Raw genomic sequence first — 71,103 nt, 5'->3', positions numbered from 1 at the left:
CTTAGATCTTGTTAGCCTAGTGTTTGTGTTCATTTTTGGTCCCATAAGCTTGGTGTTCATGAGTATGGATTACTCTAACTAGAAGAGTTGTCCTTTCAGATGTTTTTAGGTGTTAGGAACCATAAAAATTTGATCTTGGTCCTTCTATTCCTTCTATGCACGAGTTATGATGTCTTAATCGATTATTAAGTTAGGGTTTTAGCTTTTGGACATTTTCTAGACATGGAAAGTCATAAAGGTGGAAACTTTATGACTTAGAATGATGTTTTGGGTCTAGATCTGAAATAGGGTGAAAGGTCTTTAAGAAATAAGCACTTAATGATAAAGAGTTGGTCCAGATAGAGTACGTCGGGCATACCAAGTAGTTCATTATGCATACTGGGTTGAAGCCCCGATAAGTGCTTAGGTCGCTACTACGCCCAACGTAGTAGCTGAGTATGTGGGGCGTACTCAACCAGCTTGACTTTCCTTGAATTTTTGACTTTTTGACTTTGACCTTTGACATGGGGTTTGACAAAGTTTGACCTAGGGGCATTTAGGTATTTTGAGCTATTATTTAAGTTTAGGTCACTATTTTTCATATAAGTGACCTGTAGAGTTGGCATTTGAAGCAATGTTCTTTTCTGCTATCTTTTTAGACTGTGAGGTGAGTTTCTCCTCACTATACTCATGGATCGAAGGCACCAATGTCAGCCCACTAGGTTATGTATCCTGGTATATAGGATGATGTTATGTTGATTATATGTTAAATTGTTAGATCTGTATGATTGCATGTACCTGCTAGTTATATGTTGATATGTTACATATGTCGACATAGTTTGGTTTGGGTTGAGGTTGCCAGTACTAGAAAAAAGGCCTTTTACGACGCTCATTACGCGTCGTAAAACGCTCAGACGACGCGCAAATGCATGTCAAGGAAGGCCCTGTCATAAAGAGAGACGACGCGCATTTATGACGCGCATTTACGACGCGCGGTTATGACACACAATGCGTATCAAGGAAGGCCCTGTCATAAAGGAAGACGACATGCATTTGCGTGTCGTAACCTTACGACGCGCGTGTTTATGACACGCAATGCGTATCAAGGAAGCCCCTGTCAAGAAAGGCCTTGTCATAAATGAAGATGACACACATTTTTGCGTATCATAATTTTAAATGTTCTAAAAAAATATTTATATATTTATTAATTTTTAAATTAAATTTGCATTTAATGTCTCATAATAGAAATAAAATATCATATACAAAAAATACAATCCATTGCATAAAATTTAATGTCATACAATTCTATTTTTTACAATATCTAAATTTGCATCTAATCTACTCTCTACATCAAATTCCAACTAAGTAAAGTTGCATCTTGCTTTTCATAATTCTTTAAGACTAATGCTCCAAACAGATGTTATATGCATAAGAAGTTGTACATTGGCCCATCTACTCTGTGTTTCATACTAACAATTGAAATGAAGAATGCAACACTTGCATTTGCAGCATCTTATCTCTTTCGGCTTGAGCTTTCTTTTCCTCTCCTAACTCCAAAGGTATTCGCTTTCATCAACCCTATAAACACAACACAAAATCACTTGTCATTTTCATTCTACTTTTAAAATTAATTCTTATCAGGACATTCTGCTTTTAAACCTACCAATCTAGCAAATTTTTCAAAGAATATAATTTATAATTTTTATGGAAAGTACATTGCTATTTCTTGAATACAAGATGTTACAAATCAAGAAGCTTACATGGACTGCCGACCACCATGAACCTGCAAGACACGAGACATCAAATAAATCAAAATTAAATTTTGATTTTTTTTTGCTTTCAGTAACGATTAACATTTAACAAAAAAACAAAAGGTCAACCCACTCCCTTTGCCTTATTCCGGCTGACCCACTCCCTGGAAACAAGAAAAAAAAACTATCAACCAACATTTTACTTATATTTGAGAGGTTTTCATATTGATTTATTTATTTGTTAATAAAGAGTTTACATACTACACCTATGGTATGGATTAAGTATTCAGGGGAGGATTTACTATCAAGGAAAATGTTGAGGGTAAATTGTTCACATTGGTTTGAGTGATCTGCAATCTCTTTGAATTTGAAAGTATGACTTCGTCTTGAAGCTGCATAAAATAAATATCAATGAATACAAGCTCATAAGTCATAATCACATCTATTATTGTGTGCACATTAAACTAACACTGATTGCTAAAAGAATAAAGGTTTTGACATGTGTTTTGATTAAGAATGTAGTCATATCAAATACCTTCAAGTGCTCAGAAAGATCTTTGAAACCCTTGACAAGTTGGGGCCAAAGGCGTTCACGGTTGGAACTCTCCATATCTTCTAGCTTTCCCATTGCATCTACCCACATATAATACACCCATTTAGAACCGTATTATATGTATATATAATTAAACCAATGGAAGTACACATTGTTAACAGAGGCATCCATTTCATTGATGAGGCAGATGAAAAATATATTCAAAAGCAGGAATAAAATGAGTCAATTTGAAATGCTTTTTTCCTATTACAGTTTTCCTAACTCTGTCATATCCTCTACCACCATCAGTCTCCACAAATCTACATAAATAAATAAAATAAAATAAGACTTACTTATGTTGTTAAACAAAACAAGAAAAAAGTAGTCGATTACTGATTACTTGAAATATGATAGTTTGTACATAAGTGGGTTTAGCATGGTTGGAGTCGCATGTAAACCAATTTGGTATTGACCTGATAAGAAATAACAATGAAAAAGAAGTAATTTATTAGAATAGATAAAGAAAAATGAAATAGAAGAAATAACAATGAAATAGAAGTAATTTATTTTCCATTTTTTTAAAACTACAATGCCCTAATTAGAAACTATTTGAAAGTACAATGCTATAACTAATTAAAAAAATGAAAGTACATTACTTGAAGTACTTAAACATACAAGATAATCAGGCTCCTTCATATGTGGGAAGATGCCTCCTCCTATACACACCCATTCATAGGAACTTTTTTATATCATCACTAGAGTATCCCACGACACTTGACAATGATGAAAACTTCAAATAATTAATTTCTTATTTTCAATTCTTTATTATTATTTAAAAATAAAAAATAAAACTAGACATCCAAACAGTTGAAAAATTCTCAAGCAGCTTTTTTGGGTGATGACATGGCAGTACGAACAGTAGCAATGTGTGTTGTTCCATGTTGTATTATCAACTATAACTGTCCTGCTAGCCATTGTTTTTGTTTGGTAACATCAAGTGTGTGTGTGTGTGTGAATGAGTGCATTAAGTCCTAAGTCCTAAGCATGGATAAGACCTTATATAAATGCTGATTGAATACAGTGAGTTACTTACTTTATCATCTACTTCAGTGTTATGGCTTAACCATGCGTAAGCCTCTCTGAAATCATCAAAAACATGAAGACCTTCAGGTGGATGAGAAGTGAGCACAATTTAAAGAGCTGAATATGCTTCTGTTGCATCCTGCACACTATGAACCTAAACAAAGGGTAAAATCGTCATTTACTTTGTCATTCAGATGGTTCATTAGGTGCAAATAAGAAAAAGTCCTTGTACATACAACAGACACCATTCATCACTTAATGGAAAAGAAAGAAACAAACCCTAATCTGGTAAGCTATGCATGGGTGTTTCTTTTTTACTTGATTAAAAAAACCTACTTTAATGGAAGAAAGTATGGTTACCACATAGAAGGCACCCATCAACACAATTAAGAAAAGAGCAAAAATCAATGTGTCAACATGCAAGACTAAGGGCTACTTTTCAGTCTTCTTCTTGGAAGTCTCTTCCACAACCACCTCTTTTTTTGATTTTCTTGGAAGGTCTTTTCTTCAACAAATCTTCTTTTTTTGTCACTATTTTCCATGGAAACAGTACTAGCAGATACTCCATCCCAAACCTTAGTGGTCAAAGTCAACAAAAAAGTCAATAAAAAAATTTTGAGGACTAAAGAAGTGCGTGTGTGTGATTGCAAATACTTACTTCATTTTGGGTATTTTCAAATAAACTAAAAACATAGAATTTATTTGATCTTGCGAAAACATCAAAGGCTTCAGAAAGAGCAATTTCGGATAATATGCATGCAGTTGGAGCAAGCACAAGCATTAGTTGTACCTGTCATATCGTTAGACAAAAAAGTTTAAGTTGACAGGAAATTAAACATATGAAAAAAAGGTAAAAATGTAAAATGAGTAGAATCCTTACCATGGCACTACAAAAGTATCCAAACATTACTATATAAAGGATCAGAAAGGAACTTGCATCAAATAGAGGTGAAAAGAATGCCTGCAACATCATGAGTGTTCAGCACTCCCGTGTAACATTCCATCTCCCCAATGTTCCTTTACTTCAATCTGTTCCAAAATTAGGCAAAATCAATGTTATATAAATGAGCATTATGCTTATTAAGCAAGAAAACCAATATAAATTACTATATTACCTCTTTGAATCGGGTCAAATAGTATTCAATCATCTGTGTTGTGTATTTTCTTGGTACTTTGACACAACAGCACCAAGAGCACAAGCTCCAGCACTTCCGCGTAAAAAGGTTACATCCCTATCATTATCGATTTCAACAATATGTTAAATATGGATTTATATATCAAGATAATGAGATTGGAGTACTATAGAGGGTACCTAAAGCTTGCAGAAGCAGAGTGACAAGCTTCAATAATGCAAGCAGAGGTGTTCAGATCATTCTTGTTGCCATTCACTGGAAAAAATTTCAAGAGCAAGAAAGCGGTCCCCGGAGTACCATCACAAAGAGTAGAGTCGACGTGTATTCTTCTTTCAATGGTCTGCCATGTGTTCACCACAACCTGTTAAACATTTCCACAAACACGTTGTAGGCATGCACACAAATGCAGAAAACCAAGAAACACGCAGTTCCCCCAAAAGATTCAGTATCTATAACCATGTGTGTGTGTGTGAGAGAGAGAGAGAGATATGGTACCGTGTGCTTGAGATATGTGGCGGCTCTTCTGAATTTTCTACAGATCTGTAAGGAGGGTCAAGGGAAATCAAATTCAGGAATCAAGAACTTAGATTCCATAAATACGAAATCCTAATTGGAAATCAGGCATTCGTTTTTCAACGAGTATTAGACTTTCAGTCAATCCCACGTTTGAGTAATAGATTTTTAGCAAATCCCAGGCTTTTAGCGATTGAGCGAGTCTCAGTTTGGTTTCGGTGATAGGTTGTTGGCGACTGACATTTAGAAATCTCAATCTAAAATTAAAATCAGATGGAAGAAATCAGAAATCATAAAATCAGCTGGGAAGAAATCTGTGAAAAGAGTTGAAGTGGAAGGTGCGTTATGAGTGTCGATTCGCTTAGGTGGCGAAGCAGCAGCAATGGTGAAAGTTAAAACCCTAAGTCGTCAGTTAATAGAGAACAGCATTACATGCTTCCTTCTGCGGACATTTACCCCAATTTCCCCTTTCGTCTCTCACTCTAGATACCCTAATCCCTCTGCCGCAATGAACACCATTACAGTTTCCACGGCGCCTTGAAATCCCTAACCTGAATCTCTCGATCAGAAGCGTATCTAGAAGGAAGCAGGTCAAGGAATAGTGCAAGAAAACTATTGGCGAGTATTCTCAATAACAGCAAAGAGATGAAAAAGGTGAAATTACAGCAACGATGAAGTAGATGAATGGAAATCAGAAGCCCTTTTTCTTGATTAAGATGATGAAGTCGAGAGATGGAGATGAAATCGTAGCCTTCGATCTTTGATTGAGAAGTTGCACAACAGTGTGAGGAGAATGAAAGATGCGTGAAAATGCTTACGGCAGGGAGGGTAGCGGGCTTTTCTAATTTTTTGGCTTTTCTTTTCCCGCTTGTAACTAAGGAACGCGCGTTCATTAAAATTATAAAGCGACACATATAGAGGGCGCGCATTTAAGGTGCAGCGCCCTCCGTGTTTTTAATTTTTTTTTCTTTTGACACTAATTTAAAGGCACGCAATAATGTGTGACCTAAATCCTTAAATTTTCTGAAGAGATGACACTTTTTTAATGTCACTCTCCTTTGCGTAACATAAATTAATGAGTGTCGTAATGTGCGCGTCGTAAAAGGCTATTTTTCTAGTAGTGTGCACTGCTTTGTGTGTTGTTGGCCAAAAAACCCGGTGCCAATCCTATCGGGAGATTGTGGGCCACGGTGACAATCAAATCGGGAGATTGTAGGCCAGAGTGGCAATCCAACCGAGAGGTTGTGGGCCAAGGTAATTCAGTCGGGAGACTATAGACCCAACATGTATTTTGTATATTTTTTTGGTTGTCTGTGGTATTTAGGGGAAATCACTAAGCTTTGACTAATAGTTTAAGTTTTATGTTTCAGGTACTTCAGATGATCGGGGCAAGACGAAGGCTTGATTGTGCATATCCTTAAGTTTTTATGAGATTTGATTTTGGGATACTCTGATTTGTGATTTTCACTTTTGGAAACTAAGTTTGTAAACATTTATGGTTGTGGTTTGGTTTTCAAAAAATGAAAATTTCACCTGATTTTTGGGATGTTACAAGTTGGTATCAGACCCATGGTTTGAGAGAATTGTATGAGCGTTTCTGTGAATCCTGACTCAAAATTAGAATCTGTAAAGGTTTTCAATTAATTTTCAAAAAAATGTTTTCAAAATGATTTTCAAGGATAACCAATGAAGGATGATATGTGTACTATTAGCTGGAGCAAGAAAGTTTACCCCAAGATACACACATTGTTAGTTGCTTATAATGATTATGATAGAACTGCATCCTATTGTAGTTGTTTAGTGTGTGCATCATAGTTGTACATAACTAGGATTTCATATTCTAAGAATGTTTTATTTAGCCTTATTTCATGTTCCTCGTCTGGTTGTGGGCTTAGGGTAGAATCAAGTATTCGATTGTCTATGGAATCCAAGGTTATCTACGATTAGCATGCACGAACGGCTACAGAGTTAGTAGAAGTTCCATGAGTGAGTGCGGGGTTAGCAGGCTGTAACGCCCGCAAATCCGGGCTAGTAAATTTAGAGGCAATAGGGGTCGAAAACGACTTTTCGACAAAAAGATTATTTAGAATAAATAATCTTAACCAAGTTTTAGAATATTTCACAAGGTTTCCGTACATATAAAGAACGCCGAAATCCGAGTTATAACGAAGAAGTTATGACCCGTCGAAGTTTCGCGTCGGAACCGGCACGGCACCGGGAAGCGTAAATAGTAAATTTATGATAGAGCGAGATTTAGCCTTAGCGCTCTAAACGAAAGTCGTAGAATATGTTAAACTAAGAACATCGATAAAAAGAACGCCCAAATCTGACTTCGTATGAAGAAGTTATGATTTTTCGAAATTTCGGATTAGCGGTGTATAACCCGAAATTCGAATTTTAGATCGATTGATTTTTAGCCGACACAACCTAAACGAGAATCGAAGATCTCGTTATTAGTAGCATAACGATAAAAAGACAGACGAAAATGGACATCGGATAAAGAAGTTATGAGATTTTAACGGACCAATCCTGTCCCGGCCTGTTAAAAATATAACTTTAAAAATAAAGTCAAAATTAGCCGACGGAGTCTAAACGAAAGTTGTAGAGTACGTCTCCACCTACGCGTGGATATAAAGAACGTCAAAAACAGAGTTCGTATGAACGAGTTACAAATTATAATAGCATATTTACGTATTAAAATAAAGTATAAATCATGTATACGTACACATTTATATACATATGTATAGATTATTAGAAAGGTATCGACGATACGGTCATTATAAGACTAATGTTGAGTTCTTTCGACATTAGTTTAGTACAGATATCATTAAATCCATTTAAAATAGTATTATAGAGGGGTATTTAGTTGTTTATATAACTAAAAGGTCATTAAGTAATTATGGAGGGTAGTTTTTGAAAATTCAATTAGTATAAATAAGAGCCTTGGGCTCTCATATTTCTTGCACCATTCTCTTGATTCAAGAGTCTTTCTCTCCTTATCCCCCAAGCATTTCGGTCTCTCGTGATTCGACTTCTCTTTCTGTAGTTTAGTATAGTAAGGTCAGCGCTGAAGCGCTGCACGAATCTTTCTTAGAAAGATTCAGCGACGAAGTTCTGCCCCCGCAGAGCCCGACTCCTAGCTAAAACCCCCTTGTAAGTAAGTTATGCTTACCTTATTTTAATATAGCTTATATTTAAAATTAGTATTGTTATTATGAACTTATAATAAATATTTAAGCTATTATTATAACTTATATAAGTGTCGTTATAATATTTTTTTAACTACTCGCGGTACGGGGAATCTGGTTTAAAGGGCCGCATAGGGTTGTTGGATTTCAGAAGTGCTATATGCCAAAATGGTCCTGCCCTCCGGTGTTTTATGTCTAGCCCCTGTCTGTACACAGTGGTTGGAAAATATTGTTTAACGCTTATATAATAATAATAATAATAATAATAATACTAAGACTAATAGTTGGTCACGGTAAATATTAGACTAAAATTTAGCGATAATAATGCTAGGTTTCGTCGAAGGAAAATAGAATCGTTAGAAGCAAGCACTGCCCGATTTTGGAATCATCACTTTAACAAGTGAGTGCATAGTTACTTTCAGCTTACACATAGATATGAAGTATTTTATATAAATTACGTGCTATGTGTGCATATTATCTGAATACTTGCTATCTATGCTGGATGAACGTTTTATACATGTTTTCAATGATTTAAACTGTATATGTATTTTATATCTACAAAATGTGTTGGGTAAAACATGGGTAGATGTAATAGTTGTTGTGTGACAAGATAAAACGATGAGAGGCCTTGTTATAGATGTTATTGATGATCTAGTCATCTAGCGGAGTATAGATGACGACCACGGACTATTCTAGACAGTCCAGTGGAACACTAGCAGGCTCGCAACCTGTAGGTGTTTATTCGAACTGTGTGTTTATTTGAACTGTGTGCTCACCAGATGTACTCCATCCCCCACATGGTTGCCTTAAGGACATTTATTACTGAGGAATCCCCTTAGCAGTAGTGTCCGTCCCGATGATAATCCTTAGGATAGGTCCCTTATGATAGATGCTTAGGGACGTAATGTGAGGATAACGGGAACGGGTAATCGGGTTTGTTTAATTTAATGAAGTTAATAAACTTATTTATTATGGGTTGAAAACCCTATGTGCTCACCAGGCTCCCAAGCCTGACCCACTCAGTTTATTTGTATCACAGGTGTCGATATGAAGTCACATTACACTGAGAGATTTAAAAGAGATGTAGATCACTAGTGTAAATAAATGTAAGTTCTGTTTATGCTTATGTTTATGTATTGACGATAACATCCCAAATGTTTTTAAAAGTGAATAAAAATATATTTCTTTAGAAATGCTTTAATAACGCGATTATCATGTTTTTCTGGGAACAAATTCCGCAACATTTTTATTAAAAGAAGTACTCTGATTTTTATAAAGCATAAACAAAATCGGTATTTTCTGGCCGTGAAAATGGGGATGTCACACAAGCCAACTTGAAGGAACTGTTAGTTACTCTCGAGAGAGTGGATATAGGGCGTATGTGTATCCTGGATGCTTGGGCCTATTGGTTGGGAATTTGCGTTTGAGGATCTGTCTGGTTCTTTTGATGTCCTACTTTCAGTCAATTTCATGACTCGAATGATGCTTACTTTTTGCTTTCTATGACTTATATTGATGTGAGTTAACTACTAAATGAATATGTTAAGTTGCATGCTACAAAGGTTAAATAATTTTAGAATGATTGATTCAACCCTATTGTGCAGCTCTCGTTTGTGTCCAACCATTGTAGGGCTGATTCTTTTAGTTGAAGGATTATTTAAGCTTGGTTTCATGTAATTGTATTTATGGAGTAGTTAGTTGACATTGGTAGAGACTTTTCAGTAGCTGATGGAAGGGTGAGGTGGGGATCCTAGGAGAGCTTAGGAAGTGCTTTAGTTCGGACGGTATGCTATTTAGCGGGTTTTGGGAGTACCATTATAAGGAGGTGATTTAGAAGATTCAAGATCATTCTTGAGGAAAGTATGGATATGTGTGGAAGGTTGTATTGGGCCGTACTACTGGAAGCAGAAAATCCATACTCGAATCGAGGAAAGTCATGAGGATTCTAAAAAGCCAGTGGAGGATTTATGTGCAGATTTTTGTATTATGGGTAAAGTGTGACGGATTAATGATGGCATTTTGGTTATGAAATGACAGTTTGGTTTTGTTGAATAAGATGCCAGTGCCTGGGTGGGAAGCAAAGTCCTACAAGATTGATTAAGATGAAATAAGGTTACACGATAGGATTGCCATAAAGGTTTCACATATTTTACTGGAAGAATTGTCAGGTATTGTTGGTCGAATCATTTACAGGCTGATTGTCAAGTTCAAGGAGCGATTGGCAACCATTCGGACTATGGAAGAGACTGTTGAGGCGACTAGGGGAAAGATCTTGATGTGGGAGCACGTCCAGGGAAGAGGAAGCGGGCACATGATCCAAAAATTATAGTGATGGGCGAAGAGTTCGATATTGTTAACCTGAGTAGTGGAGGCTAGAGGGACCACTTCATGCACATTAAGTATGGAGGAACCCATAAGCCTGTACGCTGCAACTTCAAATGCGGCAAGTACGGATGGAAGTGCCATTTTCACTAAGATTACACCTTGGAGGTAGAATTATGGCATCATTGTCATCATTCTGGTCGCATTAGGGCAAATTGCCCACATTTGATGACCGGAGTAGCTCAGACTCCATCATTCGCGGTTTTCCAGAAAGCGGAGTCAGGACCTCAAGACCTCGCATGTATGTATCATATTCAGATCCTTCATGCTCGTATTGTACATGTTTATGATCATATAATTGTGTGTGTGAAACGTTATGATCGATTTACTTAAGTCTCCACCTAAGAATCATAGTTTCGTTAAAATTAATTGGTTATTATTGTTATTATTCAGAGGATTGTCATTTGAGATTCTCCATGCCAAGAGTTGTGTTTAGAGGGTATGGGATGGACCGGTTTTAGGTTTTGGTGTGGATGACATCATCCAGTGAGGAAGTAAGCCCTGAGTAGGGGAGGACTGAGTGTTCTCTTAATAAATCAGCATCCATATTGATTCGATGTATTGATTTTGATGGTCCCAGCTCAATGGGTTGGAAGAAGTTGTAATGTAAGTTCGTTGGATATTTTGGTGTTCGAAATTGCTGAAATTTTTCATGGTGGTGAGGATTTAGGGATTGATCAAGAGCGGATGCTGGGTGATCAGATGTCATATTCATGTTTTCAAGGTTGTGTGCATGGTATTCGCGTTGAAAGCTTCTAGATAAAGGATCTAATTGTAGCCGATTATCCCTTCTAGGACAACGAAATAGAGTTGAGAAAAGCGCACGTTTCTAAGGTCGTATATTAATTGAAGGGTTGGTTAGCTCGTAACCCAATCGTTATCATTAAGTATGGCTAGTGTTATTGTTGATTTCACAACATACTTCAAGGTATGATGGATGCACTTTCGCATGGGTTTTGTTCAATGGTTGAGATCTTTCAAGAATTGTCAAATTGTATCAATTGAGGGTGTTGTGGTGCATCAATATTTCTTCAAGTGTGGAACAATAGATATTTTGGACTCATGAATAGAGCGTCAGAGTTGCATTGACCATTTTTCTAGGAGGACTTCGGATCTCCGCGAAATCCCTTTTCGGCGGGTCACGCCGATGAGGTTGGAAAGAAATCAGTCTGATCTCGGTTCTTATAACATTCAAGAAGTTTGGTTAAATCAGTGAAGAACTTGTAGGATCGATTTGATTATTTAAATTGGAAGGATTTCCGCGAAAAGGTTTATGGTTGAGATGTTTATTGATATAGATGGTGATCGAAACAGAAAAACTTAGGGTATGGACACTATGGATTATGAATGTATATTAAAAGTATTCAAGTCGTTAGGTAGGGGTGATTCCAAGTGGGGGAGAACCTCTTGGAAATATCGGAAATAATTTCAAGTGCGAATTAACATGGAATTCGTATCTATGGGCAAGAGAATAGTTGGTTTTTGATCATAACAAGGGAATTAGAGACTAATGATTTGGGTTATCTAGGTCGGGGGTCCAGCTCATACTGATATTTAATTAGGTATTATATGGATGGTTGGCAAAACCATGTGTCGGGCCTATGGTAGTTAGGGAAGTGTTGTGAGACTGTGGGGTAACTGTAGCGTTTACTAGGTGGTAGACAGGCATGGAAGTGTGGTAAGTCTACGACTTGGCCCGAAGCATTCTATGGAATAAGTTAGGTCGTACTAGGAATGGTTGTGAGAATGTGGAAGGACTGTGTATTGTAGTATGGTATGGGTCATGTGGTTTTGGTAAGTGGTAAGCGAGATGTTGTTTGTATTCTTGTAGGTCGGTAGGATGATGGTCGTATGTATATAGGCCCACCGGATGCTAGTTTGGAATCCGTATGGTTGAGATCGAGATTTGGCAAGAACAATAAGGAACTGTGAGCTTCTCATCTTGATGATTGGATGGTTTTATGATGTATCGTGGACTAGTGGTGGAATGATTCACATGGGTGAAACCCAGTAGTTGATCGTTTGAGGCTCTTAAGTATTGGATCGTTAGTCTTTCTAGCATGTTCAGGTGATAGTGCATTGATTGGGAGTCGGGTGATTCAGTGACTAGCCAACTTGGACCAAGTGGACAGTAAGAGTTTGTTGGAGTGTTATTTCTGCTTTAGAAGTATTTTGCTAAATATTTGCTTTGTGAAACCTGTTTTCTTGCGAGCTGCCTATTTGAAGCTTGATTACCGTTGTCGAGTATTAGTTCTGAAACCTCGAGTCATGAAGTTCATCGTAAATGTCTCGAGTGTTTTGTCAGTTGGGGATACACCTGATCTGATGAAGGATTTGGATATAATATGAGATTCTTGGAATGACCATCTTTACACTCATGGGAGTATCAGGTCGGTGATAACTTGTCAAGGGTTAAGGGTATACACAAGGTTTTCGGGCATAATTTCCGGAATTTGGAATTTGGTGAAATTCACGATCAAGATGTTTTGAGATTCTTTCTGCTTGGTTGGGTGGTGTTTGTGACATCCCCATTTCCATGGCCAGAAAAGACCGATTTTGTTTATGCTTTATAAAAATCGAAGTACTTCTTTTAATAAAATGTGCGGAATTTGTTCCCAGTGAAACATGATAAATATGTTATCAGGAGATTTCCAAATAAATGTATTTTTATTCATTTTAAAACATTTGGGATGTCATCGTCAATACATAAACATAAGCATAAACAGAACTTACATTCATTTACACTAGTGATTTATATCTCCTTAATCTCTCAGTGTAATGTAACTTCGCCTCGTCACCTGTGATACAAGTAAACTGAGTGGGTCAGGTTGGGAAACCTAGTGAGTACATAGGGTTTTCAACCCACAATAATATAATTATTATGTTTAATCATCAAACAATTAACCCAATTACCCATCCCCATTATCTTCTTTATTCCTAAGTACCTTCCCTAAGGATTTATCCTAAGGATTGTCTCCTACATCATATTTACCTCTCATCTCCTTACATCGCATTTTCTTATATGTTTGTTCCTAAGGACTCTCCCTAAGGATCATTGCCTACATCGCATAGACAATATTGATTCAGGGATTACTCCATCAATATGTGCCCAACAAGGGTTAGGGCATCATCGCATGATTACGTAGTTACAACATCGCCTAAACTCGTAATTCATAGTAAGGGGTTAGAGTATCGTCGCATTAATACGTAGTTACAACAACGTCTGAACTCGTAATTCGTCACCTACAGGTTATGGGCCTGCTGGTGTTTCCATGGGGTTGTCTATAATAGTCCGTGGTCACCATCTATACTCTGGTAGATGACTACATCGCCACATTGCCGGTTAAGGTTATGGTATCTCCTTTCATCCTACATCACCTATTCATCATCATCATCTATTTACCTAATTATCATCACCTATCTCTCATCATTTTATTTCATCACACACCAACTATTTCATCTACCCATGTTTCATCCGCAACATATTTGTAGATATAAAATAAATATACCGTTTATATCTTTTAAAACATGTATAAAATCGCTCATCCAACATGGACAACAAGTATTCAAATAACATGCACACATAGCAAGTAATTTATATAAAATACTTCATATCTATGTGTAAGATGAAAGGGACCATGCACTCACTGGAAAAGGTGGTGAATCCGAACTCTGACAGCGCTTCGATTTTTAAAAATAATTTCTTTCGACGAAACCTAGTATTACTACCACTAGTGTTTAGTCTATTATTCGCCGAGACTAATTAATAGTGTAGCTACTATTACTATTATATAAGCGTTAAAAAATACTTATATAACCCATAATAATAGCTCAAGTACTAATTATAAGTTCCTAATAACGTTACTATAATTAAATAAACGATATATTAAAAATAGCGTAGGTGTAGCTCACTTACAGCGGGTTTTATAGAAAACCAGGCTTTGCTTGGAGCAGCGTTTCAGAGCCGAAAAGCTCTTCTTCTTGGAGCCTTCGAGCACTCCGGGGCTTCTGCCTCGTGCTAGGAAGGTTCTTAAGGCTTTTCGGGGGGTTTCGGGGCTAGAGAGAGGTTTTAGAGAGAGAGAGAGAGAGTAAAGAGAAGAAAGAATGAGAAAGGTGTGAAGAAAATGAGGATGGGAGAGGTTCTATTTATAGGGTGAAAATGGCTGAACCTGGTGCCACATGTCACCATTTAGTGGTAAGACTTGGGGAGAAAGCAATGGCCAAGATTGTGCCACATCACCCATTTTCGCACAGCACACTTCCGACTTCTAAAATCCGTAACTTTCACATACAAGCTCCGTTTTTGACGTTCTTTATATTCACGCGTATTTAAAAATAAGATCTACAACTTTCATTTTGATTCCTTCGGCTAATTCTCGACCGATCTTATATTTAACTGTACGAGGAGATTATACTGTTAAATGTCCGCGTAAAATTCATAACTTCTACATACAAAATTTGTTTTCTTCTGTCTTTTTACCGTTGAGTTCCTATTAATGAGATCTTCAATTCTCATTTAGGTCGCATAGACCAAAAACTGCTCGAACTAAAATTCGAGTTTCGAGTCGTGCACTGCTATGCCAAATCTTAAAAAATTCATAACTTCCTCATACGAAGTCAGATTTGGGCGTTCTTTTTTTGTATGTTCTCGGTTTAATGTATACTACAAATTTTATTTAGATCACTAAGGCTAAAAAGTCCTTTATCAAAAATTCACTATTTACGTCTCCCGGTGTCGTGTCGGTTTTGCAGTAAAACTTCGACGGGCCATAACTTTTTCGTTATAACTCGGATTTCGGCGTTCTTTATATGTACGGAACCCTTGAGACATATTCTATAACTTGGGTAAGATTATTTATTCTAAATAATCTTCTGTATTATCTCTAATTGACTAGTCCAGATCTACGGGCATTACAATTATCTCCCCCTTAGGATGATTATATCTCGGAATCATCAACGAAACATGACTAACATGATGAATCAATACGTTATCTCTTCATCCTAAGTAATAACTGTAACTTTGATGTTTCTTCGAATGAGTATCTAACTCTAAGACTTCCTGATTGCAGTTGGTGCTCGATCTTGCACTTGCTCCCTATCTCACGTTAGACTCCAAATTATGACCTTCAAGTCACAATCTCGATCCTTACTGGAGACTGCTTCTTCTTCTTAACAAACTTAAGATAAGTTATTTTATTACTACAATGGAACGATGTGTCATATTCTAATGACTTATCATCGTATGTTCCCACGGTTAGACTCAGGTCTCTTAGACTGGCGTACAGGCACGGTAAGTTTGTTTTTAATTTGTTGAAGTAAACGCCTTGTTTCTTCCATTTGTTGATCCAACATCACCCGCACCATTGCATGTATGCCTTGTTTCCCCTATTAACCTAGTGTTTGTGTCTATTCAGGTGTACTTCCTAAAATATATTAGACACGCTCCTCACGATCATCGCTTAACATTCTAAGTTTAAGTCTAGAAATAAATCCTTATTCCTAGTTCGCTTAAACTAATGCACTGATACCAACTGTGACATCCCCATTTTCACGGCCAGAAAAGACCGATTTTGTTTATGCTTTATAAAAATCAGAGTACTTCTTTTAATAAAATGTGGGGAATTTGTTCCCAGTGAAACATGATAAATACAGAAACATAAGCATAAACAGAACTTACATTCATTTACACTAGTGATCTATATCTCCTTAATCTCTCAGTGTAATGTAACTTCACCTCGTCACCTGTGATACAAGTAAACTGAGTGGGTCAGGTTGGGAAACCTAGTGAGTACATAGGGTTTTCAACCCACAATAATATAATTATTAAGTTTGATAAAGGACTTTTTAGCCTTATTGATTCAGGGATTACTCCCTCAATACATGCCCAACAAGGGTTAGGGCATCATAGCATGAATACATAGTTACAACATCGCCTGAACTCATAATTCATAGTAAGGGGTTAGAGTATCGTTGCATTAATACGTATTTACAACATCGCCTGAACTCGTAATTCATCACCTACAGGTTATGAGTCTGCTGGTGTTTCCACGGGGTTGTCTATAATTCATCACCTTTCTATCATCACCTATCTCTCATCATTTTATTTCATCACACACCAACTATTTCATCTACCCATGTTTCATCTGCAACATATTTGTAGATATAAAATAAATATACCGTTTAAATCTTTTAAAACATGTATAAAATCGTTCATCCAGCATAGACAGCAAGTATTCAAATAACATGAACACATAGCACGTAATTTATATAAAATACTTCATATCTATGTGTAAGATGAAAGGGACCATGCACTCACTGGAAAAGGTGGTGAATCTGAACTCAGACAGCGCTTCGATTCTTAAAAATAATTTCCTTCAACGAAACCTAGTATTATTACCACTAGAGTTTAGTCTATTATTCGTCGAGACTAATTAATAATCTAGCTATTATTACTATTATATAAGCGTTAAAAAATACTTATATAACTCATAATAATAGCTCAAGTACTTATTATAAGTTCCTAATAACGTTACTATAATTAAATAAACGATATATTAAAACTAGCGTATGTGTAGCTCACTTACAGCGGGTTTTATAGAAAACCAAGCGTTCCTGAGCCGAAAAGCTCTTCTTCTCAGAGCCGTCGAGCACTCCGGGGCTTCCGTCTCGTGCTAGGAAGGTTCCCTAGGTTTTTCGGGGGGTTTCGGGGCTAGAGAGAGGTTTTAGAGAGAAAGTAAAGAGAAGAAAGAATGGGAAAGGTGTGAAGAAAATGAGGATGAGAGAGGTTCTATTTATAGGGTGAAAATGGCTGAACCTGGTGCCACATGTCACCATCTAGTGGCAAGACTTGGGGAGAAAGCAATGGCCAAGATTGTGCCACATCACCCATTTTCGCACAACACACTTCCGACTTCTAAAATCCGTAACTTTCACATACGAGCTCCATTTTTGACGTTCTTTATATCAACGCATAGTTAAAAATAAGATCTACAACTTTCATTTTGACTCCATTGACTAATTCTCGATCGATCTTAAATTTAACAGTACAAGGAGATAATACTGTTAAATGTCCGCGTAAAATTCATAACTTCTACATACAGACTTTGTTTTCGTCTGTCTTTTTACCTTTGAGTTCATTTTAATGAGATCTTCAATTCTCATTTAGGTTGCATAGGCCAAAACCGCTCGAACTAAAATTCGAGTTTCAGGTCGTGCACTGCTATGCCAAATCTTAAAAAATGCATAACTTCCTCATACAAAGTCAGATTTGGGCGTTCTTTTTTTGTATGTTCTCGGTTTAATGTATACTACAACTTTTATTTAGATCACTAAGGCTAAAAAGTCCTTTATCAAAAATTCACTATTTACATCTCCCGGTGTCATGCCGGTTTTGCCGTAAAACTTCGACGGGCCATAACTTATTCGTTATAACTCGGATTTCGGCGTTCTTTATCTGTACGGAACCCTTGAGACATATTCTACAACTTGGTTAAGATTATTTATTCTAAATAATCTTTTGTATTATCTCTAAATTGACTAGCCCAGATCTACGGGCGTTACAGTGTTCCTAGTCAAGGGACTGGGGGTAGGTGCGATAGTTGGATGATCATCAACCTTAGGGTATGGTTTCTTAAGTTTAGACTAATTAGTACCCGGTTTCAGGGAATATTATCGGATTTGGTTTGTAGTTGTAGTTATGGGAGTTCCTGGTTTGAATGGTAGAAGAAGGGTCATGTAGTTAAGAGAAAAAGATAGTTGTTGCGATTGAGTATACTCAAGTTATTGGGTTGTTTGTTGGCAGCTGTGGGTTTCCGAGTTGGATTTCCAGGTCGGCAATATGGTTTTACTAAAGGTATCACCCTAGGAGGGTGTAATATGCTTCAGGAAGAGGGGCAAGTTGCGGCCCCGATATATTGGGTCGTTTCAAGTATTAGCCAGGGTATGCAGGGTAGCCTATCAGATGGATTTGATGAGGAGCTCAGTCAGACTCACAACACCTTCCATGTTTCTCAGCTTCAGAAGTGTGTGGCTGATGATTCAGCAGTTGTTCCTTTGGATGATATTCAGGTTGATGATCGCCTGAATTATGTTGAGAGACCAGTGACAGTTTTGATAGGAAGATGAAGGCTTTATGCAACAAGGTGGTTTCATTGGTCAAGGTTCAATGGAAGCATCGAAAGGGTTCCAGATGGATTCATGTTAATCAAAAAAGGATTTTCTATAATATTACTTGTAAATTTGTTAGTCTAAGTTAGAGACACGTCCTTGGTAACACTCACTACAAGAAACAGAGTGTAGGACTAGTACTCGTGACCAGAGTCTCTTGTAGGGAGAGCGTGACTGTTGTGTATAGATCTATACGGGACTGACAATCCCGCACTTGGCTGCTAGCTACAGTCGGACCAACAGGTCTACGAGTGAAAAAGTCATTAAGGATACCGGCCGTTGCGGGTCGTATCCAGTCAGGTATGGTCATGACACTCGCAACCTAGATAGCAGAGATTTACTTTTGTAATAATGAATCAAGTGAACTAACCTCAAAGTAATAACCGATTTGATTACTAGAGGGTATTAATAGTACCTTCAGGATTTAGTTCAGTACGTTTTCTTTTATTAGTTTTATTTATAAAATAGGGCTAATATACCTCACTGGGAGTAACCAAGGTTTTTAAAAGAAAACTACGTTTATCGAAATAAGTATGGTAGATACTTGTACACCTCAATTTAGAATGGATAACCAACCATCAACTTTTAGGGAAAATATAGGATTTTTCCGGGATAACTCGGCTTTTCATAAACAAATTGGTTATCATGCAACTAACGGATATTCATATTCATTCCATGACCCCCTTGGATTGTACATATCTTGTATGAATCTGGAAGTCATGGAAGAAATGGGTTTTCAAACACACTTTTCATAAGAAAATATAGGATTTTCTTGAGGAACACTTTACAAAAGGATCTAAGAATCATTTTCCACCAAAACTAAATGCTTATGAACTCACCAGCTTTATGTTGATATTCTTTCAAAATTGCTTGTATTCTCAGGGATTTAGTAGACAGGTACTTCCAGGACTTTTGGAGAAGTCGGCGTGCTAGAGTCATGTCTTTCTATTTTATTTTCGATAAGAACAAAACTTTGTATTAAGACAGTGTAAACATTTTTCATATATGTATTCAATGTTTGGTTGTGTTTACTATGCTTGCTATGATACAATTGTTGTGATACTACACATGACGTCAACCACCACCGAACGTTTCTGTTGTTCCGGTTTGGGGATGTGACAAAAGTCAAAAAATCAATGGATGGTTAAGTTGGTTGAGTATGCCCTATGTACTCAGCTACTATGTCGGGCGTAGTCAAATCTCATCCAAAACCACAAGACTCTAACCCAGTATGCACAACGTACTCCGTCTAAATCCAAAACTTCATATTAAAAACTTATTCCTTAAAGACCTCTCGTCCAAACTTAGATGTAGAACCATAACATCATTCTAAGTCATAAAGTTTCCACCTTTATGACTTTCCATGGCTAGACAGGCCCAAAAGCAAAAACCCTAACTTAATAATCCATTAAGACATCATGACTCTTGCCTGGAAGGATATAAGAACCAAGATCTCATTTTTATGGTTCTTAATAGCTCCATAATGGATAAAGTTTCCAACTTTATCCATTAGGATGGTCCAAACAACCAATATCTAGCCTTTAAGTCTCAAAGGGACCAAAAATGCATCTTTCTCAACTTAATCCATTAAGTCCAAGTCTCCGACCTTTAGATCTAAATCAATATGATATTTAGATGGATAAAGTTTCCAACCTTATCCATAACAAGGTCACAAAGTTTCCAGATCTAAAATTTATGCCCTAAAGTGACCAAAAAGTGTCAACTATGAAAATTAACAAGATCTATGGAAATAATGAGCAAGTTTGAAGCTTTTTACTCACAATGGTCCAGAAATGATGTAATCTTATTGGATCTATGCTTGAATCCTTCTTCCATACACTTTTGCCACTACCTTGTTCTTCAAGATTCCACATTCTAATGGAGAAAGAAGCTCATAAATGATGCCAAGACTCAAAATAAGTGAGAGGAGGATATGGATTTGAGTTAGAGGCTCAAGAGGGTGGAGGTTCATGATAGGAAGGACCCCAAAGGGGTTAGAGGCCTTAAATATGACTAAAAACCATGAAAATAGGGTTTTTACTCTACGACGGTACGCCCTGCGTACCTAAATTTATGCCCAACATAATGCCCTAAAAATGCATTCTTCAGCCTAGTACGCCCAACGTACTAACTAGTATACACCTAACGTACTGTCAGACTCCTTACTTCCAACTTAACTTCAAACAGCTATAACTTCTTCGTTTCAACTATGTTTTCGATGATCTTTATATGCACGGAAAGGTAATGAAGAACCTCGAAATCCTACCTAATTAATTTTAACTTAAAACATATCGAACTTAAATCCTTATTCCAAGAAAGAAGTCTGAAACATCACTTTTTCCGTTTTACCCTTTGACTCCAAAATACAAACCAATGGCTCAGATTGCATAACCAATATTATCAACATCCAAAGGGCCTAAACCCTATTCCCTTGAAGCCCGATGCCTTTACTTGATCCATTTATTGTCCAAAATCCTGAAATAAGAAACTTATCGAAACAGGGTTTTGCAACTCTCGAAACCTGTTGTAGGGTTGAGTCTTTTAGTCGAAAGATTATTTAAGTTTTGTTGCATGAAATTATATTCATGAAGTGGTTAAATGATATTAATAGGGAGTTTTCAGCAGCTGATGACAGGGTGAGGTAAGGATCCTAAGATAGCCTAGGATGTGCTTTAGTACCGTTTAGTGGTCATTAAAAAACACAAAACAAATTTAAACCCCTTTAAGCTCCTAAAAGGAGCCCTAGCTGCCACCACTCTCTCCCTTAATCTCTCATCATTGACTTTAAGGCAAGATTAAAAAAAAGACAATATAATGTTGGTCAATTTGAGATCTAGCATATTTTATTCTTGTTTTGTTTGGATCTACTATGAAGATTATCTAGATTTGACAATCACGTAATTATTGAGATAGTAATCTAAATAGTCTATGTGTTTATAATTGTTGATATAATTTTTTTATTTGGATCCATGAATTTGGGGATTACAAAAGTTAAAATATGGATTTTATTTTACATTGCTATTTTGATATGTAATCTATTTTTGTTTCAATTCCTAACAGTGAGAGCCACTTTTAGAACATTAGATTATATAATTAATTTTTTATTGCTCTTGAATATATTATTGGACGTTCTTTGAAATAGACAAACAAAACAATCTAATATTTTATCGTTTTGATAATTTAAATGATTTTATTTTTAGCAAATTATTAACATAATTAACTTTTACATACATAAGAATCAACGTTATCACCACATTTATTTTATGAATAGGATTGGTGTGTTTTCCTTGTTAGGATTAGTCAGGATATGCACTTGTTTCTTTTCAATCCACGACCCATTCTGGCCTCTTTCCTCTCATGTGGGGTGGAAAACAGTCAATGACTTTTTCATGAGCAATTTTTTCTTTTTGAGTCTTTTTTAATATATTTTAATAGTGTGAATAATTAAATTGATTTTTTGTGTGTAATTTATTTCTTGATGACTCAAGAAATAATTCTTCAGGATTGTGCTCGGGCAACACATTTTTTTCGTTGTTATTATAAATTGTGTGATGAATATGTTTGACATGATTTATTTTTTGTCCGAAACAAATTAAATTGCCAACTAAATTTTATTTAAAAGGAATAATTTTAAAACTTTAATCTAAAATTATTTCAGTGGCTTTAAAATTGTTTTCAAACATATTGTTTGCATGTAATCTGTTTTGTAACACCGTATTTTGTAATTTAACAAGTATATAAATTTTTCAACACGTTAATTTTGAATCTTGACATCCAACTTTCCAAGAGGTGTAGCAATTTGAAGGTATATTTTGGAAAAGATCAGGCCTAGTTAGACCCGAGAATAGGGTAAAGATGAGACTAAGATGTATAAATCATTAGTGGTTTTAATGAGTTTTGTCAAAATCCAATAGTTGTATAGTTGATATAATTAATAATCTTTTCCTGCTGATTGGACCTATCATTTTGTGTTTCATAAAAAAGGAGTAAATTATACGAATGGTTCTCATGGTTTGGGGTAATTTGCATCTTTGGTTTCTAATTTATTTTTTTAACTCGGAAGGTCCATTGAGACCTTGTACTACTTTGACGTCCATTGAGACCAGACAATGTTCCACCTTTAGCCTTCTTAAATTGAATCTAAAAACAAACGCAACAACGGATGATCAATTAATTAAGGATTTTTTATCTCAAAATTACTAAAATTCATAACATTCTAAATATTCTGTAGTGCAATTTATTAAGGATTTTTATAGGCATATTATTTTTACACTCCACTCTCTAAACACTCCAGTCTACTATTATATTCCAGAACTATTTCCAAGAAAATTACTCACTTTCCCATGCTTAATTTTTATTTTCCACGCCTTAAACCATGAATATTAAGAAACAAACTTTATCGGGTCATGAAATCCATTTATGAATTTTCTACTTTTTTTTATATAGTTTTTCTATTAAATGTTATTACGAAGGAATCTCCACTTTCCCATGCTTAATTTTTTATTTTCCAAAGTTAAAACACAAAAAACAGTAACTAATTAAATTTACAATGACTATAAGTTTGTTTACTTAATCAGTAAACTTAATAGAAGTTTAATACAGTAAACTTAATACAAAATCAATAAAGTTTATACAAGCTGCCGGAAAAGAAAACATGTTTGCCGGAAAATAGTCGACGGAGTCGTTGTTCGCCGGAAAACGGTAAGTTCTTTCTTTCCAACTTCGTATCTTCATTTATATGTTGTTCGTCGGGGTCGTTCGCCAGATGTTGCCATTCGAGTTGGTGGTGGCAGTTCTCCGACGGAAAAAAAAACGGAGGTAAGTTGGTGGTGGCAGTGCTCCATAGAGAGAGAGAGAGAGAGAGAGAGAGAGAGAGAGAGAGAGAGAGAGAGGGCCACATTTTGCGGCGGCGACATGGTGGCCAACAAGATCGAAAATCCGGCGAGACGGCGAGTTGGTTGCTGCAATGCTCCGTCAAGATAGTGACAGGAACGTGCCATATATTGTGGCGGCAACATGGTGGCCAATGAGGTCTACAATCCGGCGAGATAGATATGGAAGAGGGATACGAAATGTTAGATGGTGTGGAAACTGATTTAGATGGTGTGGAAACAGAACATTGGATGCTTATGCCTGAGACAGGCATCTTGATAGCCAACATGTTTGGTGTGATCGTTTATTTTTTGACCACTGAAGGCCCCGTAACTTTTTTCCCTCTTTGGAGAGGTCCTAGAGAGTTTCAAAATAATCGGGTCCTTACGTTTGCACTTGTGTACACCAATCATTATGGATGGTACAATTGGAAGGAGAGTACCCAATGCCTCCCATTGCGGCATTGTGGATCCGCAACAAAGCCCCGTCAGCAACCGAATGACAAACTATGTATAAGTCACGGCTAGAATTTTATAAGCATCTGAAACCTACTGAAAGATCTTTTATGACTATAAGTGATTAGTTGTTGCTTGTTTTTGTATCAAAATTTTGCTATGTAATATTTGAAATTTAAAAGAAAAAAAAGATTGGTGAGGATTTGTTTAGAGTATTTTTTTTTTGAAATTTATATCGTTATTATCTTATTTATCTTATAAACGTATGAATAAATGGTCCAATTTTTTTTTAAAAATAGTTGTATTAACATATGTAAATCACAATAATAAGTTAAAAACTAAAACATGTTACTGTAAAAAATACGACGTACATAGAAAAAGAAAAGTCATATTTGTTACTATTTATTTATAAACTATTATTTAAATAATAATAAGATTAATAGAAATTGTTAATTGTAAGAAATAATTAATAATTGAAAAATAAAGTTAATAAAATTAATTGGTCTGTGATTGGAACCAATCTCATTTACGTCAAAGTACGAAGACATATTGCTTCGATTCCAATTTCAAAATATATATATATATATATATATATATATATATATATATATATATATATATATATATATATATATATATATATATAATTCAATAACTTGATCAAGTTACCATGAATTTTAAAAGTTTGTGCCAAATAATTGAAAAATAAATAAAGTTAATAAAATGATTATATAATAATAAGATAATAAATAGTAAAAGTTAGTAAAATATTAGGTAACATAACAACCTATATAGATTAGAGTGTATTAGACTAGATTAGAGTGTCCATATCAACACCCATTTCTATATCAAAATTACCATTACATTCATTAACAATTCTCTCCTCGAGCCAAACAAACTTTTACACCCTATGATACGAAGGATCCGGGTCATATTATATGTTTCATGGACCACGTTTTTCATTAAACTCATCCTCGATACTTAAAATGATATTTTGATGCACATTGATTAGGGTGAAAAGCTTATCAACAAAACACTCCATTGATATGATACATAACAAGGTTACACTTTACAAGTTACACCCTATTTATTAATAAGTAATAAGTAATAACATTTAACATCCCCCAAAAAAAGTAAGAAAAATAAAGGGGGATCCATTATCCATCATCCATTATACAGTAACAATAACACCGATTTATAACAACATACAACAACATTTTTTTTTTTTTTTGAAAAAACAATAAAACTCACATTGCATAAACTATCTCCCCACTACTATCAATATCCAAATCCGGATCACTCTCCAAATCCTCGTCCATGTCATCATCAATATCCAAACTCCCAGTAAGATATTGATTCAAATTATTAGCTCCAATTGGAGGAATTGTAGCTTCTGCAATTATTTGCATTATTTCATCGACACTTTGACTCGGTTCATCGGGCCCACCAAATTGGTCCATTGCATTTTCTTTCGTCAATTCGGATGGTAAGTTCTTCAAAAACCATTCGTGGTTTCTTATTTCATCCATTGTTATCCGCTGTTTTATTAAAAAAAAATCCAATCATTTTTTTATAATAAATAAAAGGGCTTATATTTTATGTTTTTACCGGATTAAACCTTAGTTTTTTTTTTTTTTCTGAAAAAGACCTTGTATTTTTTTTTTTCGAAAAAAACCCTCAACCTTTCTGATTGTTTTTTAATAAACCATCAACTTTTTTAGTTTTTTATGAAAAAACGCTCACATCTTACAACTTTTTTTTGGAAAAAAACGATTAAAAGGGTTAGATTGAAAAAAAGGTTAATCTAAAAAAACTCCTTATATTTTGTGTTTTTTCGGATTAAACCTTAAATTTATTTTGTGCTTGAAAAAAACCTTGTATTTTTCCATTTTTTCCGATCGGGTCCTTTTAGTCATTTTTTGCCAGAACAATTTGTAAAATGTGAGGGTTTTTTCGAGAAAAACTACAAAAGTTGAGGGTTTATTTGGAAGCATTTAGAAGGTTGAAGGTTTTTTTTTTTCGGAAAAAAGAAAAACAAAGTTGAGCGTTTTTTCGGAAAAAATGAAAAAAAAAAATACAAGTATTTCAGGAAGAAAATAAATTTGAGGTTTAATCCGGAAAAATACAAATTATAAGGTCTTCTTTAGATTAACCCACGAGAAAAATAAAAAATATAAGGTCTTTTTCAGGGAAAAAATAAAGATAAGGTTTAATCCGGAAAAAACATAAAATATAAGGCCTTTTATGAGATTAACCCTATAAATAAAAACCAAGAAAATGGAATTATAATGTTGTATAATAATTAATAATATAGTACTTACTTTAGCAGGATCAGCAACAAAGATTCTTGAGATTAAATGGCGACACTCAGCAGATATATGAACGTAAGATGGAATCGAGTATTGGACATTGAGAATTCTCTGCATATGTGAGCAAGGGTAAAATGGTCATTTTACATAGGAGATTATATTACATATTTATGATTTATGATTAATTAATTAATTAAAATTAATTACCTGTATAGTTTTGCGGAAATTCTTGGGTTCATCAGGGTCTTCAAAAGGATAAGCTCCAACAAGCATAACATATAATGTTACACCACATGACCACACATCTGCGATCTGAATTAATCAAGAAAATGTTTAATTTTTCTTTTTCTTTGTTTTTTTTTTAAATATTTTTAATTATAATAATAATATAATTAAATTTGTGGTTTACATTTACCTTGCCATCATATTCTTTTTTAAGCAAGACTTCTGGAGCAATATATGCAGGTGTCCCAACGGTGGATTTTGGTTGTGAGTGTAACACAGATGACTGATGAAAAATAAAAAAATAAAAAAATATATAAAAAGACTGAATTTTTATAAAACCCAATAATCAAGAAAATCAAGAAACACAAAAAAAAAAATAAAAAGATCATACCTTGGAGTACCCAAAATCACAAATCTTTAAACGAGGAGCTGGGCTTCCATCTAGAAGTGTGTTCTCTAGTTTCAAATCGCGATGACATACTTGCTAGATTTTTATAAAATCATTAAATTATATAAGTAATTAATAAAAATACGTTTATATAATTATATATACACATATACGAAAGTTGTTAAATACCATATTATGACAGTAGCTGACTCCTGAAATCAGTTGCTGGAAGAAGAAACGTGCCTAACAAAGATATGATAAGTAAAAAAGTCAACACTAGAATTTGAAGTCAATGCAATAAGATTCAAGAACAACTGAAGTATTGAACAAACCTCATCTTCTGGGAACCTTCCAGCATTGCAGATACGTTCAAACAGTTCTCCTCCAGATGCATATTCCATAACAATCGCAAGATGTGTTGGTGTTAAAATCACCTGTAGATGAAGTGAAATTAACCTCATAATTAAGAAATTACTCGATTAGTAGTAGTTTAAGATGTTATTATAGTAATAGAAGATGACGAATTACAAACCTCTTTGAATCTAACGATATTGGGATGCCTTAGTGATCTGTGGTTAATGATTTCCCTCTGTACATTTTCGTCAATCTGTTGAACACAAGAGTTAGAACTTTCAATAAGTTCTGTTTATATCAATTACTACGTTTTACCCCTGTTTCAGCTTCAAATCACAAGCTTCGATTTCAAACTATTCGCTAAATCAAAAGAACAGAAGAACAGAAGTGCGAGAATCTATGGAGGATTGATACTTAATTTTTAACACTGACCTTCTCACCTCTCTCGATGTATTTGACAGCAACAAGCTCGTTAGTATGTTTATCCCTCATCAACCTCGCCACCCCAAAATTACCAGAACCAATGTCTCTCACTAACTCGTAGCGATCGCTATCGTGCATGATAGGCAAATCCATACCCGGACCCACTGTAAGCGCAGATCGATCCATTTGATTCTTCACTGATAATTATAACCCTAATAAAGCAAACCTGTTCGAGACTTCAAAACCTCTCAAATCACCAGCTCGCATTACAACCATCCACGTAAACAGGGGGGAAAAATCCAATCGATTTTCAATTCTTGGTCGAATTCATCAAAATCAAACGTGGCAAAACAGCGATCACAGGGATTGGGGAGAAAGCTGTTTGATTTTGGTTGGGGAATAGTGATAGTGAAAGAGATAGAGATAGGGATGGGGATAGGGATAGAATACCGAAAGTGAGCTCAAAACCCGTGAAGCTTTTACGTGCACAACCACAAACACCCAACAAAAATTAGGGTTTTAATAGAATAATAGGGATGGCTGAAATATAGGTGGTGATGACGATAATTCACGATAATAATAACAACAATAATAGCAGTGACATATGATACCTTAATAAATTAATGGCAATATATAGATACAGGTGGATAGATATAGAGAGAGAAGAAGAAAGGAGCTCGTGAAGATTGCTGCTTTTTTGCTTCACTTTCTCTCTCTAAAGCAGGCTACATAGTCGCTGTGTGTTTGTATGTGTGGATGAGGGAGACAGAATACACATATTTTAGTAGAGTTAAATGAGGGGTGGAAGCCCCGAGAAAATGGCACCGCCACCTTTCGGTTTTTAAGCAGGTTTACGAATCTAACTACTTGTTTTGTTTTTTTATTTAACTTTTTTTTTTTTTTTTTTTAATCATTTTTGTTTTAATTTATTTTTATGCAGACAATAGAATGTTGATTATAAGCCATTTTATGCAAAACCCACCTCAAAAAATACTAGAATGTGTGGATTTATATAAGCAATTTTTTTAAAGATATTACAATTGTATCTGAAAAGTTTGATATATGTCCATAATCATATCATTAATAATACTATCTAAAATATTTTTTCAATATATGTCACTAAAATATCCACTAAGTTGGGAAACAAAAACAATCAAATAAAACTATATGAATTTCACGATTGATTGAATCAAAGACAATCTATATTAAAACATACCACATGAAGTGATGAAACTTAACGCACAAAACCTATTGTTAAGAAGTCATAGATGTTCTTATCATTGGGGCCAAGATTAGAGATTACATATTAAGTTGATTATGTCTTGAACATTTGATTTCATTATATTTATTCGTAACTATGAAGAAGATTATAAAAAGTGTAAAACTATAGAAAGTCATCATTATCAATCACAAGTTCACAATTGAGAACCTTTACAGTTAAAACTCGATGTGAAGAAGAAAGCAATGTGGACTGTGGGCCAGGATTAATGTAAATGTGAGGTTGTCGACAGCCGGAGGGAGGCGAACATACGGCTTGATCGAGTGATCAATAAGAGTGGTCAATAGGAGTGACGTTGTCTTTGGCCGTTCCTTAGTATTTGTGTGATTGTGTCATGCGTATTTGCTAGAAACGAACGGACAATTCACATTCAGTTTGTATTTTTTTTTCTTATTTAGTTTTAAAAGGTATTGGGTTAATTTTTGGTGGACAATATTTGAAATAAACTAAATTAGACCATTTGAAATACAAAAGATGGGCTAAAGGTCATGAAAAATAAATTAAGGTGGGTCATTTACAAATTTCAAGATAGGTTCTATTTTTTTTATTAAGAGTAAATTACATGGATGGTCCCTATGATTTGTGGTAATCTGTGCATTTAATCCCTAAATATTTTTCTTAACTCGGACGACGGTCCTAAAATGTATTTTGGTTGCATTTTTGGTCCCCATATGACTTAAAAGGACTATCGTGCTCTTATTAATTTTTCCCTAATTAATTTTATGATTTATATATTTCTTTTATAATTAAGTTTTTGATTTATATATTAATAAATTAAAATAAATAAATAAATAAAACATTTTCCTAAAACCTAAGCAAGGTTACGATCTCCTTCAGCCCATTCTTCTTTTTCAAGACTTCAACTCTCCTCTTCGACTATCACCCACCACTTGAATCACCGACACTTGTTGATATAGAATTACCTGAGATCCACCGCCATTCTACCGGAGTCCATCACCACTGCCATTCTGCCGCCCATTACACACCCCACCTTATCAGATCTCTTTTTATTTTCCTGAAATCTTCATCGATGCCTCATCTTTTCTCGCTGAAAAGCTACAAGCATTTCATTCCTATTTTCTAAGATCAGCGATGAAGATGAAGAGGGCGGTGGTGGTTCGCCGGAGGTGAAGGACCAGAAGAAGAGGGTGTGTCGGAGGGTAAGCTAGACTTCAAGCTCTGCCCATTAGGTTTGATTTCATCTGATGATTCAATGGATTTGATTCTGCATCTCGATTGGAAAAGATTTTGATTTCATCTGAACTTTAGGTTAGGCCTAATTTTGATAGATTGGAAAGGGTGAAGCTGGAAAATGGATTTGATTCGATGGTTGGGCCTAATTTCGGTTAAGTGGTTGTCTCTTCCATCTTCGGCGTTCCCCCTCTCTGTCTTCGTCCTCTTCTCACCAGAAAAACTCGACCCATGAAGTCTCCAATGATTGGGTGGTCGGAGAAGAGGATCAGACCAGGTAGGCTCAAAAGGGGGCGTTCCCCCTCTCCCTCTTCGAGCTCTTCAGTTAGGGAAATGGTGGTTGCGTTTGTTAGAACTTTAGTTCAAATATTGGGTTTCAATAATTTTTCTAATGGATGATTCAAGAATTCCAAATTTCATTATTGGGTTTTGATTTGAATATTGAAACTTTAGTGAATTGGTAGAAATCAGGATTTTAATTTTACGGGTTTTTTCCTGTTGAAATGGAGGGTTGAAGTTAACATTTGGGTTTTTCCGGCAAGGTACATGGCGGCCTTGTTGGACGGAGAAGACGATGGTGATGGTTGAGGTAATGAATTGGGGTTGAGTGGGTGGGCCCATTGGCGTAGAGCTACCTACTTGGTCGCGACTGGCTCTGCTACGCTAGGTTCTCCCTATGGCGCTACGCATCGTTCCCTTCGGTCGAGCGAATCCCATTGTTCCGGTCCGAGAATCCCTATGTCTGAGGTCGAGCAGCTACGCTCTCGTTGGTCGAGGTTAGATCCTCGTATGTCGCCACTCTTGTCACTGGGGAACATTCTTTGCCTCATCTTTCATGCCTACCTACCATGCTAATCAAGATGGAAGATCTCATTTCGAATTTGAGTTTGGAAACTTCCCTAGTTGAAATGGGTAGTTGTAATATATATACATAAATTAATAAATCAAAAAAGAACTATAAATAATGATATACAAAAATAAATAATTAGAAAAGAAATAGGTAAGGGTAATACAGTCATTTCAAGTCTGGTAAGGGACTAAACGCGAAGCAAAATCAAACTATAGGGAAGGTCTGAGCTAAAAAAAATAAGTTAGGGACCAAGTACGTAAATTACCCAAACCATAGGGACCATTCATGTAATTTACCTTTTTATTAATTACTTGTAACACAATTTTTTTAGGTGGGTCAAGTGACCCACCTTCAATTGCAATAGCCTCACCATGATATATACTTGTGGGATACCCGTGCGATGCAGCGTTGCTAGTTAGTTCCTCTCGGAATATAGCTCCTTTCTGCCTTTTGAGAGACTGTTTTACATTATATAGTTCCCTATCACATATAGTTTATTGCTAGGTTCATAATCTCACAATACGATGAGCGGCAGTGACATGAGATGGTGATAAAGAGAGAACCACTTCGTATAATATATAGGGGTTAGGTTAAGATATCGACCAAATTTAAGTTTTAAAATTACACTAAACAAATAAATAATAAGTATAAAAAGAAGATGTAAAAGGGAAATAAAGACATTTTTGGTTCGGCATGACTAACCCAAAATAAAACCACACCATTGTGTTGTTCTTAGTTAAAAAAATATTGAGCAAGTATAAATAATATTGCAACCCATAGGGACCTTTCATGTAATTTACTTATTTAATTGACAAAAAATATGTATGTTTAGAAAATGTTGTATAGAGTCTTATTTGTTAATTAATCTTAGAAGGACAATAAAACATGTCGTTGTGAAAGGTATACATTAAACTGCCAATAACAAACATTGGATTTGAAGAGAAAAACAACGATGTTAGCCTGTTAGGTAAATCATTTACATAGATAAAGTCAAACCACGACATGTAAAGTTAGGAGAATGAAATGTAAACTTTCCAAAATTAATAAATCAAAAGAACTACAAACTCTCAAATAAACAATTATTGATTTTTTTTTAGTTTTTAAGTTTTAGACTAAAATACACTTCAATTTCGATGTTCCTGCTTCATTGCTTATATCAGATGTTCATGCTACTATGATGCTTTTCAAGTATTTTACTTTTGCTTCTCTTTGTTTTTTACCTTCGAGATTGTTCCCGATATAAACTGTGGTTGACTTGTTTTCCTATTTCTAATCGATGTGAAAAAGTTCAACCCTGACCAAGGTCTCAATTTGTGCTGTTTAACATCACTATTACACAATCAAACATTGATCTGATGTTTTTTTTTAAAAGTAAAAAGTTGTTCATGTGCTAATTCAAATTTGGTTCCTATAAATTTTTGGTGTGACATTTTCGAAGAAGCAAAGTATAGTTGGGTTGCTGTTTCACTCTGATGTCTTAGATTAATTCTTCTAGAATATACAAGTTGGATGCTATTTTAGGTGTTGTCTTTAAAGTTTGTTGCGATAATAGCTCTTTTGTACTACTTTTCCTTTCACTTTGGTGACATTCTTAATAATTGCTTCATATCTAATACTTTTAGGGTGTGTTTGATAGATGTCTGACTGGGTCGAGTCAGCGAGTTGGGCTGACTCGGTCAGACCCTAAGTGCTTGATTTGTGCTTTCTCGATAAGATTGTTGGCCCAAGTTTCTTTCTCCCTCAGTTGCTTACCCATCAATGATTGAAAATTAGACAATCCTACCCCTCCTTCTTTATTCTTTCTTCCATCGTTCGTTCCCTTCCCCAGTGACCTAAAAGCACAACCGCTATACCCAAACAGTGGTCGCCTCATTAACAACTCTACATCAAACGCCAAACAAAGGTCGTCGGGATCCTCCGCCATCTCGCTGGTCAGACCTCCGCCAAACAAAGTTCTCTTCCATCGGTCAACGTCATCTCTTCGAATAGAAATTTATCAAACAGGTAAGCTATTCTTCTACTTTTCTGTTAATAATTTTCAAAATCAGATACCATTTATCCTTTGGTGTTATGAAATTTGAAGTTCTTGGTGTATAAGATATGAAATCAAAATACTTTTTTGTTAGAATATTATGAATTCTGAAAATGTATGTGGATTGGAAGGTGTGTGTTTTTTTTTTAATTTTTTTTTATTTCTTTGTGTATAAGAACTGAAATTTGAAGTTCTTTGTTCTAATATTATGAATTCTGAAATTGTATGTGAATTGGAAGTTTTTTTTGTTCTTTTTTTTTGTTCTTTGTGTATAAGAACTGAAATTTGAAGTTCTTTGTTCTAATACTATGAATTTTTAAATTGAACGTGAATTGGAAGTTGTTTTTTTTTGCTTGTAGTTCTTTGTGTATAAGAACTGAATTTTGAAGTTCTTTGTGTACAAGATATGAAATTTGAAGTTCTTTTTTGTTTATAAGCTATAAAATCAGAAATTATGTTTGTTGTATAATGAAATCGAAATCAAAATCCAAATGTTATGAAATTGTTTAGGTATATGTTTAGGATCTTGGTTTATACCTTTGTCATTATTTGAATTACTTGAATATTGATGTTTTATGAAATCTGAAATTGTTTGTGTATATGTTATTAAATAATAATTTTTTTTGACTTTAATTGTGCTACTATTATTTAGGATGATGTTGACTTCATTGGTTGAAAATTGTTTTGTGTTTAAAGTTGTTCTTGATCTTGATAAAAGCTATGATAAATTACTTTAAATATTAATGTTTTAGGATGTTGGTTTGGATCGAGAGTGAGGACAAAACGTTCCTTGATGTATGTATCCATGAACTAACCACTAATGATCGCGAGGGTTCTGGGCTTAAGGCAAGTTCATGGAAGACAATACGCAAAAAATTGATAAACGAACACGGTAAAGAGGTTGATCAGAAGCAAATGAGAAACCACTTTGACTACTACAAATCAAAATATGTTGCTTGGGCGAAACTGAAAAACAAAACCGGCAATATATCTGATCCTACAAAAAAAATAAATTTAATCTGACCGATGAATGCTGGAAGGAAGAGGGAAAGGTAATACTTTTTATAACAAATACTAGTATGATTATTTTTATAACAAAATACTAATATTTATAAAAATTATAAATAGTTGAACAAGTTCGTATTGTCATTGAAAACTAAACCCCTGTTGTTCCCTGATCTTTGCACCCAACTATTTGAAGGCTCGACCTCAACCGACTTTCAAAGTTGGGAGCCATCTTCTACACTCCTTCGTCATGTAGAAGAGTTTGGTGCCCATGATTTAGATGATGGTGTTCCAATGAAAACCTCAACACAACATGTAGGTGCAAGTGAAGAATCTTCAAGGCGTTCAAAAAATAGGGAAGTTGGTGGAAACAAAAGAGTTGGTGGAAAAAAAGAGATGCAAGGGCATTAGAAGTTGAGGAGGAGATTGTCAAGCTTGTAAGGTCGTTAGTGGAAAAAATGAAAGAATTGAAAAAAGTGAAATGGATAAGGATGTTGATGCATGTATGGAGAAATTGAACAAAATAGAATGGGGATAAGAAGATGAAAGACACAAGACTGCTCTTTTGCTATTTGGTTAAAGTGTCGATGTTAGGAAAGTTTGGTTACGAATTTCGCATACTAGTTGTGAGTCGTGAGTGATGGCTAGTAGGACAATAAGCATTGAAGAGAAGATGACTATTTTGTTAAACGTTATAAGACATAATGAACGTTTTCTCGCGGTTAAGAGAAGATTTCATCACTCCACACAAACAATTCATCAATGTTTTCACGAGGTCCTAACTGCAATGATGTGCTTTGCAAAAGAAATTATAGCACCAACAACTCCTAATCCAACAAGACATAACCCGGGACGACATAAATGGTTAAAAGAGATTTTTTTCGGAGAAACAAACTCGTTATATTTTCTTTTGTACCCGTTAATCAACAAACTCATTATAGGGTAAGAGGAAAAGGAGAATGTTTTCAAAATGTAACAGGAATTTGTGATTTTAAAGTGATACTCACCTTTGTTTGGGCTGGATGGGAGGGTATAACACATGATTCAAGAGTTTTGAAAGAAGTTGCATTCAATTCGACTTCTGGATTTCCATTTCCCCCACCAGGTTTGTAATCTTTATATAACTTTTATTATCTATCTTCTTTATATAATATGTGTCAGACTCATTTGCATATAAATATTACCTTTGTGATGCCGCATATACAAACACTCGTGGGTTTATGGCTTCATACCGCAATACTAGGTATTGGTTAGTCGATTTTCGAAGAGGCAGACCTTTAACTAGAGAAGAAAGGTTCAATTATGCTCATGCACAACTTAAAAATGTTATTGAGCGTGCTTATGGTGTATTGAAGGCGAGATTCCTAATCTTAAAACAAATGATTCCTTATCCTTTTACAATTCAAAGAGACATAGTCATTGCTTCTGTCGCAGTCCATAATTTAATAAGGAAATACAATATAGAAGATGACTTGTTTACAAATTTTGAGGAGAACACTATGGTTACTCCTGACATCCAAGGTGGGGGAATTGATAGAGAAAACATACAAGGCATAAAATGGGGTTTAGAAGCCATTCAATATATGTGTGTTTTGTGTGATCAAATTGCAAATCAACTACTTTCACCTACTTTACATTAAATTATTATGTTATTTAAATTTCATTATGTTTTTATTTGGATATTAAATGATTTATGTTTAATTAACATTTTTTATGACAATTTTTATTTGGATTTTTAAATAACTTGTGTGTAATTTACATTTTATATGACAATATGTATGTTTTTATAATTATTCAACAACTTCATCCATCGTTATATACAGCAAGAGGGTAAAATGGTCATTTTTCATTAGTCAGATGTATAATCAAACAATATGATTTCTTACTCTGTCAGGATTTCTTACCCAAACAGACATTTCCCAGTCAGCACTTTCTCAATCAACATCTATCAAACGAGGCCTTAGTTATTATGTTTGTTATTCATTTTTGATTCATGTATTTTGTACAAATTGTTCCTGTCATAGCAGGATGCTCGCTTCTTTGTTTGTCTTTATAAAATTTTCCAGCCATTATAATATAAATTTACCTTTTAAATCATAAATTCAAACAATACTTCAGCCAAATCATACAAAAACCTAAAAGTACATTTATTGTTTAGGTCTAACATTACAAATTTCCATATATAAAGATCAATGATCTTCAGGACACAACTAAACAACACAACCCATTAATGAAATATTTTGAAGAACAAAAATATTCATTCTACTCATCAATAAATAATAGATCAAAAACCTATATATTTTAAATAACATATTTTACCCTCAATATCGCCATAGTTGATGTTAACGACCTACAATATCACTCGCAACTCTCTTGTAGCTGTTGCAATCTTACATTCTAGAGGAAATAAGGAAAATATTTTCTTCTTTGATAAATTTAATCTCATCTTGTAAGTTTTTTGTTGCTTCATCACACTTATTTTCTCTTTTTAAATGAACAAGACTGTTTCTTTCTTGATAACCAAAATCTGACTTTCAATGTGCATTTTTATTCAAATTTGACAATAAAGTTGAGTAAGTTCACTCCAAAAGATTATAGAAAACACTAACTTTCAATGTGAATTTTTATTCAATTTGACAATAAAGACTATGCAAAAAACATGGGATCAAACAATAAAAATGTTTATGCAAAAAAAATGTATGATCAAACAGTAATACTTCACATCAAAGTGTGATGAAACTACCATTCATTGTGTCTTCAATAATGTTTGCGTGAAATTCGTGCCATCAAAACCTCATATATTTCTATGAGTACAAACCCTTCACTAATAAGATTTGATATTTGTTTAACGAATTAGTGACTTAGTTGCAAAAACATGGAATAGAAACAGGCTCCAAAACAATTAAAACCTAGGTTTATTAGGCTTTTATAACTTGATGAAGTTCTATAGTTGAGAAGAAGCGTGTTTACCAAAGTGTCTGGGAATTCGTCAACCAATGTTTCATTTATAGCATCAAAGTGTTTACCAAAATCCCTATTAGTCAATTAACAAAAAAAAAATAGAGACAGAAAGAGACCATACCTAGTAAAAACAGAATAATTAGCATAAAAGCCATAACACCGTAAAATTAAAACAATTTTTCGCTTTTTAAAACCATACAAATGCATTCATAATCAATTTTAGGAAAACATTGTATCAACATTGTCTCATTACAAATCCCAAGATCAAATCATAATAAACTCCGCGAGTGTGTGCACAGATCTTGTCGACGCCTTCCCGCGATCATCGTTGGAACCTGAGACAGATAACACAAAACACTGTAAGCACGAAGCTTAGTGAGTTCCCCAAAATACCACTCTAACACATATTAGCCACTCAAGGCTATAACTCTGCTGACCCTCTGGTCAGTGTGTCTCAGTGGGACCTTCCAGTCCCACTCTCTGTGGGCCGTCTAGCCCTAACTCTATGGACCCACTGGTCCTATCTCTGGAAACTCTAAATCATGCATATCACATATCACAATAACACATAAATAGCATACATATACACTGGCACATAACTCAATAGTACACTAGCACATAACTTTGTTACCACTCTAGGTAAAGTATAGTGAGAAGACTCACCTCAGCTGTCTCGGTAAATCTCTGACTCGGTAGAAATATGATCTAGCCTCCGCCTAATCACATAAAGTAAATACTCTCATAAATATAACTCTCGAGACTAAACTCAATCCTCTCTTGGCACCCTTATAAGGGTAAAAGACCATCTTACCCCTCACTTGACACAAAGGCCCCATTGTTGACCAAACCCTCAACGTCAACAAAGTCAACGGTCAAACATTGACCCGACTCGCCGATTGAACTTGGGCGACTCGGCGAGTCTACGCGTGTCCAAAGACCCCCCAGACTCGCATGACACGTCGAGTCTTTCCCCTGCTCGACGGGTTACACCTGGCATGAATCGCAGGGCCACCCCGACTCAACTCGCCGAGTCGACTAGTGGACTCGGCGAGTTCCGCCTTGAACTCCAGTCCTCTAATCCCCTCTGACTCACTGAGTCATTCCCCCAACTCGGAAAGTACTCATTGAGTGAACTATGGGGAAACCCTAACCCTACTCGTCGAGTCTGCTCTTGGTACTTGACGAGTTCATGCCATGCTCAAACTCAAATGACCTCCTGAGGTCACATCCGTTCCTCTAACTCATAGATTTGGCCTCTTTAAGCAATATAAACACGTAAAGTTTGGATCTTGATGCCCATGCAAAGACCCAATGGCTCTATTTGAAGAAATGGCCTCAATATGACACCCTAAGCTCATATTACCCAATGTCACCCCATAAAGATCAAGGGGCTTAGGTCTCTGGACCTCTTTGGATCTAGATCCGAACCCTCAACACAAGAAGGGACCAATTGCACCATCATTCATTGTAACGACCCGTCGAGTAGAGACGGGATTTCGAGCACGTGTAAGTCGGCGACTCGGCGAGTCCATATTCGGGACTCGGCGAGTTTGCCTGCCAGGAAGAAACCCTAAATCCCCGGGTTGCTCACTATTTAAGCAATTTTATGTGCCCCAAACTCGCCTCCCCCACCCTCAGAGAGCCTGTGAGAAACCCTTAACCATCCCTTGATTGATTAAGTGTTTTTGTGTGATTTCTTGAAGGCTTGAAGAAGAAAAAGAAGAAAGGTCCAAAGAGAAGAGGTGTAGAGCAAAGATCCAAGGTCAAAATCAGAGTGCATTGAGGTATTCTCGGATTCCTTCTGTTTTATGCTTTAAACCTCCATTAGAACACTTCTAGGGCTAGTTTGATGTATTTTCCAAACCTTATAGTTTTAGGGATGCCTTAATAGGTCGAGATATCCCTAGATCTGTTCATTTAGGAGTTGTAGAGCCCGGATCTATTGCCTTTTTGAAGATGCTTTGCATGAGAACCCTAGATCTAGCCTTTATTATGCTTTTTGAGCCTTATTATCTTCATGGATGCTTATGGGCACGTAAAGATAGAATCTTTACGTGCTAATCGAGCTAAGGGAGCCCAGATCTATAGGTTTTATACGCTGGATTCAAGCAGAATCGAGTCTAGAGTGGCTGCATGCAAGCGACTCGGCGAGTCGAGTCGCGAGTCCCCAATTTTCCCCTTTTGAGTGATGCCGAGTGGGGACCAGTGAGTAGTAGAGTGGACTCAGTGAGTTGGAGGTCAGACTCAGTAATGGAGGAACTCGACGAGTTGTCCATACAACTCGGCGAGTCCAAGTCAATCTTCTTAGCTCGAAGAACAACTCGTCGAGTTGTTCATACGACTCTGCGAGTCGGATGAAGATTGCCTAAGTTTTTGAATCAAAAGGGAACTCGTCGAGTTGATGCCATACTCGACGAGTAGCCACGAGTAGGGTTGAGGAATGAGAATAGAGACTCGGCGAGTTGGCGGCGCAACTCGGCGAGTCAGGTCAACTGTAGGTTGACTTTGACCGGGAGAGTTGACTTTGACCAGGGGTAAAAGAGTCATTTTACCCCAATGCAGTGATTAGTATTTGATTGAGTGTGTTTATGGAATTGTAGCCGGGGAGATACCGGAGCAGCAACTGATAGCTTCTAGTATGCAGCCGATGAGGAGATGAAGAGATGAGGAGATGACCGCCAAGTTCAGGATTTTAGTCCGATGCAGTAGTTAGAGTGTTTGATGTCTTTGTGATTCAAGCATGTTTTGTGTTATGTGTTCCGGACTTCGGTTCGATGCAGTATATGTGTTATGTTAGCAAATACGTGTTTTATGATATGCTATGTTCAGTCAGACCCGGACTTCGGTCCGATGCAGTTAGTTCCGGACTCCGGTCCGATGCAGGGGACAAGGTCCCAGTTAGTTCCGGACTTCGGTCCGATGCAGTTAGTTCCGGACTTCGGTTCGATGCAGTCAGTTCCGGACTTCGGTCCGATGCAGTTAGTTCCGGACTCCGGTCCGATGCAGGGGACAAGGTCCCAGTCAGTTCCGGACTTCGGTCCGATGCAGCTAGTTCCAGACTTCGGTCTGATGCAGTGGGCAAGGCCCAGTATGTGCTTTATTTGTTATTGTATAGTATGTGGTAGTTTGGGGGAGCTCACTAAACTTCGTGCTTACGGTTTCAGTTTTTGGTTTCAGGTACTTCCGCAAGCAAAGGGAAGAGGTCGGGATGATGGCATCGCACACACCACAGCTTCAGTTTTTGTCCTGGGAGTTGATTTAATTTACTTAGTTATGTTTTGATAACAATTGTGACACAGCTTTCTCACAGTATTTTAGTATGGTTTGAGATACGCAGCGTATGGTTTTATTATGTGATACTCAGTTTTATGAATTTTGGTTATATTAAAAATGAAATTTTCGGGTCGTATTTTTGGGATGTTTCATTCATACTCTAAATGGGCTAGAAACCCTAACTCTCAAGGATTAACACCCAAAACTGATGAAGCCACGAATATATACCTCAGAATGAAGTCCTTAGGATCTGAAATCCACAAAATAGCACTCTCTTCAGTTCCCTCTTGCCTTGGTCACCTTCTTCTTGCAAAAACACCCACATAAGGATCAAAAATGGCCTCTTCTTCCTCACAAACACTCTAGATCGCTAGGGTTTCACTCAGTGGTCTAGTAGCCGCAAATGGTGGCTATAAGCCCCTTTAAATATGCCTCAAACCCTGGGGATTAGGGTTTCATTAAACAACGCGGACTCACCGAGTCCACTAGTCGACTCGCCGAGTCCGGTCATTAACCCGGATGGAATTCGCGACTCTACTCGTCGAGTCTAAGCATCAACTTGCTGAGTCTCTCCAAAATCTCCAAAATAAATGAATAAATAATGTACCTGGAAATCCGGATATTACAATTCTCCCCCACTAGAATCAGACTTCGCCCTCGAAGTCTCTTTCCACAAATAACTCTGGATACTACTCGCGCATCTCTAACTCCGGCTCCCAGGTCATCTCGGAACCCTTCCGATGTTGCCACTAGACCTGAACCAATGGCACCTCCTTGTTTCTCAAAGTCTTGATCCTTCTATCCCGAATCGCGACCGGCCTCTCAACATATTTCAGGCTCGCATCCACCTGAATGTGCTCTAATGGAACCACGACTCATCGGCGATACACTTCCTCAACTGAGACACGTGGAAGGTATCATGAATCTGACTCAACTCCGCAGGTAGCTCCAAACGGTACGCTACCCTGCCCACCCTGGCAGTCACCCTGAAAGGACCAATATACCGAGGCCCCAACTAGACTCTCTTCCTGAATCGGATCACTCCTTTCCAAGGAGATACCTTCAGGAGTACGAAGTCACCAACTTGGAACTCGAGCTCCGAGCGACGCCTGTCTGCGTAGTTTTTATGACGACTCTGAGCCATCAGTAACCTTTGCCCGACCTGCTGAATCTGATCAGTCGTTTGAAGTACTATCTCGGTACTACCCATCACATGTTGACCGACCTCACCCTAGCAAATGGGAGTCCGAGACCTCCTCCCATACAACAGCTCAAAGGGTGGCATACCGATGCTCAAATGATGGCTGTTGTTATAGGAAAACTCCTCCAAAGGCAAATATGTGTCCCAACTCCCTCCGAAGTCCAGTACACATGCCCGAAGCATGTCCTTGAGCGTGTGAATCGTCCGCTCCCTCTGCCCGTCGGTCTGTGGGTGGTATGCGGTGCTAAAATGACGCCTCGTACCGTACTCCTCATGAAATTTCTTCCAGAACCTAGAAGTGAAACACACATCTTGATCTGAGACGATCGAGATCGGCACTCCATGCCGTGATACCACCTCCTTCACATACAGCTCTGCCAACCTCTCAGCGGAAGAGCTCTCACTAATAGCAAGAAAGTGAGCACTCTTCGTCAACTGGTCCACAATCACCCAAATTGTATCGACGCCCCTAGCAGTCCTCGGCAATTTGGTGATAAAATCCATGGTAATCTATTCCCACTTGCACTCGGGAACCTCCAACGGCTGCAACTTACCATGTGGTGTCTAGTGCTCAGCCTTAACCCTGCGACTGGTCAAACATCTCTCAATGAACCATGCAACATCCTTCTTCATACAGGGCCACCAATACTCTCTCTTCAGGTCCAAATACATCTTAGTGGCCACGGGATGGATCGAAAACCTCGATCTATGCGCCTCCTCCAATAGGATGGTACGCGTTCCTCCCACAAACGGTACCCAAATCCGACCCTGAAAGGTCATAAGCCCTCGGCTATCGGTGACAAACTCCGATACCTGCCCGACAGCCTGCTCTCTCTTACAATTCTCTGGCCTCACGGCCTCAGCCTGGGCCCCTCGAATGGCGTCCAACATTGGGGTCATCACTATCAACCTCAAACAAACATCTCGCATCGGGGCGCCCTCCGCCCTACGACTCAGGGCATTGGCTAAAACGTTAGCCTTTCCCGGGTGGTACAGGATCTCACAATCGTAATCCTTTACCACATCCAACCATCTCCTCTGGCGCATGTTCAGGTTGGGCTGATCCATCAAATACTTCAGGCTCTTGTGGTCCGTGTATATGGTACACCGAACCCCATACAGATAGTGACGCCAGATCTTGAGGGAGAAACCACTTCCCCAACTCCAGATCGTGGGTGGGATATCTCATCTTATGAGGCTTCAGCTACCTCGATGCGTATGCTATCACATGCCCTCTCTGCATCAGCACCGCTCCTAGCCCCGATATCGACGCGTCACAATACACCACAAAGTCCTCCATCCCCTCCGGAAGGGCTAACACTGGGGCTTCGCACAGTCTCTGGAGAAGTGTCTCGAAGGAGGCCTGCTGCTCTGGGCCCCAAGAAAAAGCAACACCCTTCCAGGTCAACTTAGTGAGTGGCACGACGATCTTGGAGAAATCCCTGATGAATCTCCGATAATAACCTGCCAATCCTAAGAAACTCCTGATCTCGACACCTCCCAACTCATCACTGCCTCAATCTTGGCCGGATCGACCAATATCCCATTCTGGTTAACGAGGTGCCCAAGGAATTGGACCTCTCGTAACCAGAAATCACACTTGGAGAATTTGGCGTAAAGCCTCTCCGATCTCAAAACTCGAAGAATCTCCCTCAAATGCTCCTCATGCCGCTCTCTGGATTTCGAATACACCAATATATCATCGATGAATATGATCACCGAGCGGTCCAACATCGGCTTGCACACTGTGTTCATGAGATCCATGAACGCCGCCGGTGCATTGGTGAGCCCGAAAGGCATCACCACGAACTCGTAATGCCCGTAACGAGTCCTGAACGCTGTCTTCTGGATATCCACATCTCGCACCCTCATCTGATGATATCCAGACCTCAAGTCAATCTTGGAGAACCAAGATGCTCCCTGCAACTGATCGAACAAATCGTTGATCCTCGGCAACGGGTAACGGTTCTTGACCGTCAACTTGTTCAGCTCCCGTTAATCAATGCACATCTGGTGTGAACCATCCTTTTTCTTGACAAAGAGGATAGGCGCACCCCACGGCGAACTGCTCGGCCGAATAAATCCCTTCCCCAGCAGCTCCAGAAGCTGCAAGGATAACTCTTGCATCTCTGGAGGTGCAAGGCGATAGGGCGCCTTGGCGATAGGTGTTGCCCCCGGAACCAAATCGATACGAAACTCCACCTGCCTCTCATGAGGCACGCCCGAAAACTCCTTCGGGAAAACATCCGGGAACTCTCGGACTATCGGAACCTCATCAACTGACCTCGGTCTCCCTGAATCAACCCTCGTACCCATCACATCTGCCACAAACCCACTACAGCCCTGTTGTAGACTCTGTCTCACTCTAGCGGCCGAACAAAATGCTAACCCAGAACGTGTACCCTCTCCGTACACCGTAAGAACTCCCCCAGTAGGGTCTCGTATGGTCACCAATTGTCTCTCGCAGTCGATAACCACTCCAAATTTGCTCAACCAGTCCATGCCCACAATGACATAGACATCTCCCATCGCAATAGGAACTAAATCAATCGGAAACTCAACGCCGAAAATATCGAGTACACACCCTCGGATTACCTCGGTGGCATACATCGCCCTCTCGTCAGCTATGGAAACTCTCAGAGGTCGACTCAACGCCTCTCGACTAATACTGATGTGCTGACTGAAAGCCAAAGATACGAAAGACCGACTTGCACCCGAGTCAAACAACACCAACGCAGGTACAAAACTCACAAGAAAAGTACCTACGCATAACATAATATAAACACAATATCTCAAACATCAAAATAAATACATGAAAGTATACATACCAACCACGACATCTGGCGCTGCGCGGACCTCCTCCGCGGTCAACTGGAAGGCTCTCCCTCGCGCCTTCGGTGCCTCGGCCTTTACGGGCTGACTGTCTGTAGCTCTTACTGCAGCAGGGGCAGACCCCTGAGATGCTCCCTGAGCTGTCTCTTGTAACTGTGGACACTCTGCCTTCCGGTGTCCGGTTTGGTTGTAGTGAAAGCATACTGCAAACCCCTTAGGGCAATCCTTGGCCATATGCCCCTCCTTGCCACATTTGTAGCAAGACCCCGCTCTGCACACCTCATCGTGGCTCTTGCCGCACTTGCCACAAGTGCGGCCCTTCTGACTCCTAGATCTCGAATCAACGGGCTTGGCCCGCTTGGCTGCCGGCTGAGACTGTGCCGGTCGTCGATCTCTCCCCTGAGACTCAGCCTCCTCCCTAGCCTGGGTCTCTAGCTCTATCTCCCTCTTCCGAGCATTTTCCTGAAGCTCAGCAAATGTCCGGTACGTCGAGTTCGCATCGAACTCTCGTTTATCCCTCCTCAAAATGCTCAGATATCGACTCATACGTGCCTGCTCAGAGGACACGTGCTCTGGGCAGAACATCGCCTGCTCATGGGACATCCTCGTAATCACTGTAACAGACTCAGTACCCTGCTTGAGGGTCAGAAACTCCTGGGCCAAATGATCCCTCTCCACCTGGGGAACGTACTCATCGCGGAACATAGCAGTGAACCTCTCCCAGGTCACTGCAGCAAGCTCAGCAGGCGAATAGTGCACCGTCACAAACTTCCACCAGTCCTTCGTTCCCAAGCGAAGCTGGTTCAACGCGAACCGGACTCTCAAATGCTCTGGAGATGAGTAAGTGAAGAAACACCCCTCGATATCTGAAATCCACCTCATCGCTGCAATCAGGTCCTGGGTCCCCTCAAACTCCGGTGGTTTTGTGTTGCTGAACTCCCGGAACAGCAACGCATCACCACCCTGCGGCCTAGACGCAACTATGGCTGCAGTGGTCGCAGCAACCGCTGCCTCAGAAAGAGCAGCGTATCTCTTGTCAAATGTCTCAATCAGGGTGGTCTTGATAGACCCGGACATCTCTGGTATCTTTGCCCTGATGGCCGCAGCCACCTCCTCATGAATGATCCTACGGATCTCCTCATCCCTATCACTGCTGCTCCTTGGTGTGTGGCGTGTGCCAACCATGATCTCCCTCTGAAATACGACATAAGAATATTAGGAACTCGCTCGAGTATACCCACACTCTATGACTCCACCCTACTTGTTCCTTAGTACTCTACAGATTCTTACTTGGACTGCGCACTGACCCGGTGTCTGCAGTAGTACGGGCCCAATACTACCGTCCACACCGCACCAACATTCATCCCAAGTCCTCCTCCCAGAGTCCCAAATCCCAAGTACTCTACTCTCTTTAATCATATGCTACTCACTAGCAGATCTCTCATAAGCTCCTCGCTGCTATCTAAACACTCTCAAGCATCCCTAGTAGCAAAACTCCTAGACTAAGGCATCACATATCAGGCAACTCTAGTACTAATAAGAATACCCAGTCTACTCTAGCATGCATAACATAACTCGTCATATATCATAACATAATATATCTCATAACACTTATTGCAAGGGTATTTTGGGAAATCATCGTTCGGGCGCTGGCTGATCGTACACACGACTTTGCTCTGTTTGGCTCAAAACTCTTTTTACTCTTTTAAAATTGTTTTGTTATCAAAACTTTTTCTCAAATCCTCAGTTTGAGTTTAAATACGCCTGAAGATGCATCCGAATCCCTCAAACCAAGGCTCTGATACCAACTTGTAACACCGTAAAATTAAAATAATTTTTCGCTTTTTAAAACCATACAAATTCATTCATAATCACTTTTAAGAAAACATTGTATCAACATTATCTCATTACAAATCCCAATATCAAATCATAATAAACTCCGCGAGTGTGTGCACAGATCATGCCGGCGCCTTCCCGCGATCATCGCTGGAACCTGAGACACATAACACAAAACATTGTAAGCACGAAGCTTAGTGAGTTCCCCAAAATACCACTCTAACACATATTAGCCACTCAAGGCTATAACTCTGCTGACCCTCTGGTCAGTGTGTCTCAGTGGGACCCTCCAGTCCCACTCTCTGTGGGCCGTCTAGCCCTAACTCTATGGACCCACTGGTCCTATCTCTGGAAACTCTAAATCATGCATATCGCATATCACATATCACAATAACACATAAATAGCATACATATACACTGGCACATAACTCAATAGTACACTAGCACATAACTTTGTTACCACTCTAGGTAAAGTATAGTGAGAAGACTCACCTCAGCTGTCTCGGTAAATCTCTGACTCGGTAGAAATATGATCTAGCCTCTGCCTAATCACATAAAGTAAATACTCTCATAAATATAACTCTCGAGACTAGACTCAATCCTCTCTTGGCACCCTTATAAGGGTAAAAGACCATCTTACCCCTCACTTGACACAAAGGCCCCATTGTTGACCAAACCCTCAACGTCAACAAAGTCAACGGTCAAACATTGACCCGACTCGCCGAGTGAACTTGGGCGACTCGGCGAGTCTACGCGTGTCCAAAGACCCCCTAGACTCGCATGACACGTCGAGTCTTTCCCTTGCTCGACGGGTTACACCTGGCATGAATCGCAGGGCCACCCCGACTCAACTCGCCGAGTCGACTAGTGGACTCGGTGAGTTCTGCCTTGAACTCCAGTCCTCTAATCCCCTTTGACTCACTGAGTCATTCCCCCAAATTGGCAAGTACTCATTGAGTGAACTATGGGGAAACCCTAACGCTACTCGTCGAGTCTGCTCTTGGTACTCGACGAGTTCATGCCATGCTCGAACTCAAATGACCTCCTGAGGTCACATCCGTTCCTCTAACTCATAGATCTGGCCTCTTTAAGCAATATAAACACGTAAAGTTTGGATCTTGATGCCCATGCAAAGACCCAATGGCTCTATTTGAATAAATGGCCTCAATATGACACCCTAAGCTCATATTACCCAATGTCACCCCATAAAGATCAAGGGGCTTAGGTCTTTGGACCTCTTTGGATCCAGATCCGAAACCTCAACACAAGAAGGGACTAATTGCACCATCATTCATACTCTAAATAGGCTAGAAACCCTAACTCTCAAGGATTAACACTCGAAACTGAAGAAGGATCGAATATATACCTCAGAATGAAGTCCTTAGGCTCTGAAATCCACAGAATAGCACTCTCTTCAGTTCCCTCTTGCCTTGGTCACCTTCTTCTTGCAAAAACACCCACACAAAGATCAAAAATGGCCTCTTCTTCCTCTCAAACGCTCTAGATCGCTAGGGTTTCACTCAGGGATCTGGTAGCCGCAAATAAGCCCCTTTAAATAGGCCTCAAACCCCGGGGATTAGGGTTTCATTAAACAGCACGGACTCGCCGAGTCCACTAGTCGACTCGCCGAGTCCGGTCGTTAACCCGGATGGAATTCGCGACTCTACTCAGCGAGTCTAAGCATCAACTTGCCGAGTCTCTCTAAAATCTCCAAAATAAATGAATAAATAATGTACCTGGAAATTCGGATGTTACAAAAGCATTCTATAACATAGAAGAAAAATGCTTATAGTGCTCAATAGAGGGTTAAATGAAGAATCACCGTTTCTTCTCACATTTATTCCTTTATTAAACAACATCACCTATGATGAAACAATAAAAAAACAACACAATCGAACCAGAAAAATCAAAACTTGTAATGCGAGAGAGAGAGATAGAGAGAGAGAGAAAAAAGAGAGAGAGAGAGAGAGGTCCAGTGGAATGAAATAAATTTGGAAAAGAAAGAAACCAAACCAAAGACAGAAAGAGACCATACCTAGGTTCGGTGTTCGAAGGCATCAACGATGGTGTAGATGGTGGTTGAAGGGAAGAACCCTAACTATTCTGTTTAAACAAAACCCCTAATTTCTCGATGTGGGATAGAGTGTTCTTTGGTCTTATTTGTTTCATGCTTTCCTTTGTGGTATTCTTCACCTATAAGAGGTGGATTACAGTGATAGTAATTGTGAGATATAGACTTTCTTGAGGGCGACTTGCGATAGTCGTACGGTGGTGAGTGACTTGTGAGGTGATCCGATAGTTGGTACTACGAGGGGAGCTTAGATCTATGAGAGAAAAGAAGAAGAGGAAACAAAGGGGCCAAGAGAGAACGACAATGGTTAGTGGCAAAGAGAGGTTAAGAGTGACTTTTAAGAGATCGAGAAACAGAAGAGACTAGTAACGAAGGGGGGCATTGGAATCTGATAAATTCTTCCATGTTGTATATTTCATTTATAATGCAGAAACATGGGTGGATGCACTATGATGAAGTCGAGCCCTTCCCTTTCGAACTGGAAGTACCTGAAACCCTAATCATAAAAACCATAAGCACAAAGCTTAGTGAGTTTGTTAGATGCCATTTTATGCATCTTATAGGGTAGTTTTTATCATCATTTTAGCATCATATTTTGTACATTTTCATGTCATTTATTTAAATAATGTTAAGCTCATGTATTTTGTTAGAATTCCCGTACTGCTCATGTTTTTATGTCAATTTCAGAATGTTCGAGTGGAGCAGTGCTTTGGGAGCAATTGGATGCGCGTTTGGAGCTTGGAACTTATGGGGTATGTTGAGGGAAGCTTGCAAGATGCTTTGGTCAAGAAAAGGAGGGGTTGGTCAAGCTAAATTTTTATAAATGAATTTTCGTGAAATTATTTTTAAAAATACACTATTTTCACAAATTTAATTCGGCGTAAAAATTATTTGCTCAAGCTTGGTTTGACTTATTAAATATGAAATCTGAATCGTTAATATAAAGTATTGAGACTATTATCAAGTTAGTTATTTCATTGGAGCTTCCTCGTTGAGAAATCTGATCATGTGAACAAAAAAAAGAGTGAAATACTTTATTTTAAGTTTTCTTTTTATTTTATTTTGAATTCTTTTTAGGTTATCTACATCTTTCCATTTGTTTATAATGTTTTATTCTTTTTCTTACTTGAGGGCAAGTAATGTTTAAGCTTGGGGAGATTTGTTAGATGCCATTTTATGCATCTTATAGGGTAGTTTTTATCATCATTTTAGCATCATATTTTGTACATTTTCATGTCATTTATTTAAATAATGTTCAACTCATGTATTTTGTTAGAATTCATGTACTGCTCATGTTTTTATGTCAATTTCAGATAGTTCGAGTGAAGCAATGCTTTGGGAGCAGTTGGATGCGCGTTTGGAGCTTAAAATTGAGATTGGAACTTATGGAGTATGTTGAAGGAAGCTTGCAAGATGCTTTGGTCAAGAAACATTCGATTGAATTGATCACACGAAGCTAGAATATAGAATCTAAAGTTAAAGGATGTTGCTGACAACTTTGACCCCCTGTCAGTATTTTGACCATATCTTGAGAACCATAACTCTGATTGACACAATTCAAAATGATCTAAAAAGTAGACGAAATTTTGGACGTCGTAGGCACAACATGCGATCGCAGGTTTCCTTCATGCGATTGCATGGGGCCCTTTTGCGATCGCAGGTTAGGTCGCAACTTGTCTTCGAGGTTCTTTTGTGCCCAAAATTCATCCGGGAGTGAAAACTCGATACCTGGGATCGCAGGTTGTGTACATGCGATCACAGGTTGGCCAAAAAGTGTCAAAATAGCATCCTACTTCATTAAAAAGGCACTATACGCGTTTTCTTCAAAACCTGCGATCGCAGGTTGTGCGCATGCGATCGCAGGTGCGCCGTTTTTGCTGATGGACATATAAATAGACCCTGATAGCATCCTTGTAACCTATGTTGGCGATTCCAGAGGTTCCAGACGACGAAAATACGATTTTGGAGGCGTATCTTCTCCGATTGCAACAATTTCTGAAGATCTGAAGACTGTGGATCATCTCTTTCAAGTAGATTAGTAAGATTAGTTGTTTGATGTCTCTTTTCAGTTGTTTTTATCAGATTTTAGCCATGTTTGGCTAAAACCCTAGTTTTTAGTTCTTCAAAGACAAGTACTTTTCATGTGATTGATCATTAGATTTGGTTTTTGTTTTGTGTTTCTATCTAGTTTCTTCAGTTTTGAGCTTAATGAATGTTTGATTTGAATTTTTGTTAGTCTGATCACCTAGCTAGGGTTTTATCATTCTAGTTAATCAGTTAATAGAATCCGTAATTGTTCTTGTCAACTGGTAAAAGTAACAAGTACCAGATTGGTTCCGTGTTGGGATTTAACTCTGGTATAAACTGTAAAAATCATACCTTTACGCTTCTGAGCCTGTGAGAAGTATTGGGTATTGCTGGGAATTTTACACAGATCATAAAGTTGCTTTTCTGATTTAATTAAGAGCTTGTTTAATTGAATAGTAAAAAGCTAGGGTTAGTTGAAGAGCTTGTTTTGGTTAGCTAAATAAGGTAAAAAAGAAATTACTAGAGCTTGTTATTTTTTCTCAATACCAGCTTAGATAGAACGCATCTCAAATAATCAGATCTGGGTTAGTTACATGATTAGGAAAGTCGCAGCAGAACTGAAACTGTTTTTATTATTGACTTTCATTTAATTTAATATCACTGCATTTTAGTTTTTAGTTTACAATTAAAACCCCCTTTTATAATTTCTGTTTTGACTAGATGTGCCTGATGCAAAAAGGCATTGACTTTTAGGTTGCGTCTCTGAGGATTCGACCCTGCTTCCCTGTGTTATATTTTTAGTACAAAAGGCAGTGATAATTTACTTGTTTAATACGCGCGCGACAACATGTTAACAGAGTTCCACAAAATACCTCATACCATACATACCATTGGGCCTAGTCCTCATATTAGGCTCAACCCGTATATTGGGCCCAACTCACCATAATGGGCCTAGCCCTGCCAAACCAATGGGCCTAGCCTGATCATACAAAGAGAAAAGTCACAAAGACAATTAGCACCTACATAACATACAATGTTCCTAGCCCCTCCTGATCCATGGGCCTAGCCCAACATACAAATGGGCTTAACCCGACATACAATGAGCCTAGCCCAAGATACAAATACAAGAGTCACAAAGACGACTAGCATAACAGAACCTAGTGGGCTGACATTGATGCCTTCGACCCACGAGTACTATGAGGAGACTCACCTCTAGCTGCTAAAACTCTTAAATAAATCTCTGACAGTTGTTCCAAACAATCCCCACGTTATCAACATCAAATGGCATACAATTATTAATTGGGTTCCGACCCATAACCAAGAGTCTAAGATACTTAGCCCAAAACCAGGGTAAAAGACCGTTCTACGCTTTATCTCACTTGGCCTAAAGCCAAGTCCCAACTCGACTACTTCTAACGCCCAAATTCTAAATGATATTCCAAAGCCCAATATGGCCTAATCTTCTAAATTGGGCCCAAAACCCATCATGTGCCTAAATCCAAAGGAGCCCAAAAATACAAGCCAGAAGCCCAAAGTGGAAATCTAATGGCCCTTCAAGGCCCAAACTAAGAAAACACAACCAATGGGCCAAACCGTGAATATCAAGCCCAAACTTCCATCTATTGAGTACGTGAGGTGTACTCAGCTCATACGCTAAGCGCACTCCATTCAGGGTCAGTATGCACATCGAACCAGCTAGGTACGCCCAGCGTACTCCCCATACCACCTTTCTCACTCCAATAAGCACTTAATTGGCTAAGACAAAGTTCCAAGCTCTCAGATATGATTCTTTAAGGCTACTAATCACGTAAAGTTGGCAACTTTACTCTCATGTATAAATTAAAGGGACCTAAAATCTCAAAAAAGAGCTTAATAAAGGTCTTAATGCTTGCATGGACCAATATCTTCCTTAAAGTTGACATTTTCATGAAAATGGGGACAAAATGGGGCCAAGATCTAGCATCCATAGCTTCTGGAGTAGATCAAGAGGCCAACTTTAACTCAAAAGTCTCCAAAAGTGCACAGAATACACCATAACTAGATCTAACACCAAAGATCATCAAGGTAAGAGCTTTTTACCTCAAAATGCCTGCAAATGAGTAGAAGATCCTGGATCTACAAGCTTAAGTTATCCCCTCAAGTTCTCCTCTTCTTTTTCTTCTTCACCAACCACCAACAAACACTATTCCAAGCTCAAAACTCACCAAAACACTCTAGGGTTTCGATTTCAGGGTATTAGGAGATGGAGGCTGGCCTAAAATTTCCAAAAGAGGACATGATGATGCTTGAATAGGGTGAAATCCTTAAAAATTAGGGTTTTCATCTAGCTAAAGTATGCCCAACGTACTCCATGAAGGTCCGCAATCCTCTCAGCCTAGTATGCTAAGCATACTCCCTTGTACGCCCTACATACAAGGCTTAGCCTTTTAACCCACCAACTTCTGGAGGCCATAACTTCTTTGTTATGAGTTCGATTTCGACGATCCTTATATCCGCGGAAAGGTAACAAGAAGCTTTACACTTCTATCAACTCATCCTTACCTTAAAACTTCCTGAACTAAAATCCAATTTCCATAAAAGCCCGAATTGACACTTTACCGATATACCCCATGGCTCCAAAACACAAACCGAATTCCCAGATTATGTAACTTACCTTAACCACACCCAATGGGTCTAAATCCCTCTTTCCCAAAGGCCCTAAGCCTTCTGATAACCAATCTTTTGGTCACAACCCTAAATTAGGAAATGATTCGGAACAGGGTGTTACAATTCATGTATGTATTGTATATGTAATATGATATATAGTATTTTTAGGAACTCATTAATATTTATGCTTACTCTTAGTTTCCAAATATTTTTCAGGTTGTTCTAGTGACCGAGGAAAAGGCGGAGCAAGATTGAAAACTTATATCAAAGCGTTTTTATGATTTGGTCTTCCGCTGATTCTATGTAATTATGCTATTTTGGAAACCTTGTTTTTATGAAGTTAAACGAATAAGTTTCTTTATTTTTTCCTTCTTTGTTTTGTCCTATAAATCAATGAGTTTATGTAGGATTCATTTCTCAACTCATCCAAGGCATTAAGTTGCATCAAACGATTATAACGCAATTCGAATAATTCAATGTTGCAAGTCCTCAAAGACTAATAAGCCTTGTGTTCAATTTCGACTGGTAAATGACAGTTTTTCCCAAAAAATAGCCTATAAGGCGTAGTACAAATTGGTGTTTTGAAAGTGATTCAAAATGCCCACAATGCGTCATCGAGCTTTTCAGACCATTCTTTTTTGTTGCTTCTGACCGATCTTTCTTAAATTCTTTTTAAGGCATGATTAGTGACTTTAGTTTGCCCACTTCTTTGAGGGTGATAAGGTGTCGCAAACCTATGGTCTACACCATATTTTTGTAACACCTTTGCAAGATGATAATTGCAAAAGTGGGTACTCAGATCACTTATTAAAGCTCTAGGCATACCAAAACAAGAAAACAATATTTTAAGGAATTTAACGACTACACGTGCGTCATTATTGGGTAAAGTTTGCGCTTCCGCCTACTTTGACACATAATTAACCGCTACTAAAATATACTTGTTGCCTTAAGATGACGGAAATGGGCCCATGAACTCGATACGCCAAATATCGAAGACTTCACAAACTTGAATGTTATTTTGGGGTATCTCATTTCGAGAAGAAATACTACCCGATCATTGGCATCAATCGCACTCCTTCACAAACGTAGTAGCATCCTTGAAGATCAAAGGCCAATAAAATCCCACGTCAAAAACCTTCTTGACTGTGTATTGGGCCTCATGATGTCCTCCAATTGGCCCATTATGACAATGGTGTAAAATATCATTGGCCTCTTTCCTAAACACGCATCGCCTAGTTATTCCATCGGAGCAACTTCTGAATAAGTATGGCTCATCCCAAAAATAATATTTGATTTCTGAGAAGAGTTTCTTCTTTTGCTGATGAGATAAGCCCTTTGGAAGATAACTTTTTGCTAAATAATTGACTATGTTTGCGTACCATGGTTCTTCACCCGCTACCATCATCATGTATTCTTCTGGGAAGTTATCATCGATCTCATTTTCTTTTAATTTGTCAATTTCGGATTTTCCAAATGTGAGAGATGATTAACCACCACATTCTCTATCCCGTTTTTTTCCCTGATCTCGATGTCAAATTCTTGAAGTAAGAGAACCCATTGAATCAATCCAGGCTTCACATCCTGCTTACTAAACAAATAATCAAGAGCAGAGTGGTTAGTAAAAATAATTGTTTTGGACAAGATCAAATAGGGACAAAATTTGTCAAAAGCATAAGCCACAACCAAAAGCTCTTTCTCAGTAGTGGTATAACTTTTTGGTAAGAGTTAAGTTTTTTGCTTGCATAATAAATTGGTTGAAAATGTTTTTCAACCCTTTGACCTAAAACTGCTCCAAATACAAAATCACTTGCGTCACACATGAGCTTAAAAGGGAGGTTCCAATTTGGGGAAACCATGATGGAGGCGTTTGTCAAGTTCTCTTTTAAAAATTTAAAAGCTTCTAATCAATCATTAGAAAAACTAAAATCCACATCTTTTAAAAGCAACTGGGTCAAAGGTCTCGTTATTTTTGAGAAATCTTTAATGAATCCGCGGTAAAATTCCGCTTACGCCTCAAGGCAGTTAAAGCCTCACGAGGCAAATTACCTGACGCACGACCCGGAGTTGGGGGCAGTTGTTTTTGCCCTCAAGATTTGGCGACACTACCTCTATGGGGTCCGTTGTACCATTTACACCGATCACAAGAGCTTGAGGTACTTGATGGACCAGCCAAATCTGAACATGAGACAACAACGATGGTTGGACGTGTTGAAGGATTATGATTGCGAGATCCTCTACCACCCGGAAAAAGGCTAATGTTGTGGCCGATGCACTTAGCCGCAAGGCATTCATTGAACCAATCAGATACATCTGCCTGAGGATGACATTAGTGACTCCACTTTTGGAGCGGATTCGGGAGGCTCAACAGGAGGCTATGAAGGAGGAGCACCGGAAGAGTGAGCATATCGTGGGTCAGATTTCTTCCTTCGACTATGATAGCCGCAGGCTATTGAAACTCCATCGTAGAGTGTGGGTTCCATACTCTGGCGGTGTGTGCCAAATCCTGATGGAGGAGGCACACAAATCCATATTTTCTATCCATCCCGGGGAACGAAGATGTATAGAAATCTCCCACCTGATCACTAGTGGCCATGCATGAAACGGGATGTAGCCTGGTACGTCGAGAGGTGCATGACCTGTAGGAAGGTCAATGCCGAACACCAAAGACCTCACAACAAGATGCAACCTTTGGATATCCTTATGTGGAAATGGGAGGATATTACCATGGACTTCATTACGAAGTTACCTCGGACGCCATGCGGAGTTGACGCGATATGGGTCATCGTGGATCGATTGTTACATCTGTCCCTAAAATTATATATTTTCATGTTAATTAACGATAATTGTGTCTATCTAATTAAGTTTGAATTTAGAGGAAGAGAAGTGTAGTAATTCTAATCATCTAAACAAACAAACCAAAAATGATCTTGTTTCCTTTCATTAATTAAGTATTGATTTAATATTATTTAAATTAGAAAGCTTGAACATTTTTCTAAATTTAAGTTACAACCATTTGGTGACATGTTTGAAATTTGAAATTTAGTTTATTGATTATTTTAAACAAATAAATTTAACCACAAACATATTGTGGATTCGACTCGACTTACCCTATTACATAAGTTGTGTTGGTTTATTTTGACGAGTTGACTATGCCCGATCAACTTTAGTCACCGAGGAACTAGAACACACTATATTTTTGCTACTTCCTTGATGAGTTGAAAACACCAGTGTCCAGATTGGTGATCCGATCTGTGTTGTTGGGTTTCGTTCCCATATGAATCGAAATCTCTAACACCAATTGATAGGTACGAGACCGATCCTAGAGTTTGAGAATAGGTGTAGTCCAAGAATAAATTTTGTTAATGGATAAAATAAAACAACTATGGTGTACTATATTTATAGTGACCTGCTAGAGATACAAGGAAAGCTAAAACATAGGAAAACAAATCCTAATCTAACTAGATTACCAGATAAAAATCCTTATTAGACAAGAAATACCTAAAATAGACTTCCTAATTACTTCTGCTCAAGTTTACTTCATGCTTAAGTTTGAAGCCGACTTAAATATGAAACCAACTTAAACCACCTTTGATACATTTGATTATTAGTAAGCTTAAAGCTTAATTGGCCGCTTGTTGGTTGAAATTCGGATCCATGCAAACAACAACCTACAAAGAAAAGTTATTCATGTTAACGATGTGCATGCAAGATTTCTATCAAGTTGATTGTATTGTATGTGCATACTTTTCCAATGCTTTTTCCGGAATGGATGTGTTCAACTGCATTAACGACAGATTGCACACCCACAAAGCTCTTAGGGTCTATTCCAACCTGATATGATTGCAAAGAAAGAGTAGCATGTGAACTCTATTAGAAAGAACTATCCCAAAGATGCTAATAAAGATATAATAGATATGATGATACCTTTAGCTTTCCAATAGAGAAAAGATGAACCATACTATCTAAATGGCTTTTCCATACGTCATGATAATGGGCTAGGTTGAATCCAATCTGCAAGTTCTCAAATTTTTAACATGAAAGAAGAGAAAGAAAAAAAACATATGCACTGAAGTTTCTGAAGTTATAATTTTCCGATTATATTACAACAATTTCCTACTTCCAAGTAAAATACCAATTTGACTAATAATATTAGAGTTAACAATGGATCGACCTTGGTTGGGTTCGAGTTTAATCCATTTATTAATTGGGTTGAAGATTTCAACCCAACTCAACTTTTTATTTAAATAGGTAGATATTTCCAACCAAACCAACCTATCAAAGTATGATAAAAACACAATCCTAATTTACAAATACAAAGAAATTGTTCAAATAACATTAAAGATATGTAATTTTGAAATGAATTTGAAAAATGGTGCAAAGAAAAAAGATAAGAATTAAGGTTGCATTTTTTAAAACATAAATAATAATACAACATTGTAATTTATAAATTAGTACTTAGATTAATATATAATAATATTTATGTAATTGTTAAATTAAATATATATTAAATTTAAATGGTTTGGTGGGTTGAAATCGAGTTGATAATATTTAATTAAATAGGGTATTTAACCAATCTAATCTATTTAACCAATCTAATCTATTTAATTAAATAGGGTAGAGAGGTTGACCAATTTATCCTAAATGGGTTAAAAATCTCAACCCTAATTTTGGGTTAGGTTGATGTTGGGTTGATAGGTTGGACCGATTTTTGATGGCTCTAAATAATATTGCTAGTTTGTCAAGATGTTACGTATCCATAAACTTATTTGGTTTTTTTTGTTTTCCTTTATGGGTACTTATAGATATTTGGCATCTAATTGAACACATCTCTCAAAATGTTAAAATATGGTTCATTTAGACATTTCATTTTCATGGGATGGATGTAAAACTTGAAACCATTACATACCACAGTCTTGCTCTGTTGGTGAAGTATATCACAAATTCCTGGATAGTTTCTTGGTTCATGTCCTATCCCTTCTTTATACTGAAACAAAAATAGGAAAGATACGTGTGATAAGGGAGAACTATATAGAATTATATAAAATCAAATAAAAAGAACTTAAATACTACGATTTATTTATTAAGTCAATTACCTGAGAGGTGGTTCCAATTACAAGCATTCGTCCGAAAGTTGCTAAGGAGTTGAAGCATGAATCAAACATGTCACCACCAACAGATTCGTAAATAATGTCAGCACCTTTTGGGAATTCCTTCTTAAGAACCTGACAATTTAATTTGTATATATAATTATATAACCTAACGAACAATGTGTATACGTACGTATATAATACTTGAATCGACTTTAGATGATGGAAACTAAGGTACATACATCTGTTACGGATTCATCTTTGTAGTTGATAACTCGATCAGCTCCCAAGTCCCTTAGAAATGTAGCCTTATCCTTACTTCCACATGTTGCAACTACTTTGTTTCCAGCTAATTTTGCGAGCTATATCATCCCAGAAAATCAATCATGAGTAATTCATCAGATATATACAGTTAGATGAGATTATTAAAAAGCTTTAGATAATTACTTGAACTGCAAATTGTCCTGTTCCTCCTGCAGCAGCAGTGACAAGAACTGTCTCTCCAGACTCCATGCGTGCTGCCTGCATGAAAAAGGTAACGTGCAAATGAAGTCTTGGTTTGATATTTATTAATTATAGATGGTTATGGTAAAAATTAATTGAAAAATATGTGTATTACATTTTAATTGAAAATTAAAATTTAATAGAACCTTTTTAAGAGCAATGGATGCTGTAAGTCCAGAAGCAAGCATGGCAACAACTTCAGGTATGGTGATTCGACAGGAAGAATGATTTCTGAGGGTACCTAATAATATAAAATGGTAATTAAAATTAGATAAAAAAAATGGATCCTACACCTTGTAATTTTGCATTTGAGTAAATAGTTTATATAGAGAGATAAAATAGAAAATAATTCAATATAATCATATACCATGATAAATTCAGAGTAAGCTCCAATATTAAGTATTGCTGCTGGAGTGCCGACTTTTAGATTTTTAACCTCATCACCCACTAGAGCAATTATTCCTACAGCCTTTATTTTTTAAATGGTCAAAAACATGAACCAAGTATATATCCAAAATATTTAAAACAAATCCTCGAATCCAGAAATTTAACTCCAATTCTAAAAAGATTCGGTATGTATGATTGTTTAATTATACCTCAAGTCCAGGATAAAATGGAAGTTTAGAGCTGATTTCTTCTTTGGTTCCACTTAAGTAACCATTATTACTATATTCCACCTGTCAAACAAATGATGATTATTAGATGGGTGTGTGATTTTGTGAATAAAGAAAAGCATTAGTATGTGATTTATTGTTATTGGAACCCAAAAAACTTACATCGCCTGCGTTGACTCCAGCATATATGACTTTTAAGAGAACATGATCTGCTTTAATCGGCAATTTCAAGGGTGCACGCACTGTACGTGTAGCATTCCGAAAATTTCTACTAAGTGTGTGAATAATTCTGCATCACAAGTGTCAAATGCCACAAGTACTCGAAATCAAAATATTGGAAATATAATGATGACGAATATATATTTACACACATACACACACTTACAGTTGCTCAAAGCTATGAGGGATCTCGATGGTAGAATTAACAACGGATGAAACTGTTCTTGATGGGATCACTGCCAAGTTTTTTTCTTCTTGAGATGAAGTTGGCAGGTATTCAAGGCCTCCATTGTTTGTGATAAGTAAACAAGAGCCAGCTTTACTTTCATCGGTAATAAGCTGAAAGGCACCTGTTTCATATGATGACAACTCAAACAACTAATTAATTTCCTAATTTAAAGAATCTGTTTTCCTTTACTTCTCTCCTCTAATAAAATAATACAACATAGTACCTTGTATCAATGTATCCATGGAAGTTGAGCTTCCATTGAGGTTAAGAAACTGAAAACCCACATGTTTAGCTTGATTAATCTGCATATATATTAATTAATAATAGTAATTAGTAGAAGTTTAACTGGATAAATCCAAAATTAATGGATTGCATACTTGGAAACTTATTCATATACTTTATGGTCACAAACTCATTAGATTAAAATAAGAATTCAAGGTTAAAATGATACTTTGGGAACTAGCATCGTGTATAAGGTGCATCTCATTACAAGAGATTTCGTACAAAAACACGGTGTTGATTGTAAGTATCATGTATAAGGTACAATCGATTTAGATATCATGTATCATCATGATTAAAGGAGCAAAGAACTTGTGCTTTTTTTGGATAATGACTTTGGTGGAGATGCCATGATAGACCTATCAATTAGGCGGGTTTGTGGCTATCAATTAGGAGCAAATATTACCCACTTTGCTTTAATAACCCTTAGGGTTTTAAATAATCGAATCCACACCCTAAATATACCGAATCAACAAATAACCGACCCATTAATCTGAACTTTTTACAACATTAAATATTCATAATTTTGATGTGGGCGATAAAGTAATGTTTCTCAACAGATACCCGATCCGTATCCACCCAATCAGCAAACACTCGGGAATGTGTGGAGAATAGACAAACCATTGTGGAGCTCATTTCCTCCAAACGGCAAAAGTCAAACATACTTACTAAGGCGTTGGGAATCGTGAATTTTTCTGACATACAAGGGAAGTTTGGAGTGATTAAGTTCAACAAGAAACCGATTAGAAAAAAAGGAGATTTATAGAAGTTTAATCGGAAAGTTGAAGATTGATGGATTGGATAAATATTAGTTAATTAGTTTTTCGAACACTTATTATTTACTAATTTAAGGGCCAAGTTTCTTGTTTCTTATTGAACGTAGATGTAATTCATTAATTCTCATTGACCATTTCAGTAATTTAAGCAAACTTTTACATTTTATTATTTCTACCTTTCTGTGTTAAACAGAAGTCCCACACAACAATATTTCATTTGATTATCTCTTAATTATAGACTTCATATATTTATTTGCATAGACTTGTTTTAGTTTAATCCAACAATATTAAAAAAAGAAGCATATGGTTACAAACCCTAGGCAACTCGCAGGAGATAACTTATTAAATATAAAAATTATTGTTTCGTAAAGAGATCTAGTTTATTCATTTTATAATCATCGTGACAAAGTTAGTCATAAATAAGGAGTTTGGTCTGACCTCGGGGCAAAGCACATTGACACGGATGCCTTTTTCCTTGTAGGAAGAAAGTGATCTTGTAAACATAACCACACCCCCTTTAAAAAAACCACAACAAAACAAAAAAAAAATAAACATCAGAAAACATAATACTATATATATATGAATATAAAAAGAATCTATGGTGAATCAAGATATTTAGTGTAATGTAACTATACCTTTGCTGGAAGAATAGATAGGGTCAGAAATCATTGGATAAAGTCCAGATGTCGAACCCAAATTTATCACCACACCGGGTTTTTTTGCACCTTCCATTATTTTGATCTGCATTTTTTTTTTGGAAATAGATGATTTATTAATGTACTATATAAAACCAATTATTTTTTATGTAAATAATCCTAACATATAGTTTCATCTTCATCTACCGATTTATAGTTCAACATGGTAAAAACAAAGTCAACCATCAAGCATATATATATACCGCTTTGTGGGTGCAATCAATAACTGCTACAAGATTCACATTAACTGCATGTCTCCATGATTTTGATCCATTTGTTTCGTCTTCATAAAATGGCACCGAAGTTTCGATATCAGCGCAATTAATACAAATATCCAAACCCCCGTATACTTCCACGTGCTTTTCAAATGCAGCAGCCACTTCTCCTGTTTATATTGAATAAATGTCATTGAACTTCACAATTTCGATAATAAGTAGGAAAATATGAATAACTCACCTTGGTTACTCACATCGCATCTTACAAAGATAGCAGATGGGAACTTTAATGATCCCGAATGAAACTTGAGATTTTCTTTTTGTGAAAGTGATGCAACCTCTTCCCCTTTCTCAACAGAAGTATCAACCACAGTGACAAATATACCCTTTTTGGCAAGAGCTAGGCAAAGAGCCCTACCTGCATGTATGTATATCACAGTACTAGAGAATCACGAACATCATCCATTTGAAAATAAGTTCTAGAATCAACGACATTGTCTCCATTTTTATGAAAAAAAAAAATATGTAGACAAAGAAATATACCGATTCCGGAGGCACCCCCAGTAACGAAAGCAGATAGGCCTGACTTTAGCTCCATTAACTTTTATGTTTTTGTTTTTGTCTTGAATTTGTACTCTTTCGTTCTTTCTGATACGTACTTTCAATACATAGAGCCATTAGGGATGCAAGATCTACCTACCCCCAGCCATTGGGGATGCAAGATCGCTAAATAAAAAATAAAACACGTGAATCATTACTAAATTTAAAATTTTACTGAAGATTCAAAAGATTTATATTATTTGTTGGGGGGTGGGGGACGCTACTAGCCATAGATATCATAATTAATATGAAATCATAGATTTATATTAGGTCTTCGTGAAACTCCACTTGACATAAGTATAATAATATGCGCCGGTATTAAATGGAATGGTTTATTGAAACTCCACCTAAAATACAAACCCTAAACTAACAATATAAAATAACAAATTAAATATATAGAAAAACGTTTCCTGAATACTTACTTTTCATATATAGAGCCCTATGTTACTCCTTGGCGATCTACCTAACCCCAGCCATTTGGGCGTTCAAAACCGCTAAGTAAAAAATAAAACACATGATGGAGCATTACTAAATCTAAAAATTCACTACAAGAATAAACATTTATAGGGATGAGATCTACAAGGACGATATTTTTCGTTGCTATTGGCTACCTATAGGGACGACATGTCGTCGATATAGAGTTGACAAATTTTTTTGACTTTTGAAGCTACACCGACGACTTCTCGTTTCAGCATGTTAAGCGGGAAAGGAAATGGATTTGGCGCGTTCTAGAAACACCTATTGGGATGACTTATCGCTGTAACAAATAACCAAAAATTAAAAATAACATATTTTTTTAATCAGTTAATGGAAATAATGTTGGGATGTCATTTTGGGGATAACTATAGGGACGACTTGTCGCCCCCATAGCTTTTTATGCTCAAAATTAGAAGAGCAGCCCCCTTCGTTTCATTCACACACGCTCAATCATCAATCTCTCTCTCTCTCTCTCTCTCTATCTCTCTCTCTCGATCAATCGACAATTCTCCAGTGCCAACTTCCTCACCTCCCACTCCCGATAAATCTTCTTCCTCTCTCTCGATCCTCATGCTATTTGCCGAAAACCACCGGTAATTAGCTTCAATGCCGGCGATTCTAACTACCGGCTTCATTTTCACCTCCAGTTACGAATTCTAACGAAAACAAGCCTCACTCCGGCAACCTAGGTTAGTGTTCATTTATTGGGAGCCTCTTCATCTCATCTACTTCAAATCAGGCATTCAGACTAGGAGTACATATATTCTCCAATCATTTCTTATTATTCGTTATGTGTTTTTGAATTTGTTATGTTTTAATGTAGTCTCGAATCATATGATCATCATAATCCCTGATTTTTTCTTTGTTGGACATGTTAGAAGTACGAACTAAGGATTATACCAAATTTACACACTCTGAGAATTCAAACTAAGATCTACTAAGCGCAGATAACTTAATAACAACATCTTAATAGGAGTTTACCATTTGATTGAAATTAAAGTGCTTGATCGTGTTTCTGTCTTTCGTAGCAAATTCAGAATAAGTTCTAGAAATTCATAATTGAAATAAGCAATTTGGAAAGTGTTTGTGCTAATTTTTTTGCCTTAGTACAATAGTAATTATGGCAATGAATTAGCTCTTTACTTTTGTTTTACAAGCTCTTTCATGGAAATTCTATCCCCAACACTCATCCATGAAAGCCGATAAGTAAATCAAAGCATTTTTCTGCTTGTAGACATTTTTGTACTAATGTGCGATGATATTCTTATTGAAATCCTTAAGATTTCTTAATTCTGAGATAATTTGTGAAGATCAGTTCAAGATTGCTTCTTAAGCTTGCAGGTGGAAAGAGTCTTTCCAGAAGAGAGAGACAACAACTAACACGAACAACAACATATATCTTTCGTCTTGTTCCTGTTTTTGTTTTCATTATTGTCCCCTTCATGGAGTTCGTACTTCTTATTTCTTGAAACTTTTCCCTAATATGTTACCTTCTACCTTTCAAGACAAAATGAAAGAACGGGTTTTAGTTCATAACTTCATATCATCTCCTAAACACCAATCAATCAACTTCATAACTTCATATCTTGATTTGATTTTGTTTGTAGGAAACATTGAAAAGGAGGTTAAATGCAAGAATAGAATATGCAAAGTTTCTTCAAGATATTGTTAAAGAGATGGCTAAAGAGGTCCAAAATATTCGAAGTGGAGAAAGCAACAAAACAGCAGTAGAAGATCTTGATGAGTTTTTGAGCAAGGTAAGCTTATAGTTGATACTTTAATCTTTATACTTTTGAGGGTTGTTTCTTTTTGACTTAATCAGCTTAATCCATTAAGGGTAAAATGGTCATTTGGTCTCATCTCATCCATACAATTATTCTCTCTAGAAAAAGAAACGCCTCTTTAGTTCCATTTTGAAATATGCTTTTATTTACAAATAGATTTACAGGTCACAAATTTTGGTGCTTTTTGAAATATGATTTTTGGTGCTTCCGTTGCTAATGATGAAATTTTGGGATTTGCAAAGTTGTTCAATGACGAAATTACCCTCCATAATATCAGCAGGTCAGATTCTCAGTGAATTATGCATCAGTTTTTCTTGAATATGATAGAATTTTCTCACTAAATTATTGAAAACTTTTCTATTTATCAGGCCTCGATTAGTTACTTGTACAAATATATGGGAATCCAACCTTTTCGAAAAGATGCTTACCTTCGTTATATGCTCAAAGAAAAGACTTCAATGGTATATAAATTTATTCATCTTTTATTTATAAAAATCATGAAAATGTGGTTAGTTTATTTACAATTTACATTTTTTTTTATTTTTTGTAGGATTAAGAATGATGTGGATGCTCTTCTGAAGATGAACTTCGTGAAGATTGTTGATGAAATGCGTCAACAATTTTTTTTTATTAAGAAAACTAATTTTTGGAAAAAAATTAATTTGGTCAAACTTTTTCTACAGCTTCGTGATTGGTTGGATTTGTCTCTTAATCACTCTGTTTCATCTTCACTCTTGATTCTTTCAAGGTAAACTGGATTTATTAATCATACTTCATTCCTTGACTCTTTCACAGATGTATATTTGGATCGATGAGGAAAAAGTAAAACAATTAAACACTTTCTATAATTATTCTTATTGTGTTAGTCTTCTTCATTTCTAAAACGAGTCAATTGTTTTCTACTCTTAGACTTTTATAATTTCTTTTATAATGCTCCACTTCATTATATATTTTCAGTAAGAGTATTCTATGTTGTGAGAGTCTTTCTTGGCATTCTTTCTTGAATTGGGGTTTATGTTTGGTAAGAGTATTCTAATAACCTTAACATGTAATTTCTCAGCTGCACTGAATGAGATGGACATTAAATGATGAAGATAAAATAGATGCCACAGATCAAGATCAAGGTTCCTTCTTCCTAGTTCCTTCATCCTAGTTCCTTCATCCTTTACTTTTTTTTATTAAAAAAAAAAATGATTAAAAATGAATTCATGATGAGGTTTCAGATAATAAGAGTGGGAAGAGTGTAAGCAGCTTTAGGGAGCAAAGAAAGGCACACAAATGATGAGAAGCAATTCATTGATGGTGGTGTTTTTTTAAACCATGTAGAATGTAGTGTTATGTACACAAATGATAAGGCATGTGATGATGTTGCAAATTTCCTCTAGTTAATAATTTTGTTCTTGATATGAATTAAATATGCAATGATGTAGTGTTTTGAGATTGTATCGAATTTAAATGTTTTGCAATTAAATTTACCGTTTTAATTATTTTGTAAATTTATTGCTTTAGCAATTTTGTAATATGAAAATTGGGAAATTATAGAGAAGAAAAAAAATAGTTGTATGGGCATACCTATAGAGATGACATTTCGTTTCTATAGGTAGATATATAGAGACGACATGTCGTCTCTACATGTGCATCTACCACGACTACATATTGTTGCTAAAGGGTAAGACGAGTCGACTCTATATGTCTATCTATGGAGACGACATGTTGTCTTTATAGATACACATATAGAGACAACATGTCGTCTCTATAACTTCATCTATGCAGACCAGCACCGTATAGCGACGAACTAGAACAGGACGACATGTCATCTCTAAAGGATACCTATTGCGATGATATTTATAGCGATGACCAAAAAGATCTATTGCGACGGGGCTATGGTGACGAGAGCTATAGGGACGACATGTCGTCCCGGATATCTATAGTGACGACTTTTTAAACCTACAGGGACGAAATTTTTCGTCCCTATAAGTCCCGTTTCTTGTAGTTATTTGATGAAGATTCCAAAGATTTATATTATTTGTTGGGGTAACCGACTTGCCAATGGCTAACAATATAAAATAACAAATTAAATATATAAAAAAAAATAATGTTTCCTTAATTAGACTACCCTATTGGTAGGTTTTGATCATCTCCTCACCTTGTTTAAACTAGATGATGTTTGGCTAAACTTATTTAATAAATTTTTTTAACTTACTACCGGTTTCACACCGGTATATGTTAAAACTAGTATTTAGATAGATTTAAAAAAAATTAGCTTATAGCGGTTCGATAGCAAATAATCATTCAACGGATACAAGCTCCGATCCTCACGAGGGCTTTGCATTGTTGGTGGCTTCGACTCTCCTTACTGCGTCAACAACTGTCAACAACTTCAGGCTCACCTCACCTCGTCGGCGACCCCAGACTCACTACACCGACTACACCCACCAAATCGATCATAGATACCCCTCCTTCCTTGCGTCTTCTACTCATAATTTTGTATATGTGCATGAATCGTCAACAACAAGGAATCTAATCCCCACCTTTAGTGCTTTGAACAGGCAAAGGCTCTTAACATGTTTGTTGAGTTAGTGATTCATATAAAGCCCTTAATATTTGGTCCAACAAATCAACAAGAAAAAAAACAAGAACGGAAATTTTTTCTCTCATCCAAGTTACGATCACAAACCCTAGAATATGATAATACGAAGCTCTAGAGAAACGATTTTCATTTCTTTTGTTTTTTGTTCATCGATTAAGCCCTCTTTCTCGACATCTTTAGATCTCTATACTCACACAAACTCACCTCTCCTTTCAACTCTCAATTTAAGTTAACCAAATTTTGTTTTTGTTATTTTATAAACCCAAAGTTTTGTGACCTAATTGCTTGTTAGATTTGTGATATAATATAATGCATATGTTCGTTACTTGTTGGATTATTGTATACATGGTCTTAATGTTATCATTTGGTTTTTAATTTTGCCACTCATTTGAATTAGGCTGATGAGTACGTAGATTTTGTGTTGTAAAGAAGTTTATGTAAATAACTTGTGTCACACCCAAACCAGAATGGCGGAAACGTTCGGGGGCGGAGGACGTCATGCTCAGTATCACAACACATGTACAATAGTAAAACAAGCAACAACATCCATTGCATTAATAATATAGGTAATACAAGTGTGTTCATTGAATAGTTATATGACACAAAAAGTATAGAAAAATAAAAGACCAATCTTGAACATGATCCATCTTCTCGAAACCTGTGCTAGCGTACCTGTCTACTGTTTCCTTGAGAATACAAGTTATTTTGAAAGAGAGTATCGACATTTAAGTTGGTGAGTTCATAAGTATTTAGCATTTAATGTTTGTAGTTGTTTCATGAAAATGTTTGTATTTGATCTATGAAAGTGTTATTATATGTTCTCCAGAAAATCCTTTATTTTCTATAATAAATGAAAAGTAGTCTTCAACCCTAAGACTCATATGTTTGTATGTTTTATTCTCTATAACAGTGTAAATGTATGCTTGTTCTCTATAACAGTGTAAATGTATGTTTGTTCTCTGTACTTATATAATGTATGTTTTCCATAAAGTAGACTATCTTTACTAGAAAATAGAATTCTTGTTCATGTATGAACCTTTCTGTGTGTACATAATGGAAAATAAGAACTTGAAGTAGTATTACTTAAAATAACACCACTGAAGTAAGTTTGTTTTGTAAACCGACTATAAGATTACTAATCAATTGAAGTTATATATATTACTTGTAAATTGCTCGAGATGGCTCCCTGTGAGTTCCTATAACCATACTAACCCTGTTGGCTTGATAACGACATTTTTCAGGCGTCAAAACTGGTAACAACATTTGTCATCCCATGTCTGTCGAATTGACAGTAGCTAACAGTCGGGACGTGGAATTGTCAGTCCCAACATAGATCTATACACAATTGTCATCTCTCTCCCTACAAGAGACTCTGGTTATAAGCTCATGACTTTTGCCCATACTTAGATAAGTACACAAGAATGACTCACAAATTGTTTGTTCGCATTATGAGTAATAACTGGGAATCCTTTTTATTTATAACTTAACCTTGTGAAAAATAGTTTTCGTTTGTCCCTTAATTATATTCGTTATAAATGGTAAGCATGTTTCCGTTTTTTATGAAAACTGTTGTATTCTAACATGTTTGTAAATTGTTTGTAGTTGTAATGTTTCTCTGATCTAGAAAACAGTATGAATTGATTTCCTAAACTATACCTATTATAATTTACTAGTAGATGTGTTTGTACTATAAATGATTTGAAGAAAAGACTCATTTGTCCAATGTATGCAACTGAGTTAATTATGTACTTTGAAAATGGGGTTTAATATTCATGTATATATTTAGCAAGTATAACTATGATTTAGCCAACGGTCGGACTAATGATCCTACCCTAAGCCCACAACCAAACATGGAACAGGAGTTAAGGTGTTTAGCAATAGTCCTAAGGCCGTTAAAGCATACTTATACATAAATTGATAAATGAATATTGTAACGCCCCGTTCTAAGAGTAGTTATTTATGGTTCCCCGAGATCAAGAGTAAGGGCGTTTCGTTCTTTTATGGGCAATGGGTTTTATTCGAGAAGGTTTTGGGCCGGGGTGTGTTGCTAGAAGCGTAGGTCTTCTCACCACCTTTTCGTGGATATAAAGTTCATCGGAAACGGACATAGAATAAAGGAGCTATGGCACTTTGAAGATATTGTCACTTATGACACTTGATGGAAAAAGTTGACAAAGTAAGGCCATGCATGCAAGGGACACGCGTGGGTACGCCCAACGTAATAGAGTTAATGAAACGCGGGGTCCCTCGACGTACGCCCAACGTACTAGAATTACGCCCAACGTACGTCCTGTGTCCAGAAACCCTAATTTTAGGGCCAACCACTATATAAGGAACATTATGGTTCCAACCCTAGCCTCTATATCTGCCCTCTTACGCTCATAAACCCTAAGTAGCCATTCTTCTTCCATTGTTGTGGGTATTTGACCTTAGAGAGCTTGGTTTCGCAAAGGAGAGCCTAGAAGAAGAAAGAGGAAGTTGTCAAAGAAGGAGTGGGGTGGCTGGAGCTCGTAGATCTGGAAAGGCATCATCTTTTAGAGCCGTTTTGAGGTATAAAGTCTCTTGCTTGACAATCATATCGTGTAGATCTATGTGTTATGAAGTTTTCGACACCATTCTTGTCCCAAAAGCCCCAAAGTGATACATGATGCGAGTTGGTTGAGATTAGTTGTCCTTTCAAACCCTAGGAGAGATCTTGAGTGAGAAAAATGAGGTCCCAATGGCTTTGGTTGTCTCATGTGTGATATAAGTAGTTCTTAATGGATTAAGACCTTGGGTTAAGAGCTTTATGGACATCCCAAGTAATAAAGTTTGAGACTTTATGAATCCTAGGCATATTTGGTCTATGGATCTAAAGTTTGGGCTTAAGAGCTTAAGCCATTAAGAACTTATGTGGGATTTTAGTTCAGCGAGATTACGCCCCGCGTAAATGGATGTACGCCCAACATAGTGGGTCTATGTCCCGACACCAATCCGCGAACATCGATGTACGCCCAGCATACCAAGAGGGGTACGCCCCGCATACTCCCTCTGTTGTGTTTTGATTGTGGGCCTTATGTGATTGGGCTGTTATTGGGCTAGAGGGGCTTGGGCCGTGACTGAGCATTTTGGATGGAGTAATTTAGACCCAATAATTATTATGGACCTTGAATCTAGGCCCATTTGGTGAGGTGGGCCCAATTTAGTAAATTGGGCCAATATTGGGCTTTGCATGAGAATTTGACTTTGGGTCTTGGCCCAATATTGAATTTGCATGAGAGGATGATGGACTTAATGAGTGTTATGGGCCCTTGGTCTAGAAAGTTGTGATGGTTTCTTATGTGATGGTTTTCATATGATAGTTGGGATTCCTGGCAAGTCAGCAATCAAAGAGTTGCTGGATTCCGACAGTTGCAAGGTGAGTTTTCCTCACTGTAATCAAGGCTCTAAGGCACCAAGGTCGGTCCTTTAAATTGTTGTTAGAGCCTGTTATGTTATGCGATGATATGCTTGCTAGTATCCTGGTAGACAAGATAGTGTTATGAGAATATGCTTTGTTAGCTTAGTATACTAGAGAAATGGATAGTTGTATGACGACTAGTTTTGTTGGATCAGAGCCCTGGTAGTTGGGTATTGATTATTTATAGGCCGGTAGTTGGTCTTGCCTTATGTATGCTGGTAGGAGCTTACCTGCGGGTTATGTATGTTGAGTAGTAGTAGAGGGTACTCCATCCTGGTAGGATGATAGGGCCCTAGTGTGTTGGTTCTGTAGAGCATTATGTGGTTTCCTGTTATGTGTGCATGTCTGCTAGTGTAGATTGGCATTCCAACCCGATGGTTGTGGGCCAGAAGTATTCCATCCAGGTAGGATGATTGGGCTCGTAGTATGTTGGCATTCCAAACCGATGGTTGAGGGGCCTGGGGTATTCCATCCCGAGGGATGATTGGACCCATAGTAATAGTAGTAGTAGTAGTAGTAATAGTTACTGTATGTATAGGAAGTGGGGCATTCTGACCTGATGGTTGTGGGCCAAGAGTATTCCATCCCGGTAGGATGATTGGACTCATAGTATGTTGGCATTCCAACCCGATGGTTG

At 37.1% G+C, this 71,103-nt stretch overlaps 2 protein-coding genes, 1 long non-coding RNA gene and 1 pseudogene across 5 annotated transcripts; 2 read left to right on the top strand and 2 right to left on the bottom strand.

Annotated features, from left to right (window-relative positions):
• Positions 1 to 25,076: 25,076 nt before the first annotated feature.
• Positions 25,077 to 28,498, bottom strand: LOC145063544 (serine/threonine-protein kinase SRK2E). Of its 2 annotated transcripts, none has more exons than XM_079011140.1 (9): positions 27,763 to 28,498; positions 27,509 to 27,583; positions 27,309 to 27,410; positions 27,166 to 27,219; positions 26,980 to 27,072; positions 26,779 to 26,871; positions 26,571 to 26,675; positions 26,376 to 26,474; positions 25,077 to 25,592 (listed from the first exon to the last, which is right to left on the bottom strand). In XM_079011140.1, exons 1-9 carry the CDS (start codon positions 27,937 to 27,939, stop codon positions 25,302 to 25,304), a joined length of 1,089 nt encoding a protein of 362 aa, XP_078867266.1. In that variant the 5' UTR covers positions 27,940 to 28,498; the 3' UTR covers positions 25,077 to 25,301. The 2 variants fall into 2 exon arrangements, with proteins under 2 accessions (XP_078867266.1, XP_078867267.1); XM_079011141.1 differs by having other exon boundaries at positions 27,771 to 27,793.
• Positions 28,499 to 29,863: 1,365 nt separating this feature from the next.
• On the top strand, positions 29,864 to 30,645 carry LOC145063643 (uncharacterized). Its single transcript, XR_013688029.1, has 2 exons — positions 29,864 to 30,222; positions 30,302 to 30,645. It is a non-coding gene; the product is annotated as an uncharacterized LOC145063643 (long non-coding RNA).
• Positions 30,646 to 34,971: 4,326 nt separating this feature from the next.
• Positions 34,972 to 35,750, top strand: LOC145064482 (uncharacterized). Its single transcript, XM_079011925.1, has 2 exons — positions 34,972 to 35,215; positions 35,272 to 35,750. Exons 1-2 carry the CDS (start codon positions 34,972 to 34,974, stop codon positions 35,748 to 35,750), a joined length of 723 nt encoding a protein of 240 aa, XP_078868051.1.
• Positions 35,751 to 56,019: 20,269 nt separating this feature from the next.
• LOC145063530 (uncharacterized) lies at positions 56,020 to 62,229 on the bottom strand (annotated as a pseudogene). The gene is made up of 18 exons (XR_013687979.1): positions 62,120 to 62,229; positions 61,818 to 61,994; positions 61,565 to 61,746; positions 61,302 to 61,407; positions 61,105 to 61,181; positions 59,835 to 59,913; positions 59,549 to 59,732; positions 59,326 to 59,452; positions 59,146 to 59,226; positions 58,917 to 59,018; positions 58,696 to 58,790; positions 58,493 to 58,567; positions 58,288 to 58,407; positions 58,052 to 58,180; positions 57,865 to 57,942; positions 56,883 to 56,969; positions 56,703 to 56,789; positions 56,020 to 56,626 (listed from the first exon to the last, which is right to left on the bottom strand). The product of XR_013687979.1 is annotated as an uncharacterized LOC145063530 (transcript).
• Positions 62,230 to 71,103: the final 8,874 nt, after the last annotated feature.

The sequence above is a fragment of the Lactuca serriola genome, chromosome 7, assembly GCF_051521515.1.
Source record: "Lactuca serriola cultivar US96UC23 chromosome 7, Lser_US96UC23_V15, whole genome shotgun sequence".
Classification (NCBI taxonomy): Eukaryota; Viridiplantae; Streptophyta; class Magnoliopsida; order Asterales; family Asteraceae; genus Lactuca; species Lactuca serriola.
The sequence above is the reverse complement of the archived record's forward strand: the minus strand, read 5'-3'. Positions and strand labels throughout refer to the sequence as shown.

Excerpts from the sequence above, each read along its gene's own strand:
- LOC145063544 (XM_079011140.1), bottom strand. The coding sequence starts at position 27,939 with ATGGATCGATCTGCGCTTACAGTGGGTCCGGGTATGGATTTGCCTATC. Across the intron at positions 26,676-26,778 it reads AAAAAGAATATGATGGCAAG|ATCGCAGATGTGTGGTCATG; the intron begins GTAAATGTAAAC and ends TGATTAATTCAG. Across the intron at positions 25,593-26,375 it reads TTGTTGCTGATCCTGCTAAA|CGGATAACAATGGATGAAAT; the intron begins GTAAGTACTATA and ends TTAATAAAACAG.
- LOC145064482 (XM_079011925.1), top strand. The coding sequence starts at position 34,972 with ATGGTTAAAAGAGATTTTTTTCGGAGAAACAAACTCGTTATATTTTCT. Across the intron at positions 35,216-35,271 it reads ATTTCCATTTCCCCCACCAG|ACTCATTTGCATATAAATAT; the intron begins GTTTGTAATCTT and ends AATATGTGTCAG.